General features: G+C 45.8%; 1 protein-coding gene and 1 pseudogene across 2 annotated transcripts; one reads left to right on the forward strand and one right to left on the reverse strand.

Moving 5' to 3' along the window:
- Positions 1-9,609: 9,609 nt before the first annotated feature.
- Positions 9,610-19,659, forward strand: LOC109759627 (protein WALLS ARE THIN 1-like; annotated as a pseudogene).
- Positions 19,660-24,820: 5,161 nt separating this feature from the next.
- On the reverse strand, positions 24,821-28,089 carry LOC109759626 (protein SOSEKI 3). 2 transcript variants are annotated; one of them, XM_020318453.4, is made up of 7 exons: positions 27,527-28,089; positions 27,375-27,444; positions 27,180-27,295; positions 26,102-27,083; positions 25,324-25,467; positions 25,165-25,215; positions 24,821-25,071 (listed from the first exon to the last, which is right to left on the reverse strand). In XM_020318453.4, the coding sequence occupies exons 1-7, from the start codon at positions 27,777-27,779 to the stop codon at positions 24,993-24,995; spliced, it is 1,695 nt and encodes a 564-aa protein (XP_020174042.1). In that variant the 5' UTR covers positions 27,780-28,089; the 3' UTR covers positions 24,821-24,992. The 2 variants fall into 2 exon arrangements, with proteins under 2 accessions (XP_020174042.1, XP_020174041.1); XM_020318452.4 differs by having other exon boundaries at positions 25,165-25,467.
- Between the last annotated feature and the right edge of the window lie 44,000 nt (positions 28,090-72,089).

A 72,089-nucleotide genomic window follows, 5' to 3' on the forward strand; every position in this document is an offset into this window, starting at 1 on the left:
TTCTCGTTGGGCTTCAACTGCCGAGAGGTATAGGCCACAACTTTCTTCTCTTGCATTAACACAGCACCGAGACCTTGGAGAGAAGCATCACAGAAAACTTCATACGGCTTGGATTCATCAGGAGGAGTCAAGACAGGAGCTGTGACTAGTTTATGTTTGAGAGTGTTGAAAGCAACGTCACACTCAGGAGACCAGACATACTTCACATGCTTCTGTAGGAGGTTGGAAAGAGGCATTGCAATTTTGGAGAAATTCTCAACGAATCTTCGGCAATAGCTTGCAAGACCCAGAAAACTGCGGAGCTGCTTGACATTTTGAGGAGGTTCCCAATCCAGAACTGCGGACACCTTCTCGGGGTTAACAGCGATGCCTTTGGCAGAGATGATGTGACCAAGAAAAAGAACTTCATCAAGCCAAAACTCACATTTGGAGAACTTCGCATAGAATTGATACTCTCTGAGCTTGTCGAGCACCAATCGTAAATGTTTGGCATGATCCGGCTTATTCTTGGAGAAGACCAAGATATCATCGAGATACACCAGAACGAATTCATTGGTATAGGGGTTGAAGATGAAATTCATCATCCGAGAGAACACCGGAGGAGCATTGACAAGGCCGAAAGACACGACAGTATATTCATAAGAACCAAAGCTTGTTCTGAATGCTGTCTTGGGAATATCTTCTTCACGAATGCGAATCTGATGATAACCCATACGAAGGTCAAGCTTCGAGAATACTTTAGCACCTTTGAGTTGCTCAAATAGCTCATTGATGTTGGGAAGTGGATACTTGTTCTTGATTGTCTTCTTGTTCAATGGACGGTAGTCGACACAAAGTCGGTCCGTGCCATCCTTCTTCTTGACAAAAAGAACACCACAACCCCATGGAGAAGAACTCGGTCTGATCAAACCCAGACACTCTTGTTCATCGAGCTGCTTCTTCAATTCCTTCAGCTCGTTTGGTCCAAGCTTGTATGGACGCTTGCAAACGGGTACAGTACCAGGTTCTAGTTCGATAACGAACTCAACTGGCCGGTGCGGAGGCATACCCGGAAGCTCTTCTGGAAAGACATCTTGATACTCGCAAACGACTGGAATTTGAGAGATGGCATCCAATTCGCCCTTCTCATTGAGAGAGAAAAACCGAATGGTTTTATCACGAGCGGCAAAAATAATCACATCCTCAGACGAGTGTGTCAATTGAATTTCCCTGGCAGCACAATCAAGTTGAGCCTTGTGCTTAGAAAGCTAGTCCATCCCGAGAATAAGATCAATATCCGAGTCACCAAGAACAATTGGAGAAGACTGGAATCTATAGTCGCCCATCTTGATGGAAACATCGAGAGCAACCAAACTAGAAGACAACAGCTTTCCCGGAGAAACAACTTGCATAACTTTGGATAAAATCTCTGTGTCAACATTGTGCTTCGATGCAAATGGGTATGACAAGAAAGAATGCGATGCACCAGTATCAAAAAGAACTTTTGCAGGAATATCATTAACTGAGAGATTACCCATTATCACATCAGTAGAATCCTCCGCTTGAGCTGGATTCATCATGTCACCTTTGCAAACTTTGGATTATGCTTGACCACTGCATTGCTGGAAGATCTGACAGGAGGAGGAGGAGGAAGACGCCTCTGGTTGAAGCACTTGTTCGCATAGTGACCTTTCTGCTGACATTTGTTGCAAGTCACCTCTGAGAGTGGACGGTGATAAGGAGCATTGGACTTTGGAGTTTGATTCTGAGACTTGTTCTAATAGCCAGAGTTGGAAGAGTTGGAAGAACTATGGCCACCTTTGTTCTTCTGCTGGTAAGGCTGACGAAACGGAGGAGGAGGGGGCAACCAGAACTTCTGTTGCTTAGCTGTCACAAGTGAGGAAGAAGAAGACTGAACTGCGTCTCTGACTCTCTTCTTAGAAGCCTCACACTTGAGCTGAGCAGCCTCTTGCTTCAGTGCCATATTGTAGAATTGATCAAACTGAGTAGGCTCAACAAGAACGAGAGCTAACTGCAGATCCTCTTTAAGGCCACCTCTGAAGTGATAGATCATACTCTTCTCATCAGGAACGTCTTGTTTAGCGAAGCGAGCAAGTTTCTGAAACTGAATGTTGTATTGATACACAGACATGTTTCCTTGCTTGAGATTGCGGAACTCCTCACGCTTGCTCTCGACAACACTTTGTGGAATGTGGTGCGCTTTGAAGTCCCGACAGAAGTCAGTCCAAGTAATCACACGACCTCCTCTGGAATCTTTGTATTGCTGAAACCAATCAGCAGCTTGGTCCTTGAGCTGGAAAGAAGTGAACTTGACAAAGTCCTCAGGCCTGACATTGCTACATTCAAAATGCTTGTTGATGTCCACGAGCCAATCATCGGCATCCGTGGCCTCGGCACAGTAGCTGAAAGACTTGGGCTGATTTGCGAGAAACTGGTTGAGTGTGGCAAAGTGAAAGTGATTGTTGCCTTGACCTTGATTGCCTTGATTGCCTTGCCCTTGAGTACGTTCTTGCAAGAGTTGCAGAATCATCTGAGCATTGGCGTTGGTGGCTGCCATGATTGCTTGCCATGCCTCCGGAGGTGGAGGTGGTGGCGGAGGGTTCGCTTGACTCCCTTCATTGCGATCCGGATTCTGACGCGTTGGCGGAGCCATCCTGAAGAGGGTGACATCCGTTAGCATCTTGATAGACCAAAGATAAGTAGAATCAACGGACAGAAATTGCAACATATAGTCTTCACAATAAACATTCGAACGAAGATGAACGAATGAATTCCGTAGTAAACCATCACACTTCCATAAGTTGAGAAGCCACTTGAAAAAGATATGGAATGAACATATGAATTCGAAGTAACTCGAATACCACAATACAAGATAAAACAAAGTATTGGCTTGCAAAATAAGCCGGAACAAACATATGATAGATATTTCGTCCGAAGTTTTCGTGGTGGGGCCCACACGGGCTCAATCGTACAGCACCATCATGTACAAGGCTGTGCACATGACATACGAAGCGTCCCCGAGTCGGCAAAGCCATGGACTCTTTAAGACACAACGAGACCACTGTAAAATCAACCGTATACAGGCGGACCACTAGACGTCGAACCCCAATCTCATATCATGCGTCTGTCAGAAAGATATCCTAAGGCTACTAGAATTCCCACTTATAAACTCCCGAAACTTTCTGGTTATGCAATCTGGTGTAAGGGATACAGGGGACACAAAATATATATCACCCAAACTAGCAATCCCTAGATCCAGCTGTATCCATCCGTCAACACATAACCAAGAAACCTTCGGAAATCGATTACCTCAACCTTCGAAAAGCATCCGTTATACAAGTTATGGCAATACTCCCGAACTCCCGCCCCAGTACTGGGTGGCGTCGAGGTGATCTCACCAACAACTGCATAAAAGAGATTTCGATGTCGGCGAAACTCAGGTATTCCAGAACTGCAACGATAAAATTGTGACGACAACACCTCGGAGCTCAACTCCCCGGGACACTGCCACAACCCCTAAATGACAGGAGGCACCAAGAACAATGTTCTCGTCACAAATCGATCGGAACGATTCCAAGATACCCGCGTGATCCTAAAAAAAATTTAGTGAAATTTGAGGAGAGAGTAGTCAAAACTTCTACGTCAGGAGACCTCACCAGAGCGACGAAGGGACTGAGGAGTAAAAATAATCCTACTCTCCGATATATATAATCCTAAGACTCAAAACATTTTTATTCTAGACTCGACAACGCCAGCGATTCGATCAAGCAGGGGGCTCCTAAGTCGGGGAAGGCTCTGATTACCAACTTGTAACGCCCACGATGCGGCTATATCTCCCACGTGTCGAGGCACGACTTAGAGGCATAACCGCATAGTGGTGTTGTCGCAAGAAGGGTCATCTTCACACAATCCCATGTAATGAACAAGAATGGGATAAAGAGTTGGCTTACAATCGCCACTTCACACAATACATAAATATCATCATACATCATCCAAAATACAATCATATAGACCAACTACGGTCAAAATCCAGAAGAAAATAAGACAACCCCAAATGCTAGATCCCCGATCGTCCCAACTGGGCTCCACTACTGATCATCAGGAAAAGACACATAGTAACGACCACGTTCCTCGTCGAACTCCCACTTGAGATCGACGCCATCATCTGCACTGGCATCGTCGGCACCTACAACTGGTTTTGGAAGTATCTGTGAGTCACGGGGACTCAGCAATCTCACACCCGCGAGATCAAGACTATTTAAGCTTGTAGGACAAAGAGGTGCAAAGAGGTGGAGCTGCAGCGGCAAAAGCATATATGGTGGCTAACTTGCGCAAATGAGAGCGAGAAGAGAAGCAAAGGAGCGGACGTCATCTAGCAATGACCAAGAAGTGATCCTGAACACCTACTTACGTCATTCATAACACAGACCGTGTTCACTTCCCGGACTCCGCCGAGAAGAGACCATCACGGCTACACACGCACTTGGTGTATTTTAAATGGGTCAAGTGACAAGTTATCTACAACCGGACATTAACAAATTCCCATCTGCCTCATAACCGCGGGCACGGCTTTCGAAAGATAATACCCTGCAGGGGTGTCCCAACTTAGCCCATCATAAGCTCTCACGGTCAACGAAGGATAAACCTTCTCCCGGAAAGACCCGATCAGTCTCGGAATCCCGGTTTACAAGACATCTCGACAATGGTAAAACAAGACCAGCAAAGCCACCCAAATGTGCCGACAAATCCCGATAGGAGCTGCACATATCTCGTTCTCAGGGCACACCAGATGAGACATCCTACGAGTAAAACCAGACCTCGAGTTTCCAGGAGGGGGCCCCGCAGTCTGCTCAGTTCGGACCAACACTCGAAGGAGCACTGGCCCGGGGGGTTAAAATAAGATGACCCTCGGGCTCGCGAAAACCCGGGGGAAAAGGTTTAGGTAGCAAATAGTAAAACCAAGGTTGGGCCTTGCTGGAGGAGTTTTATTCAAGGCGAACTGTCAAGGGGGTCCCATAAATCACCCGACCGCGTAAGGAACGCAAACTCAAGGAACATAATCCCGGTATAACAGTAACTAGGGCGGCAAGAGTGGAACAAAACACCAGGCATAAGGCCGAGCCTTCCACCCTTTACCAAAAATATAGGTGCATTAATTAAATAAGAGATATTGTGATATCCCAACATAACCATGTTCCGACATGGAACAAACTTCAACTTCACCTGCAACTAGCAACGCTATAAGAGGGGCTGAGCAAAAGCGGTAACATAGCCAAACAACGGTTTGCTAGGAAAGGATGGTTAGGGCTGACATGGCTAAAAATAGGAGACATGATATAGCAAGTGATAGGTAGCGAGCATGGCAATAGAGCGAACAACTAGCATAGCAAAGATAGAAGTGATTTCGAGGGGTGGTCATCTTGCCTGCAAGATTCTCAGAGTTGTCGAAAGCTTGATCCCCGTAAGCGTACTCGACAGGTTCCTCGTTCACGAACTCGTCTCCCGGCTCTACCCAAGACAAGAACACAAACAAACGGAACCACAATCAACAACGAGAAATGCACAAGCAACATGATGCAAAACATGTATGATATGCAAGATATGATATGCGATGCGTATGCGTGCTCCGGAAGGAAAATGATGAACATGGAAGTAACTTAGAAAACCAAGCATGCCACTGGAAAGATGAGATGATTTTGGTCGAAATCGATATAAAGATCACCGGAATCGGATGCACGGTTTGCAAAAGGCGAGCAAAACAAGAATGACACTAATCTGCGATAAACAGCAAGATAGCACTTAAAATACAACAAGTAACAATGTTACAGCACCCCAACATAGCAACAAAGCACATGGTAGTAATCTACAGGAGATGCTTGACAAAAGATGAACACTGAGCTACGGCTAGTTCACAACATATCAAGCTCAAACAAGCATGGCAAAAGTGCAAAAGATTACAGGTTCACAGACTTGGTGAAAAACTTGACATGGCAGAAAACAGCATCAGGTAGCAATGTTCAGAGCACGAAATCAACATGCTACAGGAACTTCACATAGCAAAACAAGGGATGGAAGTGTTCTACTAAAAGCACATGACAAAAGTCCCTTACTGACCATAAGCTAAAAAGGACCAGAAGAAATGATGACAAGCATGTTAACATGGCAAGTTTCGTTATCAGGTTTCAGACTTTACCAGAAAACAGAGCATGGCAGAAATATTAATATGTAGGCCTCTTTGTGAGCTTGATGCACTCACTACAGAGCAATGCATGACAAACCAAGCATACCTACAGCAAGATGGCATGTTTATGAGGCTATCCATGGCAAGAACAATTGCATAGCATGTATGGATCAACTACAATAAGCTTGGCAAAAATGCATATCATGTTAAGAATCTGCCAGAAATATTTTATAGCAAAAGTACAGCACGATTGAGTCATGCTATGGCACTCTAAAGTTGCAAACCATTGCAGGAATGGATCAATTACAACTATAGCTACAAAACATCCTTACTGAACATCTCCAAAATATGCATGGATCTCTCTGTAGCCTCAAGTTTACATGGCAACAAAGTTACAGCAGACGAGGACTTGGAGAAATCACCAAGTCCCTGAAATCAGAAATATTACGGGGCCTACTTTGCATGCTTGTGCTAGTCACCACAGAGATCACAAAAATACATGGACTACACCACTGGAAAGATGGCATGGCATACTTCAAAACACATGTAGAGCTCATGCTCAAAAGATGCACAGATTAAATGATACAAAAATGACAAATCTCCAAGTTCTGGTAAGAACCAGAGATTAACAGCAACTAACCCTCTCCCAACTAAGATTTGGGCATCAAGATGACCTCTAATGACCATGGTGCAATTGAACAAAATGAAGAGCATCACGAGACGAACAATTTGACGTATTATACTCGCGAATCGGAGCCACATGCACAAAGTTATCACATCTGGAACAGGAGCACTTGCTGATGGAATTCTGGGACTTGGAAGAATTAGAGGGGGATTTCGAGAAAAAGTCAACGGACTCATACCAATCGGATCGAACCCGAGCTACAGGAGATCGGGCCGGCGACCGGGAAGGAGGCGAGGGAGATGGCCGGAGGAGGGGCGGCCGGAGCGGCGCCGGCGGAGGGGCGGCGGGGCCGGCCGGCGGAGGCGCGGCGGGGCGGCCGGCGGAGGCGCGGCGGGGCGGCGAGTGCGGCGGCGCACGGGAAGCCGAGCGGCGGCGCGGGGCACGGGGCCCGAGGCAGCGGCGGCGGGAGGAGGCGGGCCGGAGGGCCGGGGTCGGGCCGGAGGGCCGGGGTCGGGCCCGCGGGCCGGCGGGGAACGGCGGCGGCGGACGCTGACGTGGTGACGGGCGATTCGTCCGCCGGCGCGGGCGGACGTGTCCGGCGCGGGCGGACGCTGTCCGGCGGCGCGAGGGATTTTTGCTAGGGTTAGACTGCGATTCTGTTATTCAGGATGCCCACTTATAAATAGGTAGAGGGAGCTAGGAGGCTCCAAATGAGGTGCGGTTTTCGCCCACACGATCGTGATCGAACGACCTAGAGCATGGAAGAGAGTTTGGTGGGTTTTGGGCTGGTTTTGGAGGGGTTTTTGCTGGACACTCAAATGGACTTTGCGGATGCCCGGTTAACCGTTGGAGTACCAAACGACCTCCGAATGGAACAAAACTTGATCGGTAGTCTCCGGGTGGTATATAAAGACCACTTGACAAGCCTCGGTCCATTCCGAGAAAGTTTGACACACGCACACGAAAGAAAACAAGAGGGGTGCACCGGAGGAGATAGGAGCGCCGGATTGGAAAACGGACAACGGGGAAAATGCTCAGATGCATGAGACGAACACGTATGCGAATGCAATGCACATGATGACATGATATGAAAATGCATGACATGACAAAATACAAAACGAAAAACAAAACCCGACAACGGAGGGAAAAACATAACACATAGCCGGAAATGGCAAGAGTCGGAGTTACAAATATGGCAAGTTACATGCGGGGTGTTACAGTGATTCTCTCTTTCTGAAGAGGGTGTTAGCTACAATCATGTTGTAGGCTAGAGCAAAGCTTAAGACATCTTCTCCTTCTTGATTCCTGATGCCATAGCCAAAGCCCCCATGCGCCCCTTCAAAACCTGTGTTAGATGTACCCACGTGGCCATTGAGGTCTCCTCCTATGAAGAGCTTCTCACCAATCGGTACACTCCTAACCATGTCTTCCAGGCCTTCCCAGAACTCCCTCTTGGTGTTCTCATTATGGCCTACTTGCGGGGCATACGCGCTGATAACATTGAGAACCAAGTCCTCAACTACCAACTTGAACAGGATAATCTGGTCCCCACGTCTCTTGACGTCTACCACTCCATACTTGAGGCTCTTGCTGATCAAGATGCCTACGCCATTTCTGTTTGCAGCCATCCCAGTGTACCACAGCTTGAAGCCGGTATCCTCCACCTCCTTCGCCTTCTGTCCTCTCCATTTGGTTTCTTGGACGCAAAGGATATTAACACCTCTCCTCACCGCTGCATCAACTAGCTCCCAAAGCTTCCCTGTCAGAGACCCTACGATCCAGCTACCTAAGCGAATCCTCCTAGGCTCGGCTAGCTTCCTTACCCTTCGCACTCGTCGAGTCAAATGCGAAGACCCTTGCTCATTTTCCACTACATCCGGGCACCGATGTAGCGCGCCACTAAGGATGCGACGACCCGATCCTCGCTCACTTGCCACTGTATCCGGATCAAGATACGGCGCGCCACCTGGGGGGTGACGGCCCGGCCCTTGCTCATTTTCCACCACACCCGGGTTCCGATGTGGCGCGTCGCTGAGAGGGTTACGCCCCAACGAAAATCTTTTGGGTTTCATCTCCATAAGAGTGGCTGAGTTTTTACGTTGGCTCGCCAAGCCTATCACAACCCTCCTCCTTTACCCGGGCTTGGGACCGGCTATGTTGAGACAACATAGGCCGGCTATGTTGAGACAACATACGCCGGCTATGTTGAGACAACATACGCCGGCTATGTTGAGACAACATACGCCAGCTATGTTGAGACAACATAGGCGGAGTTAAAAGTTATGCAATTGACCCCGCAAAAAAAAGTCTTGCTTGGTTCTTCCGATTCAAGAAACATAGCCGCGAAAGCTCTGCTGAACAAACCCAGCAGCGGTTTTCCCGCCAAAAAAAAGGCTAGCAGCATTTGATGTTTAGCAAGTACTTGCTGGCCAGTGAAGAACTCGAGTGGTTCAACTTTGCAGCACGCACAAAGCTATAGCTTGCTAAAGTGTGCACGTACTTCCATGGGAGGTAGTACATTTTATTTTTTTGGAGGCAAGGTAGTACATATCGGCCGACCGATACAGATGGCCTATGCATAAAGTTCCTCTCCCACCCTCGCTCACTTCACTGCCAGACCTATACTGTCTGAGTGGAGTGTCTATATAGGTAGAGACCCCTAGCTGCACTCCTCATTCGCCTCAGCCCTGGCCCAGGCCTTCCGCTTCGCCTTCCTCTCTCGTCTCTCAGCGTCAGCTCGCTCTAGCTGCTTCGATCGAGAGAGAGAGAGAGAGAGAGATCAAGAGAGGAAAGCAGGGCAGCCATGGTGGACGCGGTGGATGCTCGTCGGGTGTGCGGGATGCCGGAGAAGGCGCAGCTCCACGTGGTGATGCTGGCGCTGCAGTTCGGGTACACCGGCTTCCACGTGGTGTCTCGTCTGGCGCTCAACATGGGGCAAATAGCTCCCATGCGACGTCGTTGAGTTGAATTGTCCATAGAACGACGTCGCTGGTTGTAATGGCTCTCATGCGACGTCTCCCAGCGCAGAAATAGCTCAAGCAAGACAACCCGTTTACGCGGCTAGCTGGCTGTTAGTTAGGCTGAGATTTGGTTGGGACACTGGGGGTTATGTGCTCTGACTGGTGGGGTCCACCTAGGGCCACGTCGTCAAGAGTCAACCATCCACGACTCGATTGGTGACTGTGTGACCGTGCTCGACTCGACCGTGATGGACTGGGCGAGCGGCGCTGCCGTAAGCATCTTCTTTGGCAGAGGCGGCGGTTTATTCTCCGCGGTGGTGGAGCGCCTTTCTCGGCAGCGGCAAAGCTATTGTGAGTGAGTATTTTCAAAACCCTAGTCCCATTCCCTAGAATTTTGGATAGATCTGTGGCCTCATGCTCTGTTTCTTGGCGATTTAGAATCTCGATTGGATAGGAGCGCGGGGGCTGAATGAGATGGAGCGAGGAGACAGTGCTTCAAATCGGTAATGCCGCCCTCTTTTCTCTTTTAGCTGTTATCGAACTCGATTTGGTAGTGATTGTCGCTTACACTGCCGTTGCCCGCCATTGACAAAACAGGGGAGGTTCCGGTTCTGCCACCACATTCGCAATTATAGTGGAATTTTTTCCCTGTAAAGCCAAGCTCAGTGATGGCAGTGTCCAAGACATTGATGGAGATACCACCGTGAGGTTGCATGTCGAACTTGCAGATGTTGATCCCCAGGAATTGGAGAGCATAAAGGAGAAGGCGGTGGGCAATTTGGTGGAGAGAATTGGGGAGAGTATTGTTTGGGGTCCAGAACAAGAGGTATCTCTGCAACGTTTGGACAACTATAATGGTGAATATGTGAGAATTGAAGATGGAGAATCCATGGTTGCTGAAATTGATCAGCAAGAAGGGTGGGCAAACAAACAAGTAACATTTTATGCAGAGCTAATTGATCTGCAAACTCATTCCAGAGTTGGTTATGTGCCATCAAAGATGGCTGCACAGGTGGAAGATGATGAGTGGGTTTCACAAAAGAAGATGTTGGCATTGTTGACTGAACCGACTGTAGTAGCTGAAGATACAGGGATTGATGCAGATGGAGAGGAGAGAACCCATGGTGCTAGGAAGATTGTTGTTGACTGGAATGTAGTAGAGTTGAATGAAAAAACAGATTTGGTCATTATACCAATATCTGACATTGATATGGATGAAATGTTTGGCATTCAAGTTGATGACAAAGATAAGGAGAAGGATGACAGTTCTTTGCCTGATGATGGTAACACAGGCCCAAGAAATGCAAATGAGGATGAAGAAGAGCTGATGAGAGAGGCTACAGATGATGTGGATGATGCAGATGATAATGAGTTGGTTTGTTTGTATGACAAAGAGAACCAAGTTATTGAGGTGGGAAAGTTGTGGCCAAGCATGGATGAGTTTAGGATGTCTTTTAGGACCTATGCAGTGAAAAAAGAGTTTGATGCCAAGACTATGTGGACTGATTGAAAGAAATTTTATGCTCGGTGCAAAGGTTATGATGGTGGTGGCAATCCTTTCAAGTGGTACATGTCTGCCAGACGACAACCTGATGGAAGTACAATAAGGGTAAATCAAATACCACACCAGCATACATGTATGACCACTTCATAGAGATTTTCATAGATGACATCACAGCTTTGGGTTATAGAGAAGATTACTCCTATTTTAGCCAAGACTCCAAACACTACTGCAAAGAGGCTTAAAGTTGACTTGGAGAAGCTGTACCCCATCCAGCTGTAATATACCACAGTGTGGAAAGCAAAACAAAGGGCCATGAAATCATTGTATGGTGACTGGGCAAATACATTTAGGATGTTGTATAGTTTTAAAGCAGAGGTGGAGAATAGGTCACCTGGAAGTGTGGTGGAGATAGGTACAGAGGTAACAGAGGATGGCAAGGTTTTTTTCAGTAAGTTTTTTATGTGTTTGAAGCCTTGCATAGATGGATTCAAAGTAGGTTGTCGTCCATATTTGAGCATAGACTCATCTTTTTTGACTGGAAAGTGGAATGGTCAGTTGGCTGCATGCAATGCTCTAGATGGACACAACTGGATGTTCCCAATTGCAATAGGAATGTTTCAATCAGAGACAGAGGCATCATGGATATGGTTCATGATGCAACTGAAAAGATGCATAGGGCCAGTTTCTCCTTTGGCCATCCACACAGATGCATGTAAAGGGTTGGAAAATGTAGTAAAAAATGTTTTCCCCCATGCTAAGCAGAGGGAGTGCTTTGGACATATGTGGATGAATCTGATAAAAAATCAGAGGAGATGAATTTGGGTGCATGTGGCCAGCAGCAAGATCCTACACCAGATAGACACATTCCTATCACCTTGGTAAGATATTGGCATCATGTAGTGATAATGAATTTGCTTCATGGTTGAACACCCACCATTCTCTGTTGTGGTACAGTTCAGGTTTTAATACTGCCATAAATGTGATCATATCAATAACAACTTGGCAGAAAGTTTTAACAACAAAGTGAAGGATTTGAAAGACTTGCCTGTGCATGACATGGTGGACCAAATAAGGATCATGAGCATTTGTTTGTGGGAGTTGAGAGGAAAAATTGCTAATATTTTGGAAGGGGACAAGCTTCCAGCAGTGGTACAACAGGTGGTCAATAGGAGTAGAAATCTTTCACATCTATCTGTTGAGAAATCTTCCTTGTAGGGTGCTGAAGTTAGAGATACAAAGAGTGGCAAGAGGCATGTGGTAAATACTGAGTTGTATGAGTGCACTTGCCAAGAGTGGCAACACACTGGAAAACAATGTGAGCATGCCATACTTTTTTGGCATCTAAACCCAGGTTAAATATGCACCCATATTTGCATGAGTATTATTCAGTACAAAAATTCAAAGCTGCATATGCAAGTCCAATTCCTGCACTGACTGACCAATCTCAGTGGCCTGAGGTGGAAATAGAATTTACCTTGTGTCCCCCTGTCACTAGAAGAAAGGCTGGGAGGCCAAAACAGAGCAAATTCAAAGCTTGGTTTGAGAAAGGTGGTTGTAGTAAGAAGGGGAAAAAGGAAAAGGAAAAGAATGAAAAGCCCAAAAGGGCTCAAAAGGTAACAAAAATAGGTGCAAGTTGTGTGAGGTACTTGGGCACAGAATTGGTTCATCCAAACGCATCTACACTCCTCAGAGGCCAAAGTATGTTTATGTTACTGTTTTTGCAAGTTTTTGATTTTGCTACTTGCTCTAGTATCTAACCAAGTGAAATGCTTTATTTTTTAGGAGGAAGCGTGCAGAAAAAGCCCCACCTCTTGTTGTTGAACAATGCTGGCCAGTGAAAAAAGCAAGACTCAATGGCTTTAGAAGGAAGAGAACTAAGCAGATAATGTTTGGTGACAAAGATATGGAGCAAACTGAAATTGTTACTGCTGAACATGAGCTAACTGTTTCTGTTTTGGACGATGTGATGCATACTGAATCTGTTTTGCAGGCACTAGGGCAATCTGAAACTGTTGCAGATGAAGCAACTGCTGTGCTGCCATGCGAATCTGCTTTGACTGTTGTGTTGCCATGTTTGGAGGTTGTGCTGCCAAGTGTTGAGTTGCAAACTGAAGAAGTTGAACAATGTGTGTCATCTACTCAATCTGCAGAAGTGCAAACTGAAGAAGTGGGACATGGTCAGGTGCAAAAGTTGAGGGGGGCTAGTGGAGTTGGCAAGAAAACCAAGAGCATCAGCATCAACAAACTGTGCGCCGTGGAACCAAACAGTGGAAAAAAGGAGAAGAAACCGAGTGGTAGAAAGAAGCAAAAGAAATAGAGTCGAAATCATTCAAATGTGATGTGATTTGATGTGAAAACTTAAGTTTGTTGTCATTTGATGTGAAAACTTATGTTCTTTGATGTAAAACTTATGTGCTATGATATTGATTTGACTTGAAATTCAAATTCAAATTTGAACCGACATTCATATTTGAACCTATCTCCAATATTTTTGGAGTTCATTTGTTTGTTCTGTGATGTTGCACTATTTTATATACTACTATGCACTTTAGTTCATAAATCCAACCCTTTTTGCGAAGTCCAACTCATAGTCACTGAAAATGTTGTCCAAACAAGCTCCAAAGTAAGGGAAAACGACCCCATTTCTAAGCAAGTTTTTTTTCGACCTTCTCAAAATCACCCAAAAAGATTTTCTTAGCTTATATTATACCTATATAGGATCAATACGAAGTCTCACCTTTTTTTTGAATAAGTATTCATATTATTAATTTATTTTTGAAAAAAACACCCTTTAATACATTTATTTTTGAAAAAACACCCTTTAATACAAAGTCAGCAATAAAACAAGTTTAAAAAATTAAAATGCAAAAATAACTTCAGATCCTGCTTAGTCACTCCAAAATGAAGCCAAGGTGAGGTTTTTGATTTTTTGCATTTTCAAAACCTCAAACCCTCTTCTCACTCCTTTGAACTCTATGCAACCTCAGTCGAGATAGTCCAATTTGTGAAGGTTTTTTCATGCAAAGATCATTAGATCAAGTTTATCGTTTTATATCATAACTACGTAACATAACAAGACTATATGCGCATGTTTTTCATTTTTTAGATTTTTTTTGAATCAGTTATACACATTTGAATGTTCGGTCAAACCTTTCAAAACCCCGTTGACTGCCTCCATAACCCATCTAACCCTAACGCCAAACTGCGGCCGTCGGATAGGCCTTCTAGAAGGATTCCGCGAGTGTAGCTTGGGCGATCCGTGGGAGCCCTGATTCTCCAATCTGATTGGCCACCTTTTTTTCTCTGACGAACAGATAACGTTGAGAAGGGGAGCATCTCAGTGACTGTTGGGCCGAGCGGATCGGGCCCGGCAGAGCCTGGCGTGCGTGCGCACGGCCACGTCGTGCTCTTGGGCTGCGCGCGACGGCACCATGCATGCCATGCAACGGCGTCGCAGCCTAGCTATTCTGCTCGTGAACGCATCGACACAGCCTAGCCATTTGCATGCACGCAGTGATGCAGTAAAGCAGCACCCTGGGCGTAGCATATAGGTACGTCGCATCTAAGCTATTTTCTATTTTAAACAATTGCATGCACGAACCTGAGACACGGGACGGACGTGTCGGTGGTGCAGCTCCGCCTTTAATTGCCACATCTTCCCCGAGCCCAACGGCATGCACGATTTCTCACGCCGCAGCCTTACCATCACCGCCGATGCAAGTCCAAAATGAAGCATCTCGCATGTGCTGCTTGTGCCTCTTTGGATGCTCTGCCGTTTTGTGCAATTAATTATGCCACCACGAACGGAGGAGAGCAAATGATCGAAGGCATCGTGTACATTGACTACGGCTGCAACGCGGCTGTAAAAGGGCACCATTTCCTCATCCCTCTCACACTCATCTCTCAAGCCTCCTCCGCTTCTTCTTTTCGAGCCAAATCCACCACTCGAGCCACCATGCGGTTCCACGGCCCTACCTACCGTCGCCCTCGCACCGTGCCGGAGAGGGATTACCCGGCCGGAGTCATCGTCGAGAATAGCCTGAGGGTGTGGGCCATCTCAAGGTGGAGGGGCCCTAGAGAGTTGATTCACTTCTTCCTCCAAGCCGCCTACCGCCACCTCGCTCCGGGCACTCCGCCCATGTTCCACCTCCACGAGCTGTACGATGGTGGCGTCAACGGCATCGTCATCGGCCTCTACGTCACCTTCACCAACCCCTACGACGCTTACCACCTCCTCGGCCAGGTGTTTTGGTGTGGATGCGAGTTCATCGCGTTCACCACCTACAACATCTTCACCAACTTCCACCACATCTTCCCCGAGCCCAATGGCATGCACACCCTCCCCTACCAGATGCCGGAGAACGACGAGTGAGGGGCGCCAGCTAAGAGGGCCCAAGGAGTTGTTCGAGTGTTCTGCTGGCCGAGTCTTTCTATCTAGCTTGTGTTGTGTTGGTTGGGGCTTGTGTGCCCGTGTCTTCTAGCTAGTGTCTAGTTTTAATTATTTTCCTTTCATGTTTTATGCACTATATGTTGTAAGGGGATGCCCCTCTATATGTTGTAAGGGGATGCTACTAGGGTACCCGATGCCCCTCTATCATGCTATCTATTAATGTTTTTTCGGGCCTAAAGTTTCTTCATTGCATTTTATTTACATGGCCATGTGAACTAAAAAATGCACTAAAACATGATCCAATCATAAAAGTTGTTGTTAGCACGTGTCTAGTTAATTATTTTCCTTTTATGTTTTATGCACTATATGTTGTAAGGGGATGCCCCTCTATATGTTGTAAGGAGATGCTACTAGGGGCACACTAGATGTCTTCTTTTTTTGAGAGGGGCACAACCTTTTTCGATTGAAACACATGAGTAAAAACTTTGAAAACACCATAGCACAAACCAAAAAAAATAAAAATGGTGCTTGGTTGAAATAAACTAGAACCAAACAATTGCAATGTTTTTGGTTCACAAAGACTGCAAGTTAGACTGCTAACTAGAACCAACCTTTTGTTTTAGCCGAAACAACACCGGACCCTACCATCGGACATGATAGCTTGTGCATAAAAATAGCTCAAATAATTATCAGATGAATTATCTCAAAAAAGATGACTGCAGGAAGCTTAAAATTTGTGAAATAACCTAAGCCGAAAAGATATATCGATGTCAGTGATCGTGTGCACTTTTTTTTGCACTAGCTACACTTCTTTTATCAATGGGCCTGGATATGTTCTATTCGGCCCTGCCTACCTTCTATATGGGCCTGGCCTTTTCGGGCAACTGTCGACAAACCATTTTTTCCTTTTTCTCCATCTACCACTGAAACTGAAACTGATGATGAACTGAAGAACTGAAAAAACGGGGCCGAAACAGAGTGGAGAAGACATGTCGAATTCGTACAGCGCAACACTTTTATTCAAACATCCATATCATTACGATTACAAATGATACCCAATCTATTCACTAACGATTAATTATCATCACATAAACAAATGCGAGAGCAATTACACAAACATAAAAAAGTCCGGCCATCAAATTGCCCTGCTTCTTCAATTCGATGAGTTTCTTCATCTGCTTGTTCAGCTTCTTCAGCTCTGCCGTCACTCCTGCATCCCCCACAGTAGCACCAATGGAATTGCCAGATCCAGGGGCACCAGATCCAGACGGGCCCGATCCAAACTTCTCTGCCTCCAACGGTAAATCGAGCTCCCCTGATGCACCCTCCAGTTGAATCCGCTCTATGTACTCATCTAGCCACTCAAAATGGGCGCATTGCTTCAATTTCTGAAATCGGAAAGATGAACCCTAAATCCCAAATCCGATGAAAAATATGAAATTGGGAGACAAAAACCAAAATTAGCATATTGAGAAGTAAAATCTCACCTTTCCCTGCTCTGGTTTGCTCTCGCATTTCACGAATTCCCGCGCAAGGTTGCCATTCTTGTCGGTCGTTGTGACTAGCCGCTTCAGGGGTGCGGTACGTGGGCATGCAGGGCACCTTGTCATGGGCACTGCGCCATAGCGCGGCCATGAGCGGCGGGAGGCTGAAGCGGAGCTCAACATTGCTAGGTCGCGGCCCGGAACGGCGTTGCTGCACGTCGTTGCCGGAGAAGAAGAACAACAACGGTCGGGGAGGGAGGATGGAAGGTCGCGGTAGGGCTTGGGTGCTGCACGGCTCGGTGTCCTCTCTTGTACCAATGCTGAGCTGGATAAGTTAGTGGGTCCCACGCTGTGGGTCCCGCCATTCTGTGTCCAGCGTTCAGGTTGTTACGTAGGGGCTCACCTGATTCGAGTTTTAAACATGTGTCTTTGGATTAGGCAGCAGTGTCGCACGGCAGCTATTTTTTCCAACGCAGATGTCGCATGAGAGCCATTACAACCAACCACGTCGTTCTGTGGACAATTCAACTCAACGACGTCGCATGGGAGCTATTTGCCCCTCAACATGGGCATCGGCAAGCTCGTCTTCCCCGTGTACCGCAACATCATCACGCTCATCCTCCTCGTCCCCTTCGCCTACTTCCTCGAGAAGAAGGACCGGCCCAAGCTCACCCTCAACTTCGTCGTCCAGTTCTTCTTCCTCGCGCTCTGCGGCATCACCGTCAACTAGGGCTTCTACCTGCTGGGCCTGGACAACACGTCGCCGACGTTCGCCCCCGCCATCCAGAACTCCGTGCTGGCCATCACCTTCACCATGGCCGCCGCGCTCCGAATCGAGAAGGTGCGGCTCGACCAGCGCGACGGCGTGGCCAAGGTAGTGGGCACGCTGGCGTGCGTGGCGGGCGCATCGGTGATCACGTTATATAAGGGCCCAACCATCTTCGGCCCTGTCGGCGCCAGCGACGACAAGTCGTTGTAGGTGCCGTTTCTGGCAGCGGTGGCCGGGGAGGGGAAGAACTGGACGCTGGGGTGCGTGTACCTGATCGGGCACTGCCTGTCGTGGTCCGGATGGCTGGTGCTGCAGGCACCGGTGCTCAAGAAGTACCCCGCGAGGTTGTCAGTCACCTCCTACACCTGCTTCTTCGGTGTCATCCAGTTCCTCGTCATCGCCGCCTTCTTCGAGAGGGACGCCGACGCGTGGGTTTTCCACTCCGGCTCCGAAATCTTCACCATCCTCTACGCCGTAAGCAGGGCATCCTAATTCGCAGTTAATTAATTGCATGATATCCCGATCCAGAGCACAAACTAATTAAAAAAATTGTTTATTATGTCAAAAAGAAAGGAGCAAATTGATTAAAAGTGATGCAATGCAACAAGCTGTATACCTCTATGTCTGTCTGGCTCACTGTTTTGTAGTACCAGTACTCTAGCAAATTACAGTACTCCCTCCATTCCCTTATACAAGGCCACAAACTCAAATTACAGGTACCAAGGTAAAATTTAATGAGTGCTTTACAAGCCAATTTTTTTTCATTAACCGAGATCATTAATGCTCCGCATGCATGCAAGGAAGGAATAGAAGGGAAGTAGCTCAGCGTCATTATGACTACATGCATGCAAGTATTAAACAAGTTGTTAGTACGAGAAAACATCATTAATTTTTGTCTCGATTACCATTAGTGGCCTTGTATAGATGTAAAATGTATTTTTTATAGTGGCTTTGTATAAGGGAATGGAGTGAGTATCATTTTATTCAATGTTAAAGTTCAGTGAGTGGAAGCCATGATGATACATGCCTCGGATCTTAAGCTGCCTGCTTTTGACTCTCAAAGAGATATGGAAATGATTATGTAGGCCTATGCATATATCGCGAGCTAGCAGCTGACATGGCAAATGAAAACGGTAATGCGGGCTTCATCGCGTCCGGCGTGGCGTTCGCAGTGCAGATCTGTTGCATCGACCGCGGGGGCCCGGTGTTCGTGGCGGTGTACCAGCCCGTGCAGACGCTCGTCGTCGCCATCATGGCCTCCATCACCCTCGGCGAGAAGTTCTACCTCGGCGGGATCATCGGCGCCGCGCCCATCATCACCGGGCTTTACCTTGTGCTCTGGGGCAAGAGCGAGGAGAGGTCGCGCAACGGCAAGGAGGCGGCGGCCATGGCCGTGGCGTCCGCAGCTTTCTCTGGCGGCGAGCGCGAGGTCCGGAGCGCCAAGCTGGGCTCCTCCATCACCCAGCCTCTCCTGCCGCCTTCCTCAACTACCTCCGACAACGTCTGAAACTTAGTTGCTTGCTGTCCGTTCTCAACGATTGACTGAGAGTAATTTACTAATTTTCCTGTTTAAATTCAGGCGTGCGTGCATGCATGCATGTGTATGGTGTGGTGAGCGAGTATGCAGACGGATTTGATTAAAACTAGCTAGGATTGTTTGGATCGTGCTTGATTATGGTGTGTGCACTAAGGCTTATTAATTAAATGAAAAAACGTGTGCTTGATGTATTGGTTTGGGTACCCTATCTAATTATTATAAGATGATACCCGTGCGTTGCCGTGAGAATTGACTGCAATATATTTCTATGAGATTTGAAATATTTGAATTAACAATATATTGCATATCGTTGATCACACCTATGTGCACTCAGTTAAGGTAGGGAGTTTGAAAAAAATGCCCTGGCATAGCATTTGAACAACATACACAATAATATCGATAATTGTACAAAAATGGCCTGAACAGTTGCCCTGAACTTTTTCTTTTAGAAAAGGAGGAGGACCCCCGGCTTCTGCATCTGGACGATGCATGCAGCCACTTTATTAATTATTCACACAAAATTGTACAAAGTCATACAACAGTAACACTAAAGCCACCATCTAGGCAACATCTGTCGCTACTCCTAACAAGTTGATGAAGGGGCGCTGATAGTCTGGGCCTAATACCAAACAGACTTCGCATCCAAACCTAACATCTAAGACCTGAGGTCCCAACCAGGACGTCTGTCGGGTATGGGGCACCCACCAGTCCGGCGCACTCCTCAACCAGGACGCCTGCCGAGTATGAGGCCGCCGCAGCCACCTGCCATCAATCCATCTTCAGTGTTGTACTGCTGCATCAACCTTGCCTGGTCTCGCTGCCGTCGACGCCACCATGGCGCCAGACAGCTCCACCGCCCTGTGCTCGTCCATCATCACACGCCCACCGGCGAGGGCCCGCTGCTCCATGCCGCTGAGACCCGCCGTTGTCGACGTGCCAAATGCCACGCCGCTCCTCCTTCGCGAACACCACCTGCTGCCACTGGTCACATCCCCTCCGCCTGCAGTTCCTCTAACCGAGCATCCAAACGCCCCAAGCGGCGCCTCCAAGAAGGGTACGACACTCGCAGTGCCGCCGCCGCCCAATCACAGGAGATTATGGGTTTTCACCCGGGCATGGTGTCGGGGTGGAGGGCATGGACCTCGACGGCGCCTGCAAGGAGGAAAACGGCGACCCTGGTCGTCGCCACCGTCGGGATGAACGAGTCACCCAGAGTTTCCTCCGGTCCGATGTCACCTCAACCAGCCCCCGTGAACGCACCGAGGCCAACGACCGCGATCGTAAGCCGTCAAGTGCAGCGGGAGAGAGCCTGCAGCGTGAAGGAGATCCATCCACCCCCCCCCCCCCCCACCCCCATCCACACCGCCCGAGGCCGTCGCCAACCACAGGTTGGTTCGCATCACATGTTTGTGTTGATGTGAAGCTCAACAAGGTACTTAATTACTATTGTGATAATAATCTCCTATGCCTAAATATCCCACCAACTATTTTAGAGCACATGCAGCTATACAGGAGAGAAGAAAATACAACGTTTTTTCCTCTAAAAAGGAGACACAAGGGAAAAATTAGGGAAGCCATCGGATTGAAATTGAATGGTGGGGACTCCAGATGGGAGCACGGAAGAGAGAGGGCAAGCATGATGAGGTGGTATAGCTGCATGTGCTCTAAATAGTTGGTGGGATATTTAGGCATAGGAGATTATTATCACAATAGTAATTAAATACCTTGTTGAGCTTCACATCAACACAAACATGTGATGTGAACCAACCTGTGGTTGGGATGGTTAGGTGGACTGTGATATCCCCAGTCCACCATGGTTCAAGTCCTGGTGCTCGCATTTATTCTGGATTTTCGGCGATACGTCTTTAGTGGGAGGAGACGTTCCCATCGACAACGATGCGCCTACGGTGACTTTGTAAAATCTCAAGATGATATACCGGCTTAATCTCTCGGAGGTGCTCATAGAGGTGGGGTGTACGTATGTGCGTTCATAGAGATGAGTGTATGCGCGTTTATATACTCGTTTACGCCTGTACTGTGTTCAGAAAAAAAAACACAAATATGTGGTGGGTGCTTGCCTAGCCGAGATGACGTTTCTGTTCAAGCAAAAGGACACTACGTCTCCCACATCGAAATCCTAGACAACCGCCATCACCAAAAATCGCCAACTCGTCTCAGCCCTCCTCCTCCCCTGAACCCTCGTCCCGTCCCCCAGGCGGTGGCAGGGGCCTCACCGTCACCCGCCTCGTGGTCAGTGGTTCTCATCTAACCCGCCAACACTAAATATGTCTTTGTCGAGGTTTTCTTTTCTGAAGCCCAGAACTGCAGAACAATAGTTCTACTATTTTTTTCATTAATAAAAAAAGAGTGAATTCCAGTTTTTACCCCCTATCTTGATATTTTGTCACTAATTACCCCATTTAGCAGGATTTCATCCGTTTTACCTCATTTAGCAAAAGTGTTGCCATAATTTACCCTGTTTAATTGTTAAGTCTAGCTGGCAATGCCACATCGACGATTTTTTCCTACCTATTTTTCTCCATGTTGAACCGGTCCTCCGAACTTCTCCTGACCGGCAGGCTCGATATGATCGCACCGTCGTCGGAGAACCGCCATCAACTGAGCACAGCCTGATGATTATATTGGAATAAACCACGATGTCCATGTCCGACTTGGGCAGGAGGCAGTCTTCACATGGGATACTATAGGCTTAGTTTGGCTAGGGCTAGGTGCTATATATATCTTTCTACACCACGTTCTACCGTTCTAATATCACCAGATCAAAGCAATAAAGAAATGTGAGGCTTGAGACTAGCCTGTTGCAATCTATCGAACAGAGTTTCTTCCATCGATCGCCAAGTTACGCAGATGTTCTGCCGACGGCATCGTGATCGACCGATCGGATGTAGCGCTAGTGCAAAGCCCAGGTTCACCTACGCGTGCATGTGCATGTGGCATTGTTCATCAATCCATCTGTGCTAGCTGCTTGCACGTTTGGTCCTGGTGAATCGATCTAGCGTTTCAAAACCAACAATGGGGTCCCTGCTATGTCACCAAAGTAAGAAGAAGATTCAGTGCAGTGGGTCACATACATGGACGTGCCCAGCCCGAGGTCGGGGAGCTCGATGGAGCCATCGGAATCCACGGGTCGGTGTCGCCGTCGCCGATGCCTGACAATATCTAGGTTCAAGCGAGCCTGACAGGTGCGTTCGGTCGGAAGCCTGGACATGCAATGCAATCGATTGGGGCAGGCAACCCAAGCTAGAAGCGACTGGAGGCGAGCGTGGTGCGCGGCCGACTCGGGCGTTGTGCGTTGGACGTGATGTGAGTGACCTCCATCGTGCCGAGCCGGTCGTGAGAAGTTGTGCCCTGCGCGGCACAGGTCAGAATGCTTACATAATTTTAAACAGGGTAAATTGTGGAAACACTTCTGCTAAATGGGGTAAAATGGATGAAATCTCGCTAAATGGGGTAATTAGTGTCAAAATGTCAAAATAAAGGGTAAAAATCGAAATTCACTCATAAAAAAATATTTACAATAAAGATACAACAAATTATGCATCAGCTAAGCTCTATCAAATTCCTGTTTTGGCATCATCATTAAAATGGTGGGGTTGCAACTATGACCGCACCACATCATCGTAGATGAATGTCAATTCTACTGCGAAGACATTCATCATTCTTTGCTTTTCACTCTATGCTCACGGAGATGGTCATGTTTCAATAGGTATTTCCAAGTGTTGAGCGTGAGAGCTTTTCTTTTAAAAATCTTGTCATTTCTCTAACTCCAAATATTTTAGCATCCCAAAATTATGATATCCAAAGCAATTTATTGTGGGAGATCTTGAAAGGCAAGAAGAACTTCATCATAGATAGAGATGCATTTCATCTTGTTGAGAAGAATAAAGTTCCATAAGCATTGAACCAAATCACAGTCCCAAAAAGGTGCAATGTAGTTTCTTCGCTATCCTCATTACAGAAAACACAGTTGCAACAATGGCTATTCTCATTACAGAACACAGTTGCAACAATCGAGGTGCATGGATTTCCTCTTGAGCGGATTTCTTGTATTTACTCTAATCTAACATGCAACAAGAGCCAAAAAAAAAAAATCTTGTATCTCAGTCTGACGGTGGAGCGTTAGCAACCATTGGTGGTAACTTAAGAGGCGGTGAGAGAGAATGGGGGTTGGACCATGCGGAAAATATCTGGTGCACCCAAGTCATATTGTGCTTTTAAAATGTTTAAAGAATTCTGAAAAAAAATTATCACACTCACACAACATCAATGCAGGTTGTCACAAAATTTCAAATCAAAATTTGAAACATAACTCAAAAAAAAATGACAAATTCAACACTGAATAATACATAACATAACTTGGGCTTTAGATTTGGCCCATTATCAAACTGATGTCATTTTTGTATCTCAAAAAATATTTCAATTTTTTACACGAAATTTTATGGCATCATACATTGATGTTGGGTTAACGTGCTAGATTTTTTTCCAGATTTTTTAAAACATCCTATGGTATCCGGTGCACCGGTAGCACCAGAGGTGCGGGTGCACCGGATACATTCCCTTGGACCAAGAGGGGAGAGCAGGGAGTTATGCCTCCCGCGCTTCCCAAGGCGTGCAGCTATGTGCAACGCTGCACCCGCTCGAATATGGGTTGCTAGAAATGGTCAATTCGATTGTTTCTCCACAACCAGGCCCATGTCTGCTTTAAGATTCGTGCAGGGCACAAAGTCAGTGCAACCCTCTCGAAAAAGGCTCTCACCGTGCTTTATTTATAAATAAAGCAATCACCACGTCCATACATCAAGTTCAAGTGTAGCAAAGGAAAAAATTGAGTATACTGAATTCAGAGCAAACCAGACTGCCAAACAGGCCAAATTTGCATCCCAAGGCATGCATGAGCTGCATGCGACTAACCAAACACGTCATTATGTCAATTGGAAAGCAGGCTCAGGCTTTATATACGAATAAAAGCTAACTCGAGGCTCCCACTGGAGCTATGCATTGAGTTTGACAGGTGATGTATCTAATGTGAGTTTAAATTTTAAAATGTGGTCCAGTATTGTCACAGTTTCACCAACCTGGCAAAACCGTGACCTGTTCATGTTCCTTGAACTACTGAAGAAACAAGCTATCCAGGATGCATTTAGCATTTACCGTGGACTGGTCCTGAGCCACAGATAGTAAAAAGAAGATTGTAATTCTAAGTCTATGTGTTTCTGATTTTATTTTTTATGTTGGTCCTTGTGGAACGGTAAGCTCTTTCATGGTTGTTTTATTAAAAAGAACTGATACAAGACGCAGGAGACAAACTTATCAGAGTAAGATATTGTACGGACTCACTGGAGTGACAAATTCTTCCTGAAGGTGTAACAAAATAATGACTATCACATTCACACTGGTTACAAAATGAATCAAACTCAGCTCAAAGAAAAAAAGAATGAAACTGCACTTTCAACCCAACAACTTCGAGACAAACAGCAAATGCCAAAGAAGGTAAGTTCACAGCAAAATGTAACACAACCCCTTACAGTGATTCGATGCTGTCATCACTTTCTTCACACAAGGGTGCAGATTGGATTATAACCCGTGCTCCAGAAGCAAGCCTGCGGTTATGATTTTTGTGTGTGTGTGTCGTCAATCTCTAGAAACAGATAGACAACTAGGCCAACGAATAAGAATAATGAGAAGCAACTAACCTTTCTTCGATCTTGATCATTTTGTCCTTCTCCTCATGGAATGACTCTCCCCTTGATGAAGATAATTTACCTAGTGGGTCAGTCATCCTATTGCTTGCACCTCTTGATGAACCAAGTGGTGAGGATGCAGTACTACGTTCTTGTTGACTAGAGCTGTACCTGACATCAGAGTTGGGGGAGAATGCTGTTCCACTTCTGGATTGCTTACATGATATCATTTTGATAGTCTGTGGGAGACATCTGAAACTACCCGACTCGGCCAAGCTTTCCATATCCCTTCTAGAGTCTGGCGCTGTATACACTCTGACATATTCAGAGGAGATGCTGAGTCAACAGCAAAATATATCCAGAGATATTGAAAATACTAAACATATTTTCAAGGAAGGTACTGTATAGCAGTGTGACATAGCAACTAAAAACATGATAGTTCTTGCCAATTTCTAGGTAGTTAGGTAGGACACAATTTAGTGACTCACTGCAGTTACAAAGTGAAATGAGTTCTACTAATTGGTTGATTCTCTTATGATCTTCAAAACAAACATCATTTGATTCTATTTTGATCTTTTCTATCTCTAATATTGGACACTATAATGCGAAAAGAAATGAATTGACTAAGTCTCTATGGGAGATCATAGAGAGGGATGTCCACTAAACCTCAGCGCCCTGCTGTTTGTTGTATCCTACCCCTTATTGGGGATTTGTATTTCTTATTTTCTTTTCAGTCTTTTCAATATATTGAGACACAAGCTTTGCGTTTTCTCAAAAAAGAAAGCTCCACGAGAGATCATAAATGTCCAACATTAAGTGCGACTAACCAATGTGAGCCTCAGCTATCCAATAAGCAAAAAAAAAAAAGCTCACTATCAAGGCAATCATGCATCGCAGTCCATGGTGGCAACATGATAGCCCACAATCAGAACAATGTGTTGTGACATACCTATCCTCGTCGTAAGATGATGAGCGTTTGAGTGTGGGTATTTCTCCTCTCCCTGACTCTTCCTGCTTACTCTCCTCGACCAAGCTTTCACTACTTAAATGCTCTGACTCAGAAACTCTTATTCCAATTGTTCTTGCGCTACAAGGAACATTGTCAAGGTGCCGCAATGCCATAGGAGTAGAGAACATTGGAGAAGGGAATTCAACTTGAGTAAACCGTGGTCTGTATGTTGGGATGAGGCCAAAGCCACGGTGATCTTTCACAGAGATGGACCCACAGGTGATGAGCTGCATGAGCAAATTGGCTGGCTTCAGCTTCACACCCATTGGGCCATAGAGATGTTCTTCCTCTAGTACCTTATTATAGCTACTCCTCCTACTGGCCTCTGCCCTTATCAGGGACTCCAATGTCTCAACTCTGCCACCGGGAGAAGCATCAGATGAACACACCTGTGGTGATTCTCGAACAAGTAGAGGGACCTTTGGCGATGCTTGCGTGCTTCTTTCATGACACTCTTGAATTTCAGCATCTGATGTACAATCCTCTGTACGGATTCCTGCAGCGCAAGTACGTTTAGAAGGAACATCCCTCTCACTGTCATCAGTTTGTGTGGACGCATCCTGTGCTCCGATGGGTTTGCAAACTCTGTACTCGGAAGGTCCAGGGGAGCTTGCCTCTGATAATGGAACATTAGTTCCTACTGGTTCAGGGGACAGGTTCCCCGATGAGCCAGAATGTGTAGTCCTGCATTGCTCGTCCTCGCGATTGGTGGAAGCAGATGATGATGGCACAAATGTGGAGTGCGCCAGCTGTTGTGGTTGCTGGGTAGGAGTTGGAGGTGAGGCCTCTTTGATAACAGCAGATGGGGATGGGGATGACGATGACGAGCACCCTTCTTGTGATCCTCGCGACTGAGGAGACTCTTGTTGAGGGTGCTTGGGACTCTCGGCCTTGGTGTTGCTAAGGCCATTCTGCTGCCGATCTGAAACAAGACAAGGTCGAGGAGAATGGACAAGGCAAATTGGAGCAAGATCTGATGAAGAACCCAAACAGAGTTGAGTTTATGAGTGCGACTTACCAGGCGGCGATCGGTCCAGGAGCTCGGAGCCCTTGAGGATGTACTCGTTGCCTTGTGCAGGGAGCACCAGATCGTCCTCGGAGATGTCGTGCCACACGAAGCCGTTTTTGTAGCTCCTGCGGGAAGCTACACGGATCAGCCCAGCCAAAGAGGAAAGTTGAACCCTCGACAAGAGTAATCAATGGGTGTACGTACCTCTTGCAGGACCAGGAGTACATGGCCGCCATGCCCTTCCCTCGCAGCACGTTAAGGCGGTTAATCACATCTACGGCGCCATGAACAGGAATCGCATCAGGGGCCAAAGGTGAATTTGAAAGGGCGGGCGGGGCGTCTGTTGGTGGACTCACCTCGCAGGTAGAGGCCGGCCTCCGGCGAGGCGAGCGGCACCTCGATGAAGTGGGGATGCTCCAGGTGGCGGCTGCGGCAGAGGTAGTAGACGACCGCCACCCTCTTCCCCGCGGCCGCGGGAGGGGGCGGCGGAGGCGAGCGGCGCGGAGGGTGGTGCTGGCTCTTGCCCGGCGGCTCGACCCAGACCTTGTTGCGGCCAGGGCTCGCGCTGGTGCCGGTGCCGGTGCCCCGCCGCCGCGCCCTCCCCTCCATCCTTCCTTGTCGCGTCGGCTGCTGGTTCTGAAACAGTCGGGGAGCAGCAAAGTGGCCGCGCAGCCGGATCAAATCAGACCGCGGCAGGTCCTGGACATGGCAAGGGGCGGAGGGAGCGCATTAATGGCCGCAGCTCGAGGTGGTGCGGTGGTGGTGGCAGCAGCAGCAGTGAGTTAGGTTGAGTCGGGAAGTGTTGGTTTCCCTGATGGAGATGGGAGACGGCAAGGAGGAGAAGGGGAGAGATCAAATCAAATCAAGCAGGGTTTTGACCATCCATCCAAGCAGAGGAGAGAAGAGGCAATAATGCATCACTGTTTGTGTTTGGATTAACGCTCCATGTGTCGGCTCGGCCCCAAGAATCAATGATTAATCCCTTCTTCCGTAATCCGTATTATGTTTTCTAAATAAACATTATACTCAACACCGAGCATCTTTGACGCCCAAAAGTTCTAAAAATAATTAAATTTAACTGCTGTCCTTTTTGAATTTTCTGTTCATCAGCGCTGAGCGCATATTAGCCTGGACACAGACGCAAATTAGCATGAACTTGTGAGGTTTATTTATTTATTAGGTTTCAGGAGAGAGAAGGCCAGACCACGAAATGAGATGCCAGGGATCTCGAGTGCACAGTAGTAGCAGTGTTTGATTTATCTTTTTGATTGCCTTTTTGGCAGCTCATGCTCCTCCTGTTCTGTCCGCCCTACCTTGCTCTCACTTTTTTTTTGAGCTGACCCTACCTTGCTCTCACTCTCCACCGCAAGAGGAATATTCATTCTACCAGCCTTATCCACGTTGGCAGATTTATAACAGGACACGAAGTATTTTTAAGGCACAGTGCATAAAAAAAACCCGCTCCAACAGCAGCCCAATAACAAAAAAAAATTGGGCTGCCTTAAAAAATGGCTCAGCGTGCGGCGAATAGGGATTTATTAACAGTGGTTCTCGCTAGCCCGACCAATTTTGAAGCGGGCAATTGTGAAGGAGCGGCGAAGCGGCCGCTGCGCGACCCGTCGGCTTCGGCCGCAGCGAAAAATTGAAGGCGACAACCGCAAAGAAGACGACTACTGAAATTGGAGGTGGCATGAACAGCATGGGAGGAGTCATGAGCGGCATGTGAGGAGTCATGGGAGGAGGCTATATGGGTGGGTTGATGAACATGATGAGCGGTGGCTCTGGAGATACGATGAATGTCATGGGAGGTTTGAGTGGCGACATGAATGCTACAAATCATGGGAATGAAAGAAAAGAAGATGAAGCCAACGATGAGGAAAAAAGAAACCACAAGTGGCAAGGAGGGTTGAGCAACCATATTTCTTTTCTCTATGTTTGATCATGCACTTTGGTTGATGTTGGTACTATGTTTGCGACTTTCATTTGAACTTCATATGCGGATTTAAAGTTGAATTTCATATGTTGTTGCGTCTAGTTTTTTTTTTTGCATAGTTGTGGTGCAAAAATTCGTATATTGTAGTTGAAATGCATAGACAAATTGTAGTTCAAAACCATCTTCAAATTGAGGTTCGGCTGTGGTGCGGCAGCCGCACCTGTTGGAGACGGCCACCTCTTGTGCCCAAAAAAAATTAGGTTTTGTGCCCTAAAAAATTTACTCCACCACTTTTTTGTGCCCAAAAATAGGGCAGCTGTTGGGGATGCTCTTAAGGCATCTTCAAGGCGTGCATCAGATATTTTTTGTTGCCCTCCAATGTCATGCATCAAATATCCGTGGATCACTTTGGACGTTCGAAATTCCATACACTGGAAATCGGGAGGAGGTTTGTGCTCGTCCGGACGTCTGCCACGTAGGTGCTTGACTGAGCGGTCCCACTCAAAACCTTCACCGTGAGTTCTTTTTCAGAAGCCGAGCCGCACATTCACTACCGCTCAAAACATACAGCCGGAAGGCTGCCTACCCACATTCATGTCGGTCACACCGACATGACCGGACGACTGATGGAGCTGCTTTAGCATGAACACGGCAACTAAGAAGGCTACTCCGGCCGCTACGCCCGCATTGAGGCGGTGATGGTCCACCTGGCTCGGCTATTTAAGCAGGTCGTCATGGCTTGCAAACCACTTCTCCAACCCTGCATCGTCACCTCTCATATCCTCCTCGCACCTCATCTCTCGTCCACACACCACACAAAAGAGCAAGTTCGGCAGTGGCTCTGGGTGGTTGTCGGGGCCAGCAGGTGGACCCTCGAGGTCATCTGGATCGTGGCACTGCCGCCCACGGTCTTCGGCCCCGTCGATGTCCACCACTCTGTCCGCGACCATGGTCAAGGAGGAGGTGGTGATCTCCAATGATCACGAAGCGGCCATACACTACTGGAATCAGAGAATTTGTCGTCTGTCAATTCTTTGTCGTCCGCTAGCTGACGGCAAAGAAGGTCTTTTCCGTCAGCTTACAAAAAACAGATGGCAAAGAACTGGCTGATAGCAAAGATGCAATTTGCCGTCAGCCAGTTCATTGCCGTCAGCTAGCGGACGGCAAAGAGGTTGGGTGGGGTCCATTTTAGGGCAACGCTATAACGGCCCACCCCCCAAACTCTTTGTCGTCCGCTAGCTGACGGCAAAGAGGTTGGCCCCATCCAAATTAACGGTAACCCCCCTCTCTCTCTCCCCGGCCCCATCCCTCTCTTTCTCCCCTCTCTCTCCGCCCGCGCCCGCACCAACGCCGCCCCACCACCCCGTCGCCGCACCACCCACCGCCTCGTCGTGCCCCGCACAACCCCGCCGCGCCGCCCCATCGAGCCCCGCCGCCCCCGCCGCCCCATCGCGCCCCGCACCACCCCGGCCGCCCTGGCACCCCCGGGCCCTGCCGCGGCCACCCTAGGCCGCACCGCCCCCCTCCTCCATCGGCCTCCACCCCCCACTCTGGTGAGCCCCCACCCCCTCTCTTTTTTCAGTATTTTTCACTGTTAGTTTAGTTATATTTAGTTTTGTTTTCGGTTTAGGTATAGATTTAGTTTTGTTTAGGTTTAGGTTTAGTTTTTTCTTTTTTTTAGCTTTAGGTTTAGATTTAGTTTAGTTTAGGTTTATTTTAGGTTAAGAAGAAAGAAGAAAGAAGAAAAAAAATAAGAAGAAGAAGAGGAAGAAGAAGAAGAAGAAGAAGAGGAAGAGGAAGAAGAAGATGATGATGATGATGAAACTATAGGAAGAAGAAGAAGAAGTAGAAGAAGAAGATGAAACTATAGGAAGAAGAAGATGAAAAAAGAAGAAGAAGTAGAAGATGATGAAAAAGAAGGAAGAAGAAGATGAAAAAAAGAAGTAGAAAAATAAAGAAAAGAAGGTCGAGGGTCGAGGATCTCTGAGGGGTCGAGGGTCGAGAACGAGGGTCGAGGATCGCCGAGGGGTCGAGGGTCCAGGTGTTGGGGAACGTAGTTGAAGGAAATATGCCCTAGAGGCAATAATAAAGTATTATATATTTCCTTATATCATGATAAATGTTTATTATTCATGCTAGAATTGTATTAACCGGAAACGTAATACATGTGTGAATACATAGACAAACAGAGTGTCACTAGTATGCCTCTACTTGACTAGCTCGTTAATCAAAGATGGTTATGTTTCCTAGCCATAGACATGAGTTGTCATTTGATTAACGGGATCACCTCATTAGGAGAATGACGTGATTGACTTGACCCATTTCGTTAGCTTAGCACCCGATCGTTTAGTATGTTGCTATTGCTTTCTTCATGACTTATACATGTTCCTATGACTATGAGATTATGCAACTCCCGTTTACCGAAGGAACACTTTGTGTGCTACCAAACGTCACAACGTAACTGGGTGATTATAAAGGTGCTCTACAGGTGTCTCCAAAGGTACTTGTTGGGTTGGCGTATTTCGAGATTAGGATTTGTCACTCCGATTGTCGGAGAGGTATCTCTGGGCCCACTCGGTAATGCACATCACTATAAGCCTTGCAAGCATTGTGACTAATGAGTTAGTTGCGGGATGATGTATTACGGAACGAGTAAAGAGACTTGCCGGTAACGAGATTGAACTAGGTATCGAGATACCGACGATCGAATCTCGGGCAAGTAACATACCGATGACAAAGGGAACAACGTATGTTGTTATGTGGTCTGACCGATAAAGATCTTCGTAGAATATGTGGGAGCCAATATGGGCATCCAGGTCCCGCTATTGGTTATTGACCAGAGAGGTGTCTCGGTCATGTCTACATAGTTCTCGAACCCAAAGGGTCCGCACGCTTAAAGTTACGATGACAGTTCTATTATGAGTTTATATGTTTTGATGTACCTAAGGTTGTTCGGAGTCCCGGATGTGATCACGGACATGACGAGGAGTCTCAAAATGGTCGAGACGTAAAGATTGATATATTGGACAACTATATTCGGACACCGGAAGTGTTCCGGAGAAGTTTCGGATTAAATCGGAGTGCCGGAGGGTTACCGGAACCCCCCGGGGAAGTATTGGGCCTTGGTGGGCCTTGAGGGGAGAGAGAGGGCAGCAGCCATGAGGTGGCGCGCCCCCTCCCAAGGGAAGTCCTAGTTGGACTAGGAGAGGGGGGCGCAGCCCCCTTTCCCTCTCCCTCTCCCTCTCTTTCCTTCCCCCCCTCTTTTCCTAGTAGGACTAGGAAAGGGGAGTCCTACTCCTACTAGGAGGAGGACTCCCCATCTCTCCTTGGTGCGCCTAGGGAAGCCGGCCTCCCCCTTGCTCCTTTATATACGGGGGTAGGGGGGCACCTGAGAACACACTTGATATACGATATTTTAGCCGTGTGCGGTGCCCCCCTCCACCAGATTACACCTCGATAATACCGTCGCGGAGCTTAGGCGAAGCCCTGCGTTGGTGGAACATCATCATCGTCACCACGCCGTCGTGCTGACGAAACTCTCCCTCAACACTCGGCTGGATCGGAGTTCGAGGGACGTCATCGAGCTGAACGTGTGTAGAACTTCGGAGGTGCCATGCGTTCGGTACTTGATCGGTCGGATCGTGAAGACGTACGACTACATCAACCGCGTTGTGATAACGCTTCCGCTGTCGGTCTACGAGGGTACATGGACAACACTCTCCCCTCTCGTTGCTATGCATCACCATGATCTTGCGTGTGCGTAGGAAATTTTTTGAAATTACTATGTTCCCCAACAGTGGCATCCGAGCCTGGTTTTATGCGTTGATGCTATGCACGAGTAGAACACAAGTGAGTTGTGGGCGATATAAGTCATACTGCTTACCAGCATGTCATACTTTGGTTCAGCGGTATTGTGAGATGAAGCGGCCCGGACCGACATTACGCGTACGCTTACGCGAGACTGGTTTCACCGTTGCGAGCACTCGTTGCTTAAAGGTGACCGACGGGTGTCTGTCTCTCTCACTTTAGTTGAACCGAGTGTGGCTACGCCCGGTCCTTGCGAAGGTTAAAACAGCACCAACTTGACAAACTATCATTGTGGTTTTGATGCGTAGGTAAGAACGGTTCTTGCTAAGCCCGTAGCAGCCACGTAAAACTTGCAACAACAAAGTAGAGGACGTCTAACTTGTTTTTGCAGGGCATGTTGTGATGTGATATGGTCAAGACATGATGTGATATAATTTGTTGTATGAGATGATCATGTTTTGTAACCGAGTTATCGGCAACTGGCGGGAGCCATATGGTTGTCGCTTTATTGTATGAGATGCTATCACCATGTAATAGTTTTACTTTATCACTAAGCGGTAGCGATAGTCGTAAAAGCAATTATTTGGCGAGACGACAACGATACTACGATGGAGATCAAGGTGTCGCGCCGGTGACGATGGTGATCATGACGGTGCTTCGGAGATGGAGATCACGAGCACGGTGCTTCGGGGATGGAGATCACAAGCACAAGATGATGATGGCCATATCATATCACTTATATTGATTGCATGTGATGTTAATCCTTTATGCATCTTATCTTGCTTTGATTGACGGTAGCATTATAAGATGATCTCTCACTAAAATTTCAAGATAAAAGTGTTCTCCCTGAGTATGCACCGTTGCAAAAGTTCTTCGTGCTGAGACACCACGTGTTAATCGGGTGTGATAGGCTCTACGTTCAAATACAACGGGTGCAAAACAGTTGCACACGCGGAATACTCAGGTTAAACTTGACGAGCCTAGCATATACAGATATGGCCTCGGAACACAGAGACCGAAAGGTCGAGCGTGAATCATATAGTAGATATGATCAACATAGTGATGTTCACCATTGGAACTACTCCATCTCACGTGTTAATCGGACATGGTTTAGTTGCTTTGGATCACGTAACCACTTGGATGATTAGAGAGATGTCTATCTAAGTGGGAGTTCTTAAGTAATATGATTAATTGAACTTAAATTTATCATGAACTTAGTACCTGATAGTATCTTGCTTGTCTATGTTAATTGTAGATAAATGGCCCGTGTTGTTGTTCCATTGAATTTTAATGTGTTCCTTGAGAAAGCTAAGTTGAAAGATGATGGTAGCAATTACACGGACTGGGTCCGTAACTTGAGGATTATCCTCATTGCTGCACAGAAGAATTACGTCCTGGAAGCACCGCTAGGTGCCAGGCCTCCTGCAAGAGCTACGCCAGAAGTTATGAACGTCTGGCAAAGCAAAGCTGATGACTACTCAATAGTTCAGTGTGCCATGCTTTACGACTTAGAACCGGGACTTCAACGACGTTTTGAGCGTCATGGAGCATATGATATGTTCCAGGAGTTGAAGTTAATATTTCAAGCAAATGCCCGGATTGAGAGATATGAAGTCTCCAATAAGTTCTATAGCTGCAAGATGGAAGAGAATAGTTCTGTCAGTGAGCATATACTCAGAATGTCTGGGTATAATAATCACTTGGTTCAACTGGGAGTTGAACTTCCGGATGATTGCGTCATTGACAGAATTCTTCAATCACTGCCACCAAGCTACAAGAGCTTCGTGATGAACTATAACATGCAAGGGATGGATAAGACAATTCCCGAGCTCTTCGCAATGCTAAAGGCAGCAGAGGTAGAAATCAAAAAGGAGCATCAAGTGTTGATGGTCAGTAAAACCACTAGTTTCAAGAAAAAGGGCAAAGGGAAGAAGAAGGGGAACTTCAAAAAGAACAGTAAGCAAGTTGCTGTTCAGGAGAAGAAACCCAAGTCTGGACCTAAGCCTGAAACTGAGTGCTTCTACTGTAAGCAGACTGGTCACTGGAAGCGGAACTGCCCCAAGTATTTGGCGGAAAAGAAGGATGGCAAGGTTAACAAAGGTATATGTGATATACAAGTTATTGATGTGTACCTTACCAATGCTCGTAGTAGCACCTGGGTATTTGATACTGGTTCTGTTGCTAATATTTGCAACTCGAAACAGGGGCTACGGATTGAGCGAAGATTGGCTAAGGACGAGGTGACGATGCGCGTGGGAAATGGTTCCAAAGTCGATGTGATCGCCGTCGGCACGCTACCTCTACATCTACCTTCGGGATTAATATTAGACCTAAATAATTGTTATTTGGTGACAGCGTTGAGCATGAACATTATATCTGGATCTTGTTTAATGCGAGACGGTTATTCATTTAAATCAGATAATAATGGTTGTTCTATTTATATGAATAATATCTTTTATGGTCATGCACCCTTGAAGAGTGGTCTATTTTTAATGAATCTCGATAGTAGTGATACACATATTCATAATGTTGAAGCCAAAAGATGCAGAGTTAATAATGACAGTGCAACTTATTTGTGGCACTTCCGTTTGGGTCATATCGGTGTAAAGCGCATGAAGAAACTCCATACTGATGGAATTTTGGAATCACTTGATTTTGAATCACTTGGTACTTGCGAACCGTGCCTTATGGGCAAGATGACCAAAACACCGTTCTCCGGTACTATGGAGAGAGCAACAGATTTGTTGGAAATCATACATACAGATGTATGTGGTCCGATGAATATTGAGGCTCGTGGCGGATATCGTTATTTTCTCACCTTCACAGATGATTTGAGCAGATATGGGTATATCTACTTAATGAAACATAAGTCTGAAACATTTGAAAAGTTCAAAGAATTTCAGAGTGAAGTTGAAAATCATCGTAACAAGAAAATTAAATTCCTACGATCTGATCGTGGAGGAGAATATTTGAGTTATGAGTTTGGTCTTCATTTGAAACAATGCAGAATAGTTTCGCAACTCACGACACCCGGAACACCATAGCGTAATGGTGTGTCCGAACGTCGTAATCGTACTTTACTAGATATGGTGCGACCTATGATGTCTCTTACTGATTTACCGCTATCATTTTGGGGTTATGCTTTAGAGACGGCTGCATTCACGTTAAAAGGGCACCATCTAAATCCATTGAGACGATGCCTTATGAACTGTGGTTTGGCAAGAAATCAAAGTTGTCGTTTCTTAAAGTTTGGGGCTGCGATGCTTATGTGAAAAAGCTTCAACCTGATAAGCTCAAACCCAAATCAGAGAAATGTGTCTTCATAGGATACCCAAAGGAGACTGTTGGGTACACCTTCTATCACAGATCCGAAGGCAAGACATTCGTTGCTAAGAATGGATCCTTTCTAGAGAAGGAGTTTCTCTTGAAAGAAGTGAGTGGGAGGAAACTAGAACTTGATGAGGTAACTGTACCTGCTCCCTTATTGGAAAGTAGTTCATCGCAGAAATCTGTTCCTGTGACTACTACACCAATTAGTGAGGAAGCTAATGATGACGATCATGTAACTTCAGATCAAGTTACTATCGAACCTCATAGGTCAACCAGAGTAAGATCCGCACCAGAGTGGTACGGTAATCCTGTTCTGGAGGTCATGTTACTTGACCATGATGAACCTACGAACTATGAGGAAGCGATGATGAGCCCAGATTCCGCGAAATGGCTTGAGGCCATGAAATCTAAGATGGGATCCATGTATGAGAGCAAAGTATGGACTTTGGTTGAATTGCCCGATGATCGGCAAGCCATCGAGAATAAATGGATTTTCAAGAAGAAGACTGGCGCTGACGGTAATGTTACTGTCTACAAAGCTCGACTTGTTGCAAAAGGTTTTCGACAAGTTCAAGGAGTTGACTATGATGAGACTTTCTCACCCATAGCGATGCTTAAGTCTGTCCGAATCATGTTAGCAATTGCCGCATTTTATGATTATGAAATTTGGCAAATGGATGTAAAGACTGCATTCCTGAATGGATTTCTGGAAGAAGAGTTGTATATGATGCAACCAGAAGGTTTTGTCGATCCAAAGGGAGCTAACAAAGTGTGCAAGCTCTAGCGATCCATTTATGGACTGGTGCAAGCCTCTCGGAGTTGGAATAAACGCTTTGATAGTGTGATCAAAGCATTTGGTTTTATACAGACTTTTGGAGAAGCCTGTATTTACAAGAAAGTGGGTGGGAGCTCGATAGCATTTCTGATATTATATGTGGATGACATATTACTGATTGGAAATGATACAGAATTTCTGGATAGCATAAAGGGATACTTGAATAAGAGTTTTTCAATGAAAGACCTCGGTGAAGCTACATATATATTAGGCATTAAGATCTATAGAGATAGATCAAGACGCTTAATTGGACTTTCACAAAGCACATACCTTGACAAAGTTTTGAAGAAGTTCAAAATGGATCAAGCAAAGAAAGGGTTCTTGCCTGTACTACAAGGTGTGAGATTGAGTAAGACTCAATGCCCGACCACTGCAGAAGATAGAGAGAAGATGAAAGATGTTCCCTATGCTTCAGCCATAGGCTCTATCGTGTATGCAATGCTGTGTACCAGACCTGATGTGTCCTTTGCTATAAGTTTAGCAGGGAGGTACCAAAGTAATCCAGGAGTGGATCACTGGACAGCGGTCAAGAACATCCTGAAATACCTGAAAAGGACTAAGGATATGTTTCTCATTTATGGAGGTGACAAAGACCTCATCGTAAGGGGTTACGTTGATGCAAGCTTTGACACTGATCCGGACGATTCGAAATCGCAAACCGGATACGTATTTACATTGAACGGTGGAGCTGTCAATTGGTGCAGTTCCAAGCAAAGTGTCGCGCGGGATCTACGTGTGAAGCGGAATACATAGCTGCTTTGGAAGCAGCGAATGAAGGAGTCTGGATGAAGGAGTTCATATCCGATCTAGGTGTCATACCTAGTACATCGGGACCAATGAAAATCTTTTGTGATAATACTGGTGCAATTGCCTTAGCAAAGGAATCCAGATTTCACAAGAGAACCAAGCACATCAGAAGATGCTTCAATTCCATCCGGGATTTAGTCCAGGTGGGAGACATAGAAATTTGCAAGATACATACGGATCTGAATGTTGCAGACCCGTTGACTAAGCCTCTTCCACGAGCAAAACATGATCAGCACCAAGACTCCATGGGTGTAAGAATCATTACTATGTAATCTAGATTATTGACTCTAGTGCAAGTGGGAGACTGAAGGAAATATGCCCTAGAGGCAATAATAAAGTATTGTATATTTCCTTATATCATGATAAATGTTTATTATTCATGCTAGAATTGTATTAACCGGAAACGTAATACATGTGTGAATACATAGGCAACCAGAGTGTCACTAGTATGCCTCTACTTGACTAGCTTGTTAATCAAAGATGGTTATGTTTCCTAGCCATAGACATGAGTTGTCATTTGATTAACGGGATCACCTCATTAGGAGAATGACGTGATTGACTTGACCCATTTCGTTAGCTTAGCACCCGATCGTTTAGTATGTTGCTATTGCTTTCTTCATGACTTATACATGTTCCTATGACTATGAGATTATGCAACTCCCGTTTACCGGAGGAACACTTTGTGTGCTACCAAACGTCACAACGTAACTGGGTGATTATAAAGGTGCTCTACAGGTGTCTCCAAAGGTACTTGTTGGGTTGGCGTATTTCGAGATTAGGATTTGTCACTCCGATTGTCGGAGAGGTATCTCTGGGCCCACTCGGTAATGCACATCACTATAAGCCTTGCAAGCATTGTGACTAATGAGTTAGTTGCGGGATGATGTATTACGGAACGAGTAAAGAGACTTGCCGGTAACGAGATTGAACTAGGTATCGAGATACCGACGATCGAATCTCGGGCAAGTAACATACCGATGACAAAGGGAACAACGTATGTTGTTATGCAGTCTGACCGATAAAGATCTTCGTAGAATATGTGGGAGCCAATATGGGCATCTAGGTCCCGCTATTGGTTATTGACCAGAGAGGTGTCTCGGTCATGTCTACATAGTTCTCGAACCCAAAGGGTCCGCACGCTTAAAGTTACGATGACAGTTATATTATGAGTTTATATGTTTTGATGTACCGAAGGTTGTTCGGAGTCCCGGATGTGATCACGGACATGACGAGGAGTCTCTAAATGGTCGAGACGTAAAGATTGATATATTGGACAACTATATTCGGACACCGGAAGTGTTCCGGAGAAGTTTCAGATTAAACCGGAGTGCCGGAGGGTTACCGGAACCCCCCGGGGAAGTATTGGGCCTTGGTGGGCCTTGAGGGGAGAGAGAGGGCAGCAGCCATGAGGTGGCGTGCCCCCTCCCAAGGGAAGTCCTAGTTGGACTAGGAGAGGGGGGCGCAACCCCCTTTCCCTCTCCCTCTCTTTCCTCCCCCCCCTCTTTTCCTAATAGGACTAGGAAAGGGGAGTCCTACTCCTACTAGGAGGAGGACTCCCCCTCTCTCCTTGGCGCGCCTGGGCAGCCGGCCTCCCCCTTGCTCCTTTATATACGGGGGCAGGGGGGCACCTGAGAACACACTTGAGATACGATATTTTAGCCGTGTGCTGTGCCCCCCTCCACCAGATTACACCTCGATAATACCGTCGCGGAGCTTAGGCGAAGCCCTGCGTTGGTGGAACATCATCATCGTCACCACGCCGTTGTGCTGACGAAACTCTCCCTCAACACTCGGCTGGATCGGAGTTCGAGGGACGTCATCGAGCTGAACGTGTGTAGAACTTCGGAGGTGTCGTGCGTTCGGTACTTGATCGGTCGGATCGTGAAGACGTACGACTACATCAACCACGTTGTGATAACGCTTCCGCTGTCGGTCTACGAGGGTACGTGGACAACACTCTCCCCTCTCGTTGCTATGCATCACCATGATCTTGCGTGTGCATAGGAATTTGTTTGAAATTACTACGTTCCCCAACAGTAGTAATTTTACAAAAATTCCTACGCACACGCAAGATCATGGTGATGCATAGCAACGAGAGGGGAGAGTGTTGTCCACGTACCCTCATATACCGAAAGCGGAAGCGTTATGACAACGCGGTTGATGTAGTCGTACGTCTTCACGATCCGACCGATCCAAGTACCGAACGTACGGCACCTCCGAGTTCAGCACACGTTCAGCTCGATGACGTCCCACGAACTCCGATCCAACAGAGCTTCACGGGAGAGTTCCGTCAGCACGACGGCGTGATGACGGTGATGATGTTTCTACTGACGCAGGACTTCACCTAAGCACCGCTACGATATGACCGAGGTGGATTATGGTGGAGGGGGCACCGCACACGGCTTGGAACAATCAACTTGTGTGTCTTTGGGTGCCCCCCACCCCCCCGCCCCCGTATATAAAGGAGCAAGGGGGGAGGCCGGCCAGCCTTGGTGCGCCCGAAGGAGAGGAGGAATCCTCCTCCTAGTAGGAGTAGGATTCATCATTTCCTAGTCCTACTAGGAAGGGGAAGGGGGAAGGAAAGAGAGGGGGGCGAGGGAAAGAGGGGCCGCGCCCCCCTCCCCTAGTCCAATTCGGACTCCCCATGGGAGGGGGCGCGCCACTGATAACCCACAAGTATAGGGGATCAATTGTAGCCTCTTTCGATAAGTATGAGTGTCGAACCCAACGAGGAGCTAAAGGTAGAACAAATATTCCCTCAAGTTCTATCGACCACCGATACAACTCTACACACACTTGACGTTCGCTTTACCGGAAACAGGTATGAAACTAGAAGTACTTTGTAGGTGTTTTTGGATAGGTTGGCAAGAATATAAAGAGCACTTAAATAAAAAGTAGGGGCTGTTTAGATAAAGACACAACTAAATTAGTTTTAGTAAAGAGCTTTTTGTTACGAGAAAGTTATTTGTCCCTAGGCAATCGATAACTAGACCGGTAATCATTATTGTAATTTTATTTGAGGGAGAGGCATAAACTAACATACTTTCTCTACTTGGATCATATGCACTTATGATTGGAACTCTAGCAAGCATCCACAACTACTAAAGATCATTAAGGTAAAACCCAACCATAGCATTAAAGCATCAAGTCCTCTTTATCCCATACGCAACAACCCCTTACTCGGGTTTGTGTTTCAGTCACTCACGCAACCCACTATAAGCGAATCATGAACGTATTGCAACACCCTACAGCGGGAATCCCTCACGCTTGCGCGACATGGAGAGCACCATAGGACAGCACCAATAATAAAACATGCAACTCAAACCAATCTTGATCATCAAATAACCCATAGGACAAAACGGATCTACTCAAACATCATAGGACAGCCATACATCATTGGGAAATAATATATAGCGTTGAGCACCATGTTTAAGTAGAGATTACATCAGGTAAGAGAGAGGTTACACCGCTGCATAGAGGGGGGAAGAGTTGATGATGATGGCGGTGAAGTTGTTGGTGAAGATTGTGGTGATGATGATGGCCCCCGGTGGCACTCCGGCGCCACCGGAAGCGAAGGGGAGAGAGCCCCCCTCTTTCTTCTTCTTCCTTGACCTCCTCCCTAGATGGAAGAAGGGTTTCCCCTTTGGTCCTTGGCCTCCATGGCGTGGGAGGGGCGAGAGCCCCTCCGAGATTGGATCTGTCTCTCTGTCTCTCTCTGTTTATGCATCCTCTTCTGGTGCCCTTTCACCGTTTCTTTTATATCCGGAGATCCGTAACTCCGATTGGGTTGAATCTTTCACCCAGATTTTTCTCATAAAATTAGCTTTCTTGCGGCAAAAGAAGAGCATCAACTGCCTTACGGGGTGCCCATGAGGGTCCAGGGCGCGCCCCTGCCTCATGGCCCCCTCGGGCACCGTCTCGCGTTGATTTTACTTCCCAAAAATCATAAATATTCCAAAACAATTCTCCATCCATTTTTACCCCATTTGGACTCTGTTTGATATTGGGTTTCTGCGGAACATAAAACATGCACAAACAGGAACTGGCACTCGGCACTGGATCAATATGTTAGTCCCAAAAATAATATAAAAAGTTGCCAAAAGTATATGAATGTTGAATAATATTGGCATGGAACAATCAAAAATTATAGATACGACGGAGACGTATCAGCATCCCCAAGCTTAATTCCTACTCGTCCTCGAGTAGGTAAATAATAAAAAGATAATTTTTGATGTGGAATGCTACCTAGCACAATCTTGATCATGTATCTAATCATGGCATGAATATTAAGACACGAGTGATTCAAAGCAATAGTCTATCATTTGACATAAAAACAATAATACTTCGAGCGTACTAATAAAGCAATCATGTCTTTTCAAAATAACATGGCCAAAGAAAGTTATCCCTACAAAATCATATAGTCTGGCTATGCTCCATCTTCACCACACAAAATATTCAAATCATGCACAACCCCGATGACAAGCCAAGCAATTGTTTCATACTTTTGACATTCTCAAACCTTTTCAACTTTCACGCAATACATGAGCGTGAGCCATGGACATAGCACTATAGATGGAATAGAATGGTGGTTGTGGAGAAGACAAAAAGGAGAAGATAGTCTCACATCAACTAGGCGTATCAACGGGCTATGGAGATGCCCATCAATAGATATCAATGTGAGTGAGTAGGGATTGCCATGCAACAGATGCACTAAGAGCTATAAGTGTATGAAAGCTCAGACTGAAAACTAAGTGGGTGTGCATCCAACTTGCTTGCTCATGAAGACCTCGGGCGTTTGAGGAAGCCCATCATCGGAATATACAAGCCAAGTTCTATAATGAAAATTCCCACTAGTATATGAAAGTGATAACTCAAGAGACTCTCTATATGAAGAACATGGTGCTACTCTGAAGCACAAGTGTGGTAAAAGGATAGTAACATTGCCCCTTCTCTCTTTTTCTCTCATTTTTTATTTTTTTATTTTTTTATTTTATTTTTTGGTGGGCTTCTTTGGCCTCTTTTTTTTATTTGGGCTTCTTTGGCCTCTTTTATTTTTTGTAAAGTCCGGAGTCTCATCCCGACATGGGGGAATCATAGTCTCCATCATCCTTTCCTCACTGGGGCAATGCCCTAATAATGATGATCATCACACTTTTATTTACTTACAACTCAATATTACAACTCGATGTCTAGAACAAAGTATGACTCTATATGGATGCCTCCGGCGGTGTACCGGGATGTGCAATGATCTAGCGTAGCAAAGATATCAAAAAACGGACAAGCCATGAAAATATCATGCTAGCTATCTTACGATCATGCAAAGCAATATGACAATGAATGCTCAAGTCATGTATATGGTGATGATGGAAGTTGCACGGCAATATATCTCGGAATGGCTATGGAAATGCCATAATAGGTAGGTATGGTGGATGTTTTGAGGAAGATATAATAAGGCTTATGTGTGACAGAGCGTATCATATCACTGGGTTTGGATGCACCGGCGAAGTTTGCACCAACTCTCGAGGTGAGAAAGGGCAATGCACGGTACCAAAGAGGCTAGCAATGATGGAAGGGTAAGGGTGCGTATAATCCATGGACTCAACGTTAGTCATAAAGAACTCACATACTTATTGCAAAAATCTATTAGTCATCGAAACAAAGTACTACGCGCATGCTCCTAGGGGGATAGATTTGTAAGAAAAGACCATCGCTCGTCCCCGACCGCCACTCATAAGGAAGACAATCAATAAATAAATCGTGCTCCGACTTCATCACATAACGGTTCGCCATACGTGCATGCTACGGGAATCACAAACTTCAACACAAGTATTTCTACAATCCACAACTACCCACTAGCATGACTCTAATATCACCATCTTTATATCGCAAAACTATTGCAAGGAATCAAACATATCATATTCAGTGATCTACAAGTTTTATGTAGGATTTTATGACTTACCATGTGAATGACCAGTTCCTGTCATCTTTCTAAATAGATATAAGTGAAGCAAGAGAGTTTAATTCTTTCTACAAAAGATATGCCCACGCTCTAACAAGTATAAGTGAAGGAAAAGAGCATTCTACAAATGGCGGTTTTCTATGTGAAGAGAAACAGGCAATCCAAACTTCAAATGATATAAGTGAAGCACATGAAGCATTCTATAAAGCCATACTCAAAAGATTTAAGTGAAGTGCAATGAGCATTGTATAAATCAACCAAGGACTATCTCATACCAGCATGGTGCAAAAAAGAAAAGTGAAAACTAAATGCAAAAGACGCTCCAAGATTTGCACATATCACATGAATGAAACAAATCCGAAAACATACCGATGCTTGTTGAAGAAAGAGGGGATGCCTTCCGGGGCATCCCAAAGCTTAGACACTTGAGTCTCCTTGAATATTTACTTGGGGTGCCTTGGGCATCCCCAAGCTTGAGCTCTTGCCTCTCCTCCTTTTCCTCATATCGAGACCTTCTCGATCATCGAACACTTCATCCACACAAAACTTCAACAGAAAACTCGGTAAGATCCGTTAGTATAATAAAGCAAATCACTACTCTAGGTACTGTTGCAAACCAATTCATATTTTATTTTTGCATTGTGTCTACTGTAGTATAACTTTTTCATGGCTTAATCCACTGATATAAATTGATAGTTTCATCAAAACAAGCAAACTATGCATCAAAAACAGAATCTGTCTAAAACAGAACAGTCTGTAATAATCTGAACATTCACCATACTTCTGATACTTGAACAATTCTTCAAAAATTAGTAAAAATAAACAATTTGTATAGAAAGACAGTGCAAAAAGAATCAGAACCGTTTGACGTTCCAGTAAAAAAAATTAAAAATCGCGCACTACAGCCAAAGTTTCTGTCCTGCACCGTACAAACCAACAAGCATTGTGAACGTCCTAAAGGCAAACCTTGGCACATTATTTTTATAATACAATGGAATTGTACAAGGGGATAATTATTTTTGTTAAAAAATTTCTGTAATCAAGATTCACAAAGTTTCGTGAGCATGAACAAAGTTCAAGGCTAGCTCCCACTTCAACAATGCTTGTCTTTCTCACTTTCGCTTTTCTTTTTGAAAAAGTTTTGGGTTCCCCTCTTTATTTCTGTTGTTTTTAAACTATATGAAAGCACTCAACAGAAATAAATGACTCTCTAAAACTTCCGGGTTGTCTTCCTGGCAGCGCTTTCTTTAAAGCCATTAAGCTAGGCATATAGTGCTCAAGTAGTGAATCCACCTGGATCCCAAGGTATATCAAAGCCAATTTTAATTAGCAATGATTTGTAATTTAGTAGTGAGCACAAAGCAACATATATCATGTAATGACGAATTCTAACTCTCTTCCTATGCATCGGCATGTCATAAAAGAACAATTCATGCACACAAAGTAAAGGCCAATGCATAGTATAAACAGTTTCTTGCGATTTTATCGTGTTGGAAACATAGAGATGTGGAGATATAGTTCCTCTCTCATAATAATTGCAAGTAGGAGCAGCAAGCACATGCATATTATATTCATCAAAATCATCATGTGCAACGGTATAAGGCAACCCATCAATATAATCCTTAATAAGGGTAAACTTCTCCAATATAGTGTAGTTGGGAGAATTCAAAAAGATAATAGGACTATCATGCGTGGGTGCAATAGCAACAATTTCATGTTTAACATAAGGAACTATAGCAAGTTCATCTCCATAAGCATAATTCATATTGGCATCTTGGCCACAAGCATAGCAGGCATCATCAAAAAGGGATATTTCAAAAGAATCAAAGGGATCATAACAGTCATCATAGCAATCATCCTTCGGTAAGCATGAAGGGGAATTAAACAATGTATGAGTTGAAGAGTTACTCTCATTAGAAGGTGGGCATGGGTGATCAATCCGCTCTTCCTCCTTTTGTTCTTCGCTCTCCTCCTCATCTTTTTCATCTAATGAGCTCACAGTTTCATCAACTTCTTCTTCCATAGACTCCTGCAAAATATTAGTCTCTTCTTGGACAGCGGAGACTTTCTCAATAAGTGCATTAATATCGGAATTGTATTCATAATTCTCATAGCAATATTTGAGGATAGCTAAATTTACAGGTCTATAAACAGCATCACCAAATCTTGAAACTCTTTAAACATAGAATCAATTTCATAAGCACCCATAAAAGCAACAAATTCTTCTATTTGTTCCACATCATAGTAATCATATATACCATTAGCATAAGAAGCTAAAGTTTTATTATCATTAAATTTGCATGAAAAGGGAAGGTGTGGAGCCTTCATCCTAGAGCAACAAGTATAATCATAACTCAAGCATACTTGCCGAGCATACCACTTCAATATATAAATTTGATCCCATAATAGTTTCCCTTTTTGTGTCAAGAGATAATCCCTAAAGTATTCACGTTGATCCAACATTACTCCCATTACCAAATTGAATGGGGTTTTCTCAGGATTATCAAAGTAGTACGTAATATCTATCACATAACGAGCATCGAGGGTTTTAGGAGGTTCCCCATCTCCATGAGCAGCAAGTACACCTAATTTTTTTGGTATTTCGTGTTCCATATCCATAACTAAAGATAGAGAACAACTAAGAACAACAAATAAAAAGTACTTAGTGATAAAGCAAACAAGCACACACGAGAATATTCACCCCACGCTATTGCTCCCCGGCAACGGCGCCAGAAAAAGGTCTTGATAACCCACAAGTATAGGGGATCAATTGTAGCCTCTTTCGATAAGTAAGAGTGTTGAACCCAACGAGGAGCTAAAGGTAGAACAAATATTCCCTCAAGTTCTATCGACCACCGATCCAACTCTACGCACACTTGACGTTCGCTTTACCGGAAACAGATATGAAACTAGAAGTACTTTGTAGGTGTTTTTGGATAGGTTGGCAAGAATATAAAGAGCACGTAAATAAAAAGTAGGGGCTGTTTAGATAAATACACAACTAAATTAGTTTTAGTAAAGAGCTTTTTGTTACGAGAAAGTTATTTGTCCCTAGGCAATCGATAACTAGACCGGTAATCATTATTGCAATTTTATTTAAGGGAGAGGCATAAGCTAACATACTTTCTCTACTTGGATCATATGCACTTATGATTGGAACTCTAGCAAGCATCCGCAACTACTAAAGATCATTAAGGTAAAACCCAACCATAGCATTAAAGCATCAAGTCCTCTTTATCCCATACGCAACAACCCCCTTACTCGGGTTTGTGTTTCAGTCACTCACGCAACCCACTATAAGCGAATCATGAACGTATTGCAACACCCTACAGTGGGAATCCCTCACGCTTGCGCGACACGGAGAGCACCATAGGACAGCACTAATAATAAAACATGCAACTCAAACCAATCTTGATCATCAAATAACCCATAGGACAAAACGGATCTACTCAAACATCATAGGATAGCCATACATCATTGGGAAATAATCTATAGCGTTGAGCACCATGTTTAAGTAGAGATTACAGCGGGTAAGAGAGAGATTACACCACTGCATAGAGGGGGGAAGAGTTGGTGATGATGGCGGTGAAGTTGTTGGTGAAGATTGCGGTAATGATGATGGCTCCCGGTGGCACTCCGGCGCCACCGGAAGCGAAGGGGAGAGAGCCCCCCTCCTTCTTCTTCTTCCTTGACCTCCTCCCTAGATGGAAGAAGGGTTTCCCCTCTAGTCCTTGGCCTCCATGGCGTGGGAGGGGCGAGAGCCCCTCCGAGATTGGATCTGTCTCTCTGTCTCTCTCTGTTTATGCGTCCTCTTCTGGTGCCCTTTCACCATTTCTTTTATATCCGGAGATCCGTAACTCCGATTGGGTTGAATCTTTCACCCAGATTTTTCTCATAAAATTATCTTTCTTGCGGCAAAATAAGAGCGTCAACTACCTTACGGGGTGCCCACGAGGGTCCAGGGCACGCCTGCCCCCCTGGGGCGCGCCCCTGCCTCGTGGCCCCCTCGGGCACCGTCTCGCATTGATTTTACTTCCCAAAAATCATAAATATTCCAAAACAATTCTCCATCCGTTTTTATCTCGTTTGAACTCCGCTTGATATTGGGTTTCTGCGAAACATAAAACATGCAACAAACAGGAACTAGCACTGGGCACTGGATCAATACGTTAGTCCCAAAAATAATATAAAAAGTTGCCAAATGTATATGAAAGTTGAATAATATTGGCATGGAGCAATAAAAAATTATAGATACGATGGAGACGTATCAACCACCTCCTTGGCTGCTGCCCTCTCTCTCCCCTAAATCCCACTAAGGCCCAAAACTTCCCCGGGGGGTTCCGGTAACCCCTCCGGCACTCCGGTTTTCTCCGAAACCACCCGGAACACTTCCGGTGTCCGAATATAGCCGTCCAATATATCAATATTTATGTCTCGACCATTTTGAGACTCCTAGTCATGTCCGTGATCACATCCGGGACTCCGAACTACCTTCAGTACATCAAATCACATAAACTCATAATACCGATCGAAACCTAACGTTAAGCGTGCGGACCCTACGGGTTCGAGAAATATGTAGACATGACCGAGACTCGTCTCCAGTCAATAACCAATAGCGGAACCTGGATGCTCATATTGGTTCCTACATATTCTATGATGATCTTTATCGGTCAAACCGCATAACAACATACGTTGTTCCCTTTGTCATCGGTATGTTACTTGCCCGAGATTCGATCATCGGTATCCTCATACCTAGCTCAATCTCGTTACCGGCAAGTCTCTTTACTCCTTCTGTAATGCATCATCCCACAACTAACTCATTAGTCACATTGCTTGCAAGGCTTATACTGATGTGCATTACCGAGAGGGCCCAGAGATACCTCTCCGACAATCGGAGTGACAAATCCTAGTCTCGATCTATGCCAACTCAACAAGTACCATCGGAGACACCTGTAGAGCACCTTTATAATCACGCAGTTACGTTGTGACGTTTGGTAGCACACAAAGTGTTCCTCCGGTAATCGGGAGTTACATAATCTCATAGTCATAGGAACATGTATAAGTCATGAAGAAAGCAATAGCAGTAAACTAAAACGATCAAGTGCTAAGCTAACGGAATGGGTCAAGTCAATCACATCATTCTCCTAATAATGTGATCCCGTTCATCAAATGACAACTCATGTCTATGGTTAGGAAACTTAACCATCTTTGATAAACGAGCTAGTCAAGTAGAGGCATACTAGTGACACTCTGTTTGTCTATGTATTCACACATGTATTATGTTTTCGGTTAATACAATTCTAGCATGAACAATAAACATTTATCATGAAATACGGAAATAAATAATAACTTTATTATTGCCTCTAGGGCATATTTCCTTCAGTCTCCCACTTGCACTAGAGTCAATAATCAAGATTACACAGTAATGATTCTAACACCCATGGAGTCTTGGTGTTGATCATGTTTTGCTCGTGAGAGAGGCTTAGTCAACGGGCCTGCAACATTCAGATCCGTATGTATCTTGCAAATCTCTATGTCTCCCACCTGGACTTGATCGCGGATGGAATTGAAGTGTCTCTTGATGTGCTTGGTTCTCTTGTGAATTCTGGATTCCTTTGCCAAGGCAATTGCACCAGTATGTCACAAAAGATTTTCATTGGACCCGATGCACTAGGTATGACACCTAGATCGGATATGAACTCCTTCATCCGGACTCCTTCATTTGCTGCTTCCAAAGCAGCTATGTATTCCGCTTCACACGTAGATCCCGCCACGACGCTTTTCTTAGAACTCACCAGTTGACAGCTCCACCGTTCAATAAAAACACGTATCCGGTTTGTGATTTAGAATCGTCCGGATCAGTGTCAAAGCTTGCATCGACGTAACCATTTACGACGAGCTCTTTGTCACCTCCATAAATGAGAAACATATCCTTAGTCCTTTTCAGGTATTTCAGGATGTTCTTGACCGCTGTCTAGTGATCCACTCCTGGATTACTTGGTACCTCCCTGCTAAACTAATAGCAAGGCACACATCAGGTCTGGTACACAGCATTGCATACATGATAGAGCCTATGGCTGAAGCATAGGGAACATCTTTCATCTTCTCTCTATCTTCTACAGTGGTCGGGCGTTGAGTCTTACTCAACTTTACACCTTCTAACACAGGCAAGAACCCTTTCTTTGCTTGATCCATTTTGAACTTCTTCAAAACTTTATCAAGGTATGTGCTTTGTGAAAGTCCAATTAAGCGTCTTGATCTATCTCTATAGATCTTGATGCCCAATATATAAGCAGCTTCACCGAGGTCTTTCATCGAAAAAATCTTATTCAAGGATCCTTTTATGCTATCCAGGAATTCTATATCATTTCCAATCAACAATATGTCATCCACATATAATATTAGTAATGCTACAGAGCTCCCACTCACTATCTTGTAAATACAGGCTTCTCAAAAAGTCTGTATAAAACCATATGCTTTGATCACACTATCAAAATGTTTATTCCAACTCCGAGATGCTTGCACCAGTCCATAGATGGATCGCTAGGGCTTGCACACTTGGTTAGCATCCTTTGGATCGATAAAACCTTCAGGTTGCATCATATACAACTCTTCTTCCAGAAATCCATTCAGGAATGCAGTCTTTACATCCATTTGCCAAATTTCATAATCATAAAATGCGGCAATTGCTAACATGATTCGGACAGACTTAAGCATCGCTATGGGTGAGAAAGTCTCATCATAGTCAACTCCTTGAACTTGTCGAAAACCTTTTGCAACAAGTCGAGCTTTGTAGACAGTAACATTACCGTCAGCGCCAGTCTTCTTCTTGAAAATCCATTTATTCTCGATGGCTTGCCGATCATCGGGCAATTCAACCAAAGTCCATACTTTGCTCTCATACATGGATCCCATCTTAGATTTCATGGCCTCAAGCCATTTCGCGGAATCTGGGCTCATCATCGCTTCCTCATAGTTCGTAGGTTCGTCATGGTCAAGTAACATGACCTCCAGAACAGGATTACCGTACCACTCTGGTGCGGATCTTACTCTGGTTGACCTACGAGGTTCGATAGTAACTTGATCTGAAGTTACATGATCGTCATCATTAGCTTCCTCACTAATTGGTGTAGTAGTCACAGGAACAGATTTCTGCGATGAACTACTTTCCAATAAGGGAGCAGGTACAGTTACCTCATCAAGTTCTAGTTTCCTCCCACTCACTTCTTTCAAGAGAAACTCCTTCTCTAGAAGGATCCATTCTTAGCAACGAATGTCTTGCCTTCGGATCTGTGATAGAAGGTGTACCCAACAGTCTCCTTTGGGTATCCTATGAAGACACATTTCTCTGATTTGGGTTTGAGCTTATCAGGTTGAAGCTTTTTCACATAAGCATCGCAGCCCCAAACTTTAAGAAACGACAACTTTGATTTCTTGCCAAACCACAGTTCATAAGGCATCGTCTCAATGGATTTAGATGGTGCCCTTTTAACGTGAATGCAGCCGTCTCTAAAGCATAACCCCAAAATGATAGCGGTAAATCAGTAAGAGACATCATAGGTCACACCATATCTAGTAAAGTACGATTACGACGTTCGGACACACCATTACGCTATGGTGTTCCGGGTGTCGTGAGTTGCGAAACTATTCTGCATTGTTTCAAATGAAGACCAAACTCATAACTCAAATATTCTCCTCCACGATCAGATCATAGAAACTTTATTTTCTTGTTACGATGATTTTCCACTTCACTCTGAAATTCTTTGAACTTTTCAAATGTTTCAGACTTATGTTTCATCAAGTAGATATACCCATATCTGCTCAAATCATTTGTGAAGGTGAGAAAATAACGATACCCGCCGCAAGCTGCAATATTCATCGGACCACATACATCAATATGTATGATTTCCAACAAATCTGTTGCTCGCTCCATTGTTCCGTAGAACGGCGTTTTAGTCATCTTGCCTGTGAGGCATGGTTCGCAAGTACCAAGTGATTCATAATCAAGTGATTCCAAAAGTCCATCAGAATGGAGTTTCTTCATGCGCTTTACACCAATATGACCCAAACGGCAGTGCCACAAATAAGTTGCACTATCATTATCAACCCTGCATCTTTTGGCTTCAACATTATGAATATGTGTATTACTACTATCGAGATTCATCAAAAATAGACCACTCTTCAAGGGTGCATGACCATAAAAGATATTACTCATATAAATAGAACAACCATTATTCTTAGATTTAAATGAATAACCGTCTCACAACAAACAAGATCCAGATATAATGTTCATGCTCAACGCTGGCACCAAATAACAATTATTCAGGTCTAAAACTAATCCCGAAGGTAGATGTAGAGGTAGCGTGCCGACGGCGATCACATCGACTTTCGAACCATTTCCCATGCGCATCGTCACCTCGTCCTTAGCCAATCTTCGCTTAATCCGTAGTCCCTGTTTCGAGTTGCAAATATTAGCAACAGAACCAGTATCAAATGCCCAGGTTCTACTGCGAGCTTTAGTAAGGTACACATCAATAACATGTATATCACATATACCTTTGCTCATCTTGCCATCCTTCTTATCCACCAAATACTTGGGGCAGTTCCGCTTCCAGTGGCCATTCCCTTTGCAGTAGAAGCACTCAGTCTCAGGCTTAGGTCCAGACCCGGGTTTCTTCTCCTAAGCAGCAACTTGTTTGCTGTTCTTCTTGAAGTTCCCCTTCTTCTTCCCTTTACCCTTTTTCTTGAAACTGGTGGTCTTGTTGTGTGGCACCCCGATCCGCATGGAGCAGGGGGCCTTCGCACGTCAGCCCAGGATAACACCTGACGCACGACAGGTCCATAATACAGCATTCCAGGTACAAAAATATTCATCAAATACATGTATATGAGATTACATCATTGATGAATACAATTATCTGGCATAGCCCTAAGGCTATTAAATGACAGCGGAAGTCTGATAAAAATGGCAGCGGAAGTCTTGGTTTGGCAGCATAACAACTCTGGCTGGGCTCCACAACTCACAGGACTGGCAAGATTACGGCCTAGCACGACGGATCAAGCGAGCAAAACGGGTAAGACCTACAAAACTGGCATGACACGCCAGGTCAGTACATTGAATGTACTTGCAAGACAACCAAATACATAGCATCCAAACAACCAGAAGACAAAGCGAGAACCGAGCGCATGCAATAGCCTATCCCACCTCAATTACTAAACATGGCACGATAAAAATCAACTAAGCATGAACAATATCATAGCATCCACTAACATGACAATGACATGGCTGTTGGAAATATGCCCTAGAGGCAATAATAAATTGGTTATTATTATATTTCCTTGTTCATGATAATCGTTTATTATCCATGCTAGAATTGTATTGATAGGAAACTCAGATACATGTGTGGATACATAGACAACTCCATGTCCCTAGTAAGCCTCTAGTTGACTAGCTCGTTGATCAATAGATGGTTACAGTTTCCTGACCATGGACATTGGATGTCGTTGATAACGGGATCACATCATTAGGAGAATGATGTGATGGACAAGACCCAATCCTAAGCCTAGCACAAGATCGTGTAGTTCGTTTGCTAAGAGCTTTTCTAATCTCAAGTATCATTTCCTTAGACCATGAGATTGTGCAACTCCTGGATACCGTAGGAATGCTTTGGGTGTACCAAACGTCACAACGTAACTGGGTGGCTATAAAGGTGCACTACAGGTATCTCCGAAAGTGTCTGTTGGGTTGGCACGAATCGAGACTGGGATTTGTCACTCCGTGTAAACGGAGAGGTATCTCTGGGCCCACTCGGTAGGACATCATCATAATGTGCACAATGTGACCAAGGAGTTGATCACGGGATGATGTGTTACGGAACGAGTAAAGAGACTTGCCGGTAACGAGATTGAACAAGGTATCGGGATACCGGCGATCGAATCTCGGGCAAGTAACATACCGATAGACAAAGGGAATTGTATACGGGATTGATTGAATCCTCGACATCGTGGTTCATCCGATGAGATCATCGAGGAGCATGTGGGAGCCAATATGGGTATCCAGATCCCGCTATTGGTTATTGGCCGGAGAGGTGTCTCGGTCATGTCTACATGTCTCCCGAACCCGTAGGGTCTACACACTTAAGGTTCAGTGACGCTAGGGTTATAGAGATATTAGTATGCGGTAACCCGAAAGTTGTTCGGATTCCTGGATGAGATCTCGGACGTCACGAGGAGTTCCGGAATGGTCCGGAGGTAAAGATTTATATATGGGAAGTCTTATTTTGGTCGCCGGAAAAGTTTCGCACATTATCGGTATTGTACCGGGAGTGCCGAAAGGGGTCCAGGGGTCCACCAGCCCCGGGGGGCCACATGGGCTGTAGGGGTGTGCGCCTTGGCCTATATGGGCCAAGGGCACCAGCCCCAAGAGGCCCATGCGCCAAGAGATAAGGGAAAGGGAGAGTCCTAAAGGGGGAAGGCACCTCCGAGGTGCCTTGGGGAGGATGGACTCCTCCCTGGCCGCACCCTTCCTTGGAGGAAGGGCCAAGGCTTCGCCCCCGTCTCCCTTGGCCCTATATATAGTGGGGGGAGGGAGGGCAGCAATATCTAAGCCCTGGCGCCTCCCTCTCCCTCCCGTGACACATCTCCCTCCTCCCGCAGCGCTTGGCGAAGCCCTGTTGGAATCCCGCTACTTCCACCACCACGCCGTCGTGCTGCTGGATCTCCATCAACCTCTCCTCCCCCTTGCTGGATCAAGAAGGAGGAGACGTCGCTGCTCCGTACGTGTGTTGAACGCAGAGGTGCCGTCCGTTCGGCGCTAGGATCATCGGTGATTTGGATCACGACGAGTACGACTCCATCAACCCCGTTCTCTTGAACGCTTCCGCTCGCGATCTACAAGGGTATGTAGATGCACTCCTTCCCTCTCGTTGCTACCAAACTCCATAGATTGATCTTGGTGATGCGTAGAAAATTTTGAATTTCTGCTACGTTCCCCAACAGTGGCATCATGAGCTAGGTCTATGCGTAGTTTCTATGCACGAGTAGAACACAAAGTAGTTGTGGGCGTCGATTTTTTCAATTTACTTGCCGTTACTAGTCTTATCTTGATTCGGTGGCATCCTGGGATGAAGCGGCCCGGACCGACCTTACACATACTCTTACGTGAGACAGGTTCCACCGACTGACATGCACTAGTTGCATAAGGTGGCTAGCGGGTGTCTGTCTCTCCCACTTTAGTCGGATCGGATTCGATGAAAAGGGTCCTTATGAAGGGTAAATAGAAATTGGCATATCACGTTGTGGCTTTTGCGTAGGTAAGAAACGTTCTTGCTAGAAACCCATAGCAGCCACGTAAAACATGCAACAATAATTAGAGGACGTCTAACTTGTTTTTGCAGGGTATGCTATGTGATGTGATATGGCCAAAAAGGATGTGATGAATGATATATGTGATGTATGAGATTGATCATGTTCTTGTAATAGGAATCACGACTTGCATGTCGATAAGTATGACAACTGGCAGGAGCCATAGGAGTTGTCTTAATTTATTGTATGACCTGCGTGTCAATGAAAAACGCCATGTAATTACTTTACTTTATTGCTAACCGTTAGCAATAGTAGTAGAAGTAATAGTTGGCGAGACAACTTCATGAAGACACGATGATGGAGATCATGATGATGGAGATCATGGTGTCATGCCGGTGACAAAGGTGATCATGCCGCGCCTCGAAGATGGAGATCAAAAGGCGCAAGATGATATTGGCCATATCATGTCACTTTATGATTTGCATGTGATGTTTGTCATGTTTACATCTTATTTGCTTAGAACGACGGTAGCATAAATAAGATGATCCCTCACTAAAAATTTCAAGAGACGTGTTCCCCCTAACTGTGCACCGTTGTGAAGGTTCGTTGTTTCGAAGCACCACGTGATGATCGGGTGTGATAGATTCTAACGTTCGCATACAACGGGTGTTGATGAGCCTAGCATGTACAGACATGGCCTCGGAACACATGCGAAACACTTAGGTTGACTTGACGAGCCTAGCATGTACAGACATGGCCTCGGAACACAAGAGACCGAAAGGTCGAACATGAGTCGTATAGTAGATACGATCAACATGGAGATGTTCACCGATGATGACTAGTCTGTCTCACGTGATGATCGGACACGACCTAGTTTGACTCGGATCATGTATCACTTAGATGACTAGAGGGATGTCTATCTGAGTGGGAGTTCATTAAATAATCAGATGAACTTAATTATCATAAACATAGTCAAAGGTCTTTGCAAATTATGTCATAGCTTACGCTTTAGTTCTACTGTTTAAGATATGTTCCTAGAGAAAATTTAGTTGAAAGTTGGTAGTAGCAATTATGCGGACTGGGTCCGTAAACTGAGTATTGTCCTCATTGCTGCACAGAAGGCTTATGTCCTTAATGCACCGCTCGGTGTGCTGAACCTCAGCGTTGTCTGTAGATGTTGCGAAACATCTGACATACACGTTTTGATGACTACGTGATAGTTCAGTGCGTAATGCTAACGGTTTAGAATTGTGGCACCAAAGACGGTTTTGAAACGTCGCAGAACATATGAGATGTTCCGAAGACTGAAATTGGGATTTCAGACTAGTGCCCACGTCAAGAGGTATGATACCTCTGACAAGTTTCTTAAGCCTGCAAACTAAGGGAGAAAAGCTCAATCGTTGAGCATGTGCTCAGATTGTCTGAGTACCACAATCGCTTGAATCGAGTGGGAGTTAATCTTCCAGATGAGATAGTGATGGTTCTCCATAGTCACTGCCACCAAGCTATTAGAGCTTCGTGATGAACTATAACATATCAGGGATAGATATGATGATCCTTGAGCAACTCGTGATGTTTGACACCGCGAAAGTAGAAATCAAGAAGGAGCATCAATTGTTGATGGTTAGTAAAACCACTGGTTTCTAGAAGGGCAAGGGCAAAAGGGATACTTCATGAAACAGCAAATCATTTGCTGCTCTAGTGAAGAATCCCAAGGTTGAACCCAAACCCGAGACTAAGTGCTTCTGTAATGAGGGGAACGGTCACTGAAGCAGAGCTACCCTAGATACTTGGTAGATGAGAAGGCAGGCAAGGTCGACAGAAGTATATTGGATATAAATTATATGAATGTGTACTTTACTAGTACTCCTAGAAGCACCAGGGTATTAGATACCGGTTCGGTTGCTAAGTGTTAGTAACTCGAAATAAAAGCTGCGGAATAAACGGAGACTAGCTAAAGGTGAGATGACGATATGTGTTGGAAGTGTTTCCAAGGTTGATGTGATCAAGCATCGCATGCTCCCTCTACCATCGAGATTGGTGTTGAACCTAAATAATTGTTATTTGGTGTTTGCGTTGAGCATAAACATGATTGGATTATGTTTATCGCAATACGGTTATTCATTTAAGAAGAATAATGGTTACTCTGTTTATTTGAATAATACCTTCAATGGTCTTGCACCTAAAATGAATCTCGATCGCAGTGATACACATGTTCGTGCCAAAAGATATAAAATAGTAATGATAGCACCACATACTTGTGGCACTGCCATTTGACTCATATTGGTATAGAACGCATGAAGAAGCTCCATGTAGATGGATCGTTTGGACTCACTTGATTTTGAATCACTTGAGACATGCAAATCATACCACATGGGTAAGATGACTGAAAGGCCTCGTTTTCAGTAAGATGGAACAAGAGAGCAACTTGTTGGAAGTAATACATTTTGATGTATGCAGTTCAATGAGTGCTAAGGCATGCAGTGGATATCGTTATGTTCTTACTTCACAGATGATTTAAGTAGATGCTGAGAATATTTACTTGATGAAACACAAGTCTGAATTATTGAAAGGTTCAAGTAACTTCAGAGTGAAGTTGAAGATCGTCGTGACAAGAGGATAAAATGTCTATGATATGATCATAGAGATATCTGAGTTACGAGTTTGGCACACAATTAAGACATTGTGGAAGTGTTTCACAATTAATACCGCCTGGAACACCACAGTGTGATGGTGTGTCCGAACATCATAACTGCACCCTATTGGATATGGTGCATACCATGATGTCTCTTATGGAATTACCACTATCGTTTATGGGTTAGGCATTAGAGACAACCGCATTCACTTTAAAAGGGGCACCACGCAATTCCGTTAAGACGACACCGTTTAGAGAAACCTAAGTTGTCGTTTCTTAAAAGTTTGGGGCTGCGATGCTTATGTGAAAAAGTTTCAGGCTGATAAGCTCGAACCCAAAGCGGATAAATGCATCTTCATAGAATACCCAAAACAGTTGGGTATACCTCCTATTTCAGATCCGGAAGCAAGGTAATTGTTTCTAGAAACAGGTCTTTTCTCGAGGAAAAGTTTCTCTCGAAAGAATTGAGTGGGAGGATGGTGGAGACTTGATAAGGTTATTGAACCGTCACTTCAACTAGTGTGTAGCAGGGCACAGGAAGTTGTTCCTGTGGCACCTACACCAATTAAAGTGGAAGCTTATGATATTGATCATGAAACTTCGGATCAAGTCACTACCAAACCTCGTAGGTCGACAAGGATGCGAACTACTTCAGAGTGGTATGTAATCTTGTCTTGGAAGTCATGTTGCTAGACAACAATGAACCTACGAGCTATGGAGAAGCGATGGTGGGCCCATATTCCGACAAATGGTTATAAGCCATGAAATCCGAGATAGGATCCATGTATCAGAACAAAGCATGGACTTTGGTGAACTTGCCCGATGATCGGCAAGCAATTGAGATAAATGGATCTTTAAGAAGAAGACGGACATGGACGGTAATGTTACCGTCTATGAAGCTCGACTTGTGGCAAAGAGTATTTTCACAAGTTCAAGGAGTTGACTACGATGAGATTTTCTCATCCGTAGCGATGCTTAAGTCCGTCGGAATCATGTTAGCATTAGCTGCATTTATGAAATCTGGCAGATGGATGTCAAAACAAGTTTCCTTACCAATTTTCGTAAGGAAAGGTTGTATGTGATACAATCAGAAAGGTTTTGTCGATCCTAAGGATGCTGAAAGGTATGCTAGCTCCAGCGATCCTTCCATGGTTTAGAGCAAGCATCTCGGAGTCAGAATATACGCTTTGATGGAGCGATCAAAGTTTTTGGGTTTATACAAAGTTTGTTAGAAACTTGTATTTACAATAAAGTGAGTGGGAGCGCTACAACATTTCTGATAAGTATATGTGAATGACATATTGTTGATCCGAAATGATGTAGAATTTCTGGAAAGCATAATGAGTTGTTTGAAAGTAGTTTTTCAAAGGAAGACCTGGATAAAAGTTGCTTACATATTGGGCATCAAGATCTATAGAGATAGATCAAGACGCCCGATGATACTTTCAAAGAACGCACACCTTGACATGATTTTGAAAGAGTTCAAAATAGATCAGCAAAGAAGGAGTTCTTGGCTGTGTTACAAGGTGTGAGTATTGAGTAAGACTCAAGACCTGACCACAGCAGAAGAGAGAGAAAGGACGAAGGTCGTCCCCTATGCTTCAGACGTAGGCTCTACAGTATGCTATGCTGTGTACCGCACATGAAGTGTGCCTTGCCATGAGTTGGTCAAGGGGTACAATAGTGATCCGGGAATGGATCACATGACAGCGGTCGAACTTATCCTTAGTATCTAGTGGACTAAGGTATTTTCTCGATTATGGAGGTGAAAAGGAGTTCGTCGTAAAGGGTTACCTCGATGCGAACTTTGAAACTAATCCGGATGACTCTGAGTAGTAAACCAGAGTCGTATAGTAGAGCAGTTATTTGAAATGGCTCCAAGTAGCGCGTCGTAGCATCCACAAGATGACATAGATATTCGTAAAGCACACACGGATCTGAAAGGTTCAGACCCGTTGACTAATAACCTCTCTCACAAGCATAACATGATCAAACCAGAACTCATTGAGTGTTAATCACATAGTGATGTGAACTAGATTGTTGACTCTAGTAAACTCTTTAGATGTTGGTCACATGGTGATGTGACCTGTCAGTGTTAATCACATGGTGATGTGAACTAGATTATTGACTCTAGTGCAAGTGGGAGACTGTTGGAAATATGCCCTAGAGGCAATAATAAATTGGTTATTATTATATTTCCTTGTTCATGATAATCGTTTATTATCCATGCTAGAATTGTATTGATAGGAAACTCAGATACATGTGTGGATACATAGACAACTCCATGTCCCTAGTAAGCCTCTAGTTGACTAGCTCGTTGATCAATAGATGGTTACGGTTTCCTGACCATGGACATTGGATGTCGTTGATAACGGGATCACATCATTAGGAGAATGATGTGATGGACAAGACCCAATCCTAAGCCTAGCACAAGATCGTGTAGTTCGTTTGCTAAGAGCTTTTCTAATCTCAAGTATCATTTCCTTAGACCATGAGATTGTGCAACTCCCGGATACCGTAGGAATGCTTTGGGTGTACCAAACGTCACAACGTAACTGGGTGGCTATAAAGGTGCACTACAGGTATCTTCGAAAGTGTCTGTTGGGTTGGCACGAATCGAGACTGGGATTTGTCACTCCGTGTAAACGGAGAGGTATCTCTAGGCCCACTCGGTAGGACATCATCATAATGTGCACAATGTGACCAAGGAGTTGATCACGGGATGATGTGTTACGGAACGAGTAAAGAGACTTGCCGGTAACGAGATTGAACAAGGTATCGGGATACCGGCGATCGAATCTCGGGCAAGTAACATACCGATAGACAAAGGGAATTGTATACGGGATTGATTGAATCCTCGACATCGTGGTTCATCCGATGAGATCATCGAGGAGCATGTGGGAGCCAATATGGGTATCCAGATCCCGCTATTGGTTATTGGCCGGAGAGGTGTCTCGGTCATGTCTACATGTCTCCCGAACCCGTAGGGTCTACACACTTAAGGTTCGGTGACGCTAGGGTTATAGAGATATTAGTATGCGGTAACCCGAAAGTTGTTCGGAGTCCCGGATGAGATCCCGGACATCACGAGGAGTTCCGGAATGGTCCGGAGGTAAAGATTTATATATGGGAAGTCTTATTTTGGTCGCCGGAAAAGTTTCGCACATTATCGGTATTGTACCGGGAGTGCCGAAAGGGGTCCGGGGGTCCACCAGCCCCGGGGGGCCACATGGGCTGTAGGGGTGTGTGCCTTGGCCTATATGGGCCAAGGGCACCAGCCCCAAGAGGCCCATGCGCCAAGAGATAAGGGAAAGGGAGAGTCCTAAAGGGGGAAGGCACCTCCGAGGTGCCTTGGGGAGGATGGACTCCTCCCTGGCCGCACCCTTCCTTGGAGGAAGGGCCAAGGCTTCGCCCCCGTCTCCCTTGGCCCTATATATAGTGGGGGGAGGGAGGGCAGCAATATCTAAGCCCTGGCGCCTCCCTCACCCTCCCGTGGCACATCTCCCTCCTCCCACAGCGCTTGGCGAAGCCCTGTTGGAATCCCGCTACTTCCACCACCACGCCGTCGTGCTGCTGGATCTCCATCAACCTCTCCTCCCCCCTTGCTGGATCAAGAAGGAGGAGATGTCGCTGCTCCGTACGTGTGTTAAACGCGGAGGTGCCGTCCGTTCGGCGCTAGGACCATCGGTGATTTGGATCACGCCGAGTACGACTCCATCAACCCCGTTCTCTTGAACGCTTCCGCTCGCGATCTACAAGGGTATGTAGATGCATTCCTTCCCTCTCGTTGCTACTAAACTCCATAGATTGATCTTGGTGATGCGTAGAAAATTTTGAATTTCTGCTACGTTCCCCAACAATGGCATATTAGAACATGATTATAACATTGTAATAGCAAAACATAGAATTTTATCTCAATCATGGCATAACTTAACATGTCAATCAAAGCATAGCATGGCATCAAGAAACTATGCTGAAAATAAACTACCAATAATATCCAATGCAGACATAGCATGTTAACATTATGCAATCATCTTCTGTTCTATCATGGTTCTTTAAATGCAAATAATGATATGTTATTCCAGCAATGCAACCAAACTTGTGCACCGAGTCCCTCGGATTCTCTTATCAACTGTGATCATCTCTGGATCACAAACACACCACCAAAGTGGTCTTTCTCAAGAACAACTCGTGATCCTTACCGCAATCACAACCACGACCAACACTTGGTCTCCAACCGTGATCCTTACGGCGATCACAACCACGACCAATATTCGGCCCGTGATCCTTACGGCGATCACAACCACTTATCTCATCATCAAAATATCGTCGTGACTCCTCACGACTATCTCATAGTTCAAGTTACCATATTCTTGTTATCACATATTTATTTACCAACTTAATTATTTCGGTTTGTCCTCCATTTCGACCAAGACCTGATAGTGGGACCTACTACGAACTGTTGCTATCGATAGACTTTATACACTCGGCAGAGGTAGCACACTGTACCCACACCATGGAACCCATGGCCTCGTCATCCCATTCGGGTGGACCAACGGCATTCCGACGAAACCAACCTACTGCCATGACGCTCTCCCGGCCACTCCGACCCAATCCCCAACGGGCTGGTCCTGGGTGGCCCCGTGTCTACCAAAGACACCCCGACCACCGTCGTGGTCAACCCCCACTCGGGGACACTCCCACTCGGGGACTGGTACCAAAAATCTCAAAAACGAGCACACAAGGTTATGTCCGCTTACCTGATCAGGGTAAGCACGCCCATAACCTTCCCTAGTGGGAGGCACCGGTGAGAGGTCACGACAATAGCTCACATTAAGGCCTCCCAGAAGGCAAATGTGGTTGCACTGAAAAAGTTTGGTTTGGCGGCACTATGACTCGATCCCATCGATGACAGAGGAGGTTTGTTATTATTAAGTCATTTTATTTCCTTCTCCATCATCATGAACATATTTAACATGAGTGCAACATTCCGCATACAAATGCACGAACAAAATATTGAACTCCTCAAGTGCACAACTATAACATAAAGGACACGACAATAGTATATCAACGGTGCATTACAATCCTCATAACAGTTTATAACGATGACATGCAAATAAAGTAGAGTAGTGGCATGGCATTATTAATAATAACATTCTAATTAACATGGCAAAGGTATCATGAAACACAAGCATGCAAGATAGGCATCAAGAAATAACTGCCGATGAAAACGATATAAAACAACTGCAACTACACACACACAAGGTGCAAGCAAAGTCAACATGCAAGTTCGGGGCTTATGATAAGAGGTTGGCTTGCCTGGGGGTCGACAAATACTCCGGGAAGAAGTGGGAAACGATCGCGGAAAGATTTGCCGGAAACAGTTCCTTCTCGGAGGGGGCTGTTTACGAGCAAGGGCAAAAAGGTCATTTTCACTATGTGAAAATATTATGAAAATGACATCAACGGAACGGGCTCGACGAAACGAAGACATGGGCTTTGGATTCACCTCATTCGGAGCTACGGGTAAAAAGATATGACTGTTTAACTACCAGGGACCTATCGGTAAAGAAAATCATTACAAACTGGGCCCTGACAGAAAAACAGATCGCGTCTTTCTCAGAATACGCTTTCCAGAGAGGAAAACGCATTCCGGCCCGAAGAAGAGGAGGAATACGCTTTCGGCTTAGGGAAAGCGCACACACCGGAATACGCCTTCGGGGTTCCGAAAACGGAAAACGGCCCGAGGCGCCGCCGCTTAACTGACGTGGCACTGGGCCAGGCCCTTCGGTCGCCGACAGGTGGGGCCGCGCGAGGAGGGGCCCGCCTGGCCTGGCTTCTTCCTCCTCCCGCTCGACGGCGCCTGGCCGAGGGGAGGCTCCCGCCCCGACGGCGCTCGCCGGCGCGTCCGGCCCCGGCAGGCGACGGGCGACCTACCCACGGGCTCAGGAGGAGGAGGCGCACCCCGGGGTAGTCTCCGTTGCCGGCGATGAGCACTGCAGAGGGAGCCACCCGGCCCGCGGCGGAGAGGGGCTTCGGCCTCCGGCGAACTAGGGGCTCCGGTGGGGAACACGGTCGGGCGAGGCAACGGGGAGGCTCACAGGGCACTAGGGAGCGTATTGGAGGAGGTGGAATGGCGAGAGAAGCGCGGTATCGCCGGAATCGAGCAGAGCCCGAGGCGGCGATGGCTCGGCCATTGGAGGGGATGGGGAGCTCCGAGGCGAGGGGGAGAGCTGCGAGTGGTTGGGGAGGGTTGTTGATGATCTCCAGAGGCTCGAGGGCGGGCCATTTATAGCCGGGGCAAAGAGAGGAGGAGGTGGCACGCGGCGGGCGGCGTGTCCATGTGCCGGCGAGGGGTGCAGTGTCGACAGATGCGACCAAAGCTCATGGGAAGCGGCGGGAAGGCGACGAGGAGGGTGAGGACGAGCGCCAGAGGCTCACGGAATCGAGCAAAGCTCGATGACGAACGGAGAAGAGGACATGAGCGAGGAAGGCGACGATGGCTACAGTAGCTCACTGTTTGGTCCTTGGCATGGCTCGCCGGAGAAGAGAACGGAGGGGGACAGAGGTCCAGAGGGAAGACGACGTCGAGGGGGAGCTGTAGGACATTAATGGCGAGGCCAGAGACGGTCGGGGCAGCGATGCCGACGACCACAATGGCTAGACCACCGTTTTGGCTGGTTACACGCGTGGTCACCACTGGCATGGCACGCTCTAGGGTTTTAACTAATGTAAATTCATGTCTACCGCGTAGTCCTTCCAGCGTGGAGTGTTACCATGGTGAAAGATCGGCACAGACAAATGGAGATGAGTGAAACAAGCTCCACAAGTTTGCTGTTGCAAACTTGGCAACATCCTAGAGATTAAACCAGAGAGGGTAAATGGTAAACTTGATGTCCGGGAGGCTTGGGGTAGAAAGGACTACGGTCCTGGGAGTTTTGAGGTAAAATGGACAACTATTTACCATAGTTGCTGTACAACCACCAAAACTGACCCAAAAACTTAATCATGATGAAACACTCACTCGGAGTGATGGATTGGGCTATAACTTGGCAAAGCCTGATGATTTGAACATACCATGATGCTGTAAAAAGTTCATACCAAATGGACTCACCAAAATGGTACTTCCTTCACAGCTATCATTTCTATCCAAAAACTTCAGAAAAATCCTCAGGGCAATTGGTCAAGTTAAATGAGCCACAATCTTGTGGAGATAGGTTATATGAGTAGGAGAAGGCCTGGAACAATTATCAGCCATAATGGAGCAAGATAAAATACACTTGCTTCACAAACTGAAAATTTGGACAGAAAACAAGAATTGCTCCTGTGCTCACATAGTTCAATGAAATGAACTGAATTTGGCTGGAGAATAATGATTTGAGATACTTGAGAGGATGGAAAAGTTTCATCCCATTTGGAAGCACTATGAAGGTACTTCCTTCACAAACTTGTGTTCTGGTCAGAAACTTTGAAAAATTGCACAGGGAGCTAGGGTAAATGGATTGAGCTCATCTTTGGTATCCATGGGTTATTTAACAATGTTAAACACCCTGCCAAATTTCAGCTCAATTGGACTTAGGAATAAAGCACTTCCTTTGCAAAATTTCAGAGAAGGCAGAAACTTGCATTGGATCATGTGCCAAATTTTTGAACTGAGGAACATGAGATTAGGATGGAACTAGTGATTATATAGCAAAGACAAGCTCCACAATTTATGTGGGAATTTTCTCTGCTATAAAAATAGTAGTTCCTTTGGAAATTGGCAGAAATGCAATATTGGCATTAAATAGGAAAAGGCAATTTTCCTTATTTAATTATGGCCAATATACTTGCCACAGCTTGGATTAGGCATAAGCATCAACTCCACCAATTCTCATGAATTTAGGAGATGTCTAGATATGCCTTTGGATTTTATTCCTCAGAAAGGCAAGAAAAGGAATAAATCATAATTCAAAAATATTGCATTGGACTTAGCAATATTTTTGCATATCCAAGGTTAAGAAAGATAGGATGATCTCTGGGATCAATTGGGAGGATCAACAGAACAAGGAAAATGGTGGCTCCTTTGTAATCACAAGGGCATATCCAAATTCCAAAAATTTGGAATTAGGGTTTAAGAGGAATTGAGCTGATGCAAATGAGGTCTTGCCCACTGAAAAAGACATGAGCAGGATTTTGAAAGGTTGGAAATGACAAAATTTTCTCAGGGTCATCCAGCAAACTCAGGAGAAAATTTTGAAAATGAGTGCCAGGAGAGAATAACAGCACAAAAATTGATAACCCAATTTTGGGGCTGTTACAACTCTTCCCCCCTTAAAAAGAAATGTCGTCCTCGAGATTCCTAGGGCTACAGCACAAACGAAAGAATAACAACTACAGAGAAAAACCTCGGGGTTAATTTTTAACCCTTTGGTTAAATTCAAACGAGTTGGGGGCACCGAGAAAAAAAATCGCGGATTCCTCCACGAAACGTAGGTGTCGAGGTAGAATCAAGGGTGAAACCTGTATCGGGGTAGATGTACTGGATCGAGTGAAATAAAATTGGCAGTGTTTCTCCGGAAATGAAATCAGGAAAAAGAATTAGAGACGAGGAATTTCCAAGCGGAAATGCCTCTGCGGGGTTTCTAGAGTTGGAAATCTGGCACACGACGTATGCACAGATAGATAGGGATATGTGACTGCATTTTCCCGAGTACTGCCCGAATGTACTCGTGGGTGAACCGGGTATGCGTGCAGTATGCAGAAAAATCTAAACTAGCAAACAGACAGAGGCAATAAACATGCAACGGAAAAAACACCAGGCAAAATCATTCTACGGTGTTTTAGTGCTAGTGGGTATATGTACTCCTGGTATACATATACCTACACCAGCGCGCATTTTATTATAGACTCGAGACGAGTCAGGGTTAATTTAGTGTATGTGATCTACTAATTAAAATCTTGTTAGCAACACAGTGTCAATCCTGTGAAACATTTCTGCTTGACAGAGAGACAAGCAAAAACAACACAAAAACAAAAGCACAAAAACATACATAGAACACAGCATACGGACTACAACAGTACCAGCAGACAACAGAACACGAACGCGCTATGCGCTAAACGAAGCAACTCATCTAGGGATACATAGTTCTACCCTCATATTGAGGATGAACCGACAGACTGATCATCTTACTGCTTGACTGAGGTCGTGCAGAGGATTTGCCTTGCTGGGGCTCTTCGGGAGGACGAAGACTGAGCCAATCTCCATCTTTATCATCCGACAACACTATGGGTTGGGGTTCGGCTGCTAGGGGTGTGGCTGAAATTGATCCAAGCAAATGCTGCTGGTGGATCCGTAAAAGAGCCTTGTTGAGGGTGACGATGTTGGGTCTAGGCCACAACACAGGCTGAGAGGATAGGACTGGTTCGGATGGTGTTGGGAAAATGACTTGAGATGCGAATTTACGAGACTCACGGTAAGCTTCCTTGACGACTCGCACCGCATCATTGTCCAGAGTTCTAAACTCGGCAAGCATCTGGGAAATCATCATCCCCTGGGCGGTAATATACTGCACCAGGCGAGCGATTGCGGGGTCATCTCCTTGGCTAGCGGGAGAAGGCTGCATTCCTACCTCTGTCACAATGGGGTAGAAGCAGAAATCACGCCTTGCTGCCATATGCGGGTATCTGGTTCGGAGGTGAAGCATAGCCTCCATAGCAGCGGCCTGAATGGCTAAATCAGAGGTAGGCATAGCTCTACCCTGAAAAACCAATGGCTGGCCATCCGCTGCTAGGCTGATGCACACTCTTGCATCAAAGCGATGAAGGTGAGGGACGGGTGCCGATTGGAACACCAGGTAATCGGGGCTAGCCTTACAGCCAAAGGCTTTGGTGAGCATCTCAGTAAGAAGGGGTGGAAAGCCAGTGTGGTTGACGGCACTGGTGCGGGTGTAAAACTTGGGAGCTTTGAAGGTGCCAGTCATGGCTGGAGTGCTACTAGCCAGGCTTCTCTGCAGGGACATGGCTGACTAAGGGTTTAGCGATACGGCGAGCGGAAAGGGGGCTTTTATAGGCAGCTATGCGAGACATGCCCGCATGGTGTGGCCCCTTTCCCTTAATGGCAAAGGGCAAGCGGTGCGGCCGACCAAAAAGGATATGGTTGCTATTCGCGCCATGGATAACTAGGCGGGGACAGCGGGGTGAGGACGTGTCGGTCCCGACTGCGCCACCTGTTGATTAACAGTGGCCATGCCGTATGCAGGGATGGGTCAAATCCCTTAGGGCCATTACCGGTTAATGGTAGCGGTGATCTAATACTAGGATAACCTATGCCAGCCTGGCTGCCCTGATACCATGCCCTGTGGCACCCCGATCCGCATGGAGCAGGGGGCCTTCGCACGTCAGCCCCGGATAACACCTGACGCACGACAGGTCCATAATACAGCATTCTAGGTACAAAAATATTCATCAAATACATGTATATGAGATTACATCATTGATGAATACAATTATCTGGCATAGCCCTAAGGCTATTAAATGACAGCGGAAGTCTGATAAAAATGGCGGCGGAAGTCTTGGTTTGGCAGCATAACAACTCTGGCTGGGCTCCACAACTCACAGGACTGGCAAGATTACGTCCTAGCACGACGGATCAAGTGAGCAATACGGGTACGACCTACAAAACTGGCATGACACGCCAGGTCAGTACATTGAATGTACTTGCAAGACAACCAAATACATAGCATCCAAACAACCAGAAGACAAAGCGAGAACCGAGCGCATGCAACAGCCTATCCCACCTCAATTACTAAACATGGCACGATAAAAATCAACTAAGCATGAATAATATCATAGCATCCACTAACATGACAATGACATGGCATATCAGAACATGATTATAACATTGTAATAGCAAAACATAGAATTTTATCTCAATCATGGCATAACTTAACATGTCAATCAAAGCATAGCATGGCATCAAGAAACTATGCTGAAAATAAACTACCAATAATATCCAATGCAGACATAGCATGTTAACATTATGCAATCATCTTCTGTTCTATCATGGTTCTTTAAATGCAAATAATGATATATTATTCCAGCAATGGAACCAAACTTGTGCACCGAGTCCCTCGGACTCTCTTATCAACTGTGATCATCTCTGGATCACAAACACACCACCAAAGTGGTATTTCTCAAGAACAACTCGTGATCCTTACGGCGATCACAACCACGACCAACACTTGGTCTCCAACCGTGATCCTTACGGCGATCACAACCATAACCAATATTTGGCCCGTGATCCTTACGGCGATCACAACCACTTATCTCATCATCAAAATATCGTCGTGACTCCTCACAACTATCTCATAGTTCAAGTTACCATATTCTTGTTATCACATATTTATTGACCAACTTAATTATTTCGGTTTGTCCTCCATTTCGACCAAGACCTGATAGTGGGACCTACTATGAACTTTTGCTATCGATAGACTTTATACACTCTGCAGAGGTAGCACACTGTACCCACACCACGGAACCCATGGCCTCGTCATCCCATTCGGGTGGACCAACGGCATTCCGACGAAACCAACCTACTGCCATGACGCTCTCCAGGCCACTCCGACCCAATCCCCAACGGGCTGGTCCTAGGTGGCCCCGTGTCTACCAAAGACACCCCGACCACCGTCGTGGTCAACTCCCACTCGGGGACACTCCCACTCGGGGACTGGTACCAAAAATCTCAAAAACGAGCACACAAGGTTATGTCCGCTTACCTGATCAGGGTAAGCACGCCCATAACCTTCCCTAGTGGGAGGCACCAGCGAGAGGTCATGACAATAGCTGGCATTAAGGCCTCCCAGAAGGCAAATGTGGCTGCACTGAAAAAGTTAGGTTTGGCGGCACTATGACTCGATCCCATCGATGACGGAGGAGGTTTGTTATTAGTAAGTCATTTTATTTCCTTCTCCATCATCATGAACATATTTAACATGAGTGCAACATGCCGCATACAAATGCACGAACAAAATATTGAACTCCTCAAGTGCACAACTATAACATAAAGGACACGACAATAGTATATCAACGGTGCATTACAATCCTCATAACAGTTTATAACGATGACATGCAAATAAAGTAGAGTAGTGGCATGGCATTATTAATAATAACATTCTAATTAACATGGCAAAGGTATCAAGAAACACAAGCATGCAAGATAGGCATAAAGAAATAACTACCGATGAAAACGATATAAAACAACTACAATTACACACACACACAAGGTGCAAGCAAAGTCATCATGCAAGTTCGGGGCTCATGATAAGAGGTTGGCTTGCCTGGGGGTCGGCAAATACTCCGGGAAGAAGTGGGAAACGATCGCGGAAAGATTTGCCGGAAACAGTTCCTTCTCGGAGGGGGCTGTTTACGGGCAAGAGCAAAAAGGTCATTTTCACTGTGTGAAAATATTATGAAAATGACATCAACGGGCCTGGCCTGGCTTCTTCCTCCTCCCGCTCGACGCGCGCCTGGCCGAGGGAAGGCGCCCGCCCCGACGGCGCTCGCCGGCGCGTCCGGCCCCGGCAGGCGACGGGCGACCTACCCACGGGCTCAGGAGGAGGAGGCGCACCCCGGGGTAGTCTCCGTTGCCGGCGACGAGCACTGGAGAGGGAGCCACCCGGCCCGCGACGGAGAGAGGCTTCGGCCTCCGGCGAACTAGGGGCTCCGGTGGGGAACACGGTCGGGCGAGGCAACGGGGAGGCTCACAGGGCACTAGGGAGCGTATTAGAGGAGGTGGAATGGCGAGAGAAGCGCGGTATCGCCGGAATCGAGCAGAGCCCGAAGCGGCGATGGCTCGGCCATTGGAGGGCATGGGGAGCTCCGAGGCAAGGGGGAGAGCTGCGAGTGGTTGGGGAGGGTTGCTGATGATCTCCAGAGGCTCGAGGGCGGGCTATTTATAGCCGGGGCAAAGAGAGGAGGAGGTGGCACGTGTCCGTGTGCCGGCGAGGGGCGCAGTGTCGGCAGACGCGGCCAAAGCTCATGGGAAGCGGCGGGAAGGCGACGAGGAGGGTGAGGACGAGCGCCAGAGGCTCACGGAATCGAGCAAAGCTCGCGGACGAACGGAGAAGAGGACATGACGAGGAAGGCGATGATGTCTACAGTAGCTCACTGTTTGGTCCTTGGCACGGCTCGCCGGAGAAGAGAACGGAGGGGGACAGAGGTCCAGAGGGAAGACGACGTCGAGGGGAGCTATAGGACATTAATGGCGAGGCCAGGGACGGTCGGGGCAGCGATGCCGACGACCACAGTGGCTAGACCACCGTTTTGGCTGGTTACACGCGTGGTCACCACTGGCATGGAACGCTCTAGGGTTTTAACTGATGTAAATTCATGTCTACCGCGTAGTCCTTCCAGCGTGGAGTGTTACCATGGTGAAAGATCGGGCAGAGACAAATGGAGATGAGTGAAACAAGCTCCACAAGTTTGCTGTTGCAAACTTGGCAACATCCTAGAGATTAAACCAGAGAGGGTAAATGGTAAACTTGATGTCCGGGAGGCTTGGGGTAGAAAGGAATACGGTCCTGGGAGTTTTGAGGTAAAATGGACAACTATTTACCATAGTTGTTGTACAACCACCAAAACTGACCCAGAAACTTAATCATGATGAAACAATCACTAGGAGTGATGGATTGGGCTATAACTTGGCAAAGCCTGATGATTTGAACATACCATGATGCTGTAAAAAGTTCATACCAAATGGACTCACCAAAATGGTACTTCCTTCACAGCTATCATTTCAGTCCAAAAACTTCAGAAAAATCCTCAGGGCAATTGGTCAAGTGAAATGAGCCACAATCTTGTGGAGATAGGTTATATGAGTAGGAGAAGGCCTGGAAAAATTATCAGCCATAATAGAGCAAGATAAAATACACTTGCTTCACAAACTGAAAATTTGGACAGAAAACAAGAATTGCTCCTGTGCTCACATATTCAATGAAATGAACTGAATTTGTGTGGAGGATACTAATTTGAGATACCTGAGAGGATGGAAAAGTTTCATCCCATTTGGAAACACTATGAAGGTACTTCCTTCACAAACTTGTGTTCTGGTCAGAAACTTTGAAAAATTGCACAGGGAGCTAGGGTGAATGGATTGAGCTCATCTTTGGTATTCATGGGTTATTTAACAATGTTAAACACCCTGCCAAATTGCAGCTTAATTGGACATAGGAATAAAGCACTTCCTTTGCAAAATTTCAGAGAAGGCAGAAACTTACATTGGATCATGTGCCAAATTTTTGAACTGAGGAACATGAGATTAGGATGGAACT

This window comes from Aegilops tauschii, chromosome 7 (genome assembly GCF_002575655.3).
Source record: "Aegilops tauschii subsp. strangulata cultivar AL8/78 chromosome 7, Aet v6.0, whole genome shotgun sequence".
Classification (NCBI taxonomy): Eukaryota; Viridiplantae; Streptophyta; class Magnoliopsida; order Poales; family Poaceae; genus Aegilops; species Aegilops tauschii.

Coding starts and splice junctions, on each gene's coding strand:
- LOC109759626 (XM_020318452.4), bottom strand. CDS start 27,779: ATGGAGGGGAGGGCGCGGCGGCGGGGCACCGGCACCGGCACCAGCGCG. Junction 27,445..27,526: donor GGCCGGCCTCTACCTGCGAG/GTGAGTCCACCA, acceptor ATGGCGCCGTAG/ATGTGATTAACCGCCTTAAC. Junction 25,468..26,101: donor TCATCTTACGACGAGGATAG/GTATGTCACAAC, acceptor TGAATATGTCAG/AGTGTATACAGCGCCAGACT.